This window comes from Lactuca serriola, chromosome 1 (assembly GCF_051521515.1).
Source record: "Lactuca serriola cultivar US96UC23 chromosome 1, Lser_US96UC23_V15, whole genome shotgun sequence".
In the NCBI taxonomy this organism is placed as follows: domain Eukaryota; kingdom Viridiplantae; phylum Streptophyta; class Magnoliopsida; order Asterales; family Asteraceae; genus Lactuca; species Lactuca serriola.
The window spans coordinates 98,129,752-98,201,223 of record NC_136408.1 but is presented as its reverse complement, the minus strand read 5'-3'; the positions used below and the strand labels follow the sequence as shown (position 1 = coordinate 98,201,223).

Below are 71,472 nucleotides of genomic sequence, written 5' to 3'. Positions count from 1 at the left end.
ATGAAATTGAAAACATCTTTCTAGTATTACCATTTTTATTATGTTTTTAGAAAATTCATAGAAAATTCATTAAAGGTCCAAATCAGAATCTGTAAATTCTGAGAGTTTGGAAAATGAGTCTAGTTTGTTCATAAAGTTTCTCATGATTTTTAGTAACCTCCAATTTGGGTGAAACAGTCCATAATCAGAGACTGGTCCGGATGTTTTCTTGAAATGATAGGCAGTTTTGTAAAAATCACCATAAATTGTAGAAAAATCGTATGGAGATGTGCAAGTAGCCATTTTCAAACTAAGAACCTGAACTACTTGCCCCTAATACAGTTTTGAAAAATAAAATGTTTAAGTTGTCCAAAACAGTCCGTTATTGGAGTTCAAACTTTCCGATGAAAGCTGTTGGAAAAGTTTAGTTGTGTTCTTGGTTTTTTAACTTGTATTCCCCCCCCCCCCCCCCCCTCTTAAAACTTAATAAAATATGAAAAGATAGGGGTATGAACTCACCTTATATGATTTCAGTGGGTGAATGTTGAAGAAGAGAATTGTTCAACTCAAGAACACTTGGAGGATTGCTTGAAGATTCGAGAATCTAACACTAATGTGATGGAATTTGTGTAAGCAATCTATGATTTTGAGTAGGAGGATGTGTAATAATCATAAGAAAGATGATGATACTTACCAAATGAAGGAGAAAAGCCTTGGAGTATGCCTTGAAGTTCTCGAAATTGAGAGAGAAAGATGAGAGAGTTTGGTGTGTGATTCTTGGTGGAAAATGAGAGAATGAATGAAGTGTGAGGAGAGAGGGTGAATGTTCCAGCTCTAAGAACATGGGAAATGGTTGGAAGTGATGAGAAAGTACATTGACTTGACCTAGGTATGGTGGAAGGAGTGTGGCTGGTCATGGAGTGGGTGTGGGTGGTTGCTTGTGTCGTAATCTAAAGCAAAGTCAACACTCCACCTTTTGTACTTCACCCACTCTTCTTGGATAAAGTTTATCCCCAAAAACGTGATTAATTAATAAATATGGGGCCTTATATGTTAAAATAAAGTTTTGGGTGAAAATCCTGCGTTAAAATGATGAAAAATGGGTTTAAAATGAAATCGTAGTCGAAAACCGGGTGTAAAAAGGCTTCCTGCGAGACCTCTCGGTACTGGGCCGAGGTTTGATCCCAATGCTGCTGGGCCCGAAGGCGAAGTCAGGCGAAATGAGCCGAAGGCGAAGGTCAGGAGTGAAAGCGAACTTCGAGTTCGGGTCATCAGGCTTCGGTTCGGTAGGTTCGGTCCTTATAGCAGCTTCGGTTCTTCCTAGTTTCGTCCGAGAGAGAAGGTTCGGGTTCGGTTCCTTGGTTCGTAGGGGCTTCGGGTCAGCATGGTTCGGTCCCTATAGGGGACTTTCGGCTCTAAGAGGGTTCGCCCCAAAAGGCTTTGGGTCCTTAAGCCTATTTTACTCGTTTTTACCCCGTTTTAAGCGGTTTTTGACCCGTTTAAAGGTCGGGATGGCCCAAATGGTTACAAAAAGTCATGGGAACTTTTGAGAGAGATTCGGGAGAGATTTTTAATAGAGAGAGAGATAGAGTGAAAACGATCGAGAGAGGTTTCATTTGTGACATTTTTGAGTGTCCGGCTTCGCAATGCAAGGTCCGTAAACCTCGTTAAGCCATGTTTAAGGATCTTACACACTCCCGATGAGTATGCAACATTGTTTTGTCGGTTTAGTTCATTACTTACCACAGTTTTAGGTTAAGGAAATCTAGATATACGAACTTTTCAATTGATGATTTCTCATTAGAATAGCGAGTTGTATAGTAATTACCTAACGTAATCCCTAGTACACAAGGGTTAATTGAGTCGACCGGTTTGACTTGTTGACTTTAGTTGACTTTGACTTGACCGGAAATTGACGGTTGTCACAGTGATTGACTGCGCGTAGCAGTTGGTTCGGATCAAGACCCCAAGTGGGGGAGAGCTGGTGATTCAGGGCGAGAGGCCACAACGAGGACCAACTTTATGTTCGGTAGTGAGGGCTAGGTGCTACCTTCAGCAGGGTTACACAGGATACATCGCCTATGTTATGGACACCCAGGAGACGAGAGGGGCGACGGTGGGTGATGTGTCAGTAATGCCAAAGTTTGCGGATGTATTCCCTGAGGAGTTGCCCGGGATACCTCCGAAGAGGCAGGTGGAGTTCAGGATCGACCTAGTCCCTGGTGCGGCTCCGATAGCCAAGGCACCGTATCAGTTGGCTCCTCCTGAGATGCAGGAGTTTTCTACACAGCTGTAGGAGCTGTTAGACAAGGGATTCATTAGATCGAGCAGTTCGCCTTGGGGAGCCCCGATTCTGTTTGTAAAGAAGAAGGACGGGTCGCATCGGATGTGTATAGATTATCGGGAGCTGAATAAGGTAACGATGAAGAACCGTTATCCACTCACGAGGATCGATGACCTCTTTGACCAGCTACAGGGAACATCTTGTTTCTCCAAGATTGATTTGCGTTCAGGTTATCATCAGATGAGGGTCAGAGAGGAGGATGTACAGAAGACTGCCTTTTGGACTTGTTATGGTCACTATGAGTTCGTGGTGATGCCCTTCGGGCTCACTAATGCTCCTGTCGCGTTTATGGATCTCATGAACCACGTGTGCAGACAAATGTTGGATCGGTCCTTGATAGTTTTCATTGATGACATCTTGGTTTATTCCTAGACGCAAGAGCAGCATGAAGAACACTTGCAGGAGGTTCTGGATACTTTGAGGAGGGAGAACTTGAATGCTAACTTCTCCAAATGTGAGTTTTGGTTGCGCGAGGTGCAGTTTCTTGGGCACCTTGTCAACCAGAACGGGATATCGGTTGACCAGGTCAAAGTGGAGGTCGTGATGAGATGGGAGGTTCTGAGGTCTCCATCTGAGATTCGGAGTTTCCTAGGATTTGCCGGCTATTATATGAGATTAATCCATGATTTCTCCAAGATAGACGTACGCTGACCAGGCAGACGAGGAAAGTCGTGGTCTTTCGTTGGGGGCCTGAGCAGTCGGCTGCATTTGAGACATTAAGACAAAGATTGTGCGAGGCGCCAATCTTAGCTCTGCTAGAGGGCACGGAGGATTTTGTCGTATACTGCGATGCGTCCATCTTGGGTTTTGGCGCAGTTTTGATGCAGAGAGGACATATTATTGCTTACGCTTCGAGGCAGCTGAAGCCTCACGAGGCGAATTATCCGACGTATGATTTGGAGCTGGGGGCTGTTGTTTTTTCCCTAAAGATTTGGCGTCATTACCTTTATGGGGTTCGTTGTACCGTCTACACGGACCATAAGAGCCTGAGGTATCTCATGGACCAGCCGAATCTGAATATGAGGCAGCGTCGGTGGCTTGATGTGGTGAAGGATTATGATTGCGAGATCCTCTACCATCCGGGGAAGGCCAATGTTGTGGCCAACGCGCTTAGCCGCAAGGCAGCACCGATCAGGGGTATCTGTATGAGGATGACTGTGGTGGCTCCGTTTTTGGAGCAGATCCGAGAGGCCCAACAGTAGGCGATGAAGGAAGAACACCGGAAGAGCGAGCGTATTGTGGGTCAGGTTTCCTCCTTCAACTATGATAGCCGAGGGTTGTTGACCCTTCACCATAGGGTGTGGGTCCCCTATCATGGAGGCGTGCGTCAGATATTGATGGAGGATGTGCACAAATCCAGGCTTTCTATTCACCCCAGGGCGACGAAGATGTATAGGGATCTTCGTCTTGACTATTGGTGGCCCTACATAAAGTGGGACGTAGCATGGTATGTGGAGCGGTGCTTGACCTGCAGGAAGGTCAAGGCCGAGCACTAGAGGCCACATGGAAAGATGCAGTCGTTGGATATTCCCATGTGGAAATGGGAAGATATTACCATGGAATTCATCACCAAACTTCCCAGGACCACATGGGGAGTGGATTCCATATGGGTCATTGTGGATCAGTTGACCAAGAGCGCCCATTTTATACCGATCCAGGAGAGTATATCGGCCGAGAAGTTGGCCGACATTTACATTCGAGAGGTGGTGGCTCGGCATGGAGTGCCAGTCTCCGTGATTTCCGAAAAGGATATGCGGTTTACTTCCAGGTTCTAGAAGAAGTTCCACGACGAGTTGGGTACTCGTCTGCACTTTAGCACCGCATTTCACCCGCAGACAGATGGTCAGAGCGAGCGGACCATCGAGACTTTGGAAGATATGTTGCGGGCGTGTGTGCTAGATTTCGGTGGTAGTTGGGATACTTACCTCCCATTGGCTGAATTCTCCTACAACAACAGCTACCACGCGAGTATTGATCGTCGTCCCTTTGAGATGTTATATGCGAGGAAGTGCAAGACCCCCGATATATTGGCGTGAGGTTGGCCAGAGGGTCATGGGGAACACCGAAGTGGTGCTCAAGATGACAGAAAGAATTCAGCAGGTCAGGAGCAGGCTTCAGACTACACAGAGTCGGCAGAAAAGCTATGTCGACAAGCGCCGTTCAGACCTGGAGTTTTAGGTCGGGGATATGGTTCTCCTTAAGGTGTCGCCTTGGAAAGGCGTCATCCGATTCAGGAAGCGGGGCAAGCTGGGCCCCAGGTATATCGGGCCTTTTAGGGTTTTGGCCCGGGTGGGCAAGGTGGCATATCGGCTGGATCTGCTAATGGAACTCAGTCAGATCCACAACACTTTCCACGTCTCCCAGCTGCCCAGCTGCGAAGGTGTCTGGTGGACGACTAGGCAGTGGTGCCCCTAGAGGATATACAGGTTGATGGTAGCATGAACTACATTGAGCGGCCCGTGGCGATCCTCGACCAGAAGTCGAAGGATCTGAGGAACAAGAAGGTCGAGCTGGTGAAGGTGCAATGGCAGCACCGGAAGGGTTCGGAGTGGACGTGGGAGCCGGTAGACGAGATGATGGAGCATTATCCACAACTTTTTCAGGACCGAGCAGCAGACTTCGAGGACGAAGTCTAAGATAAGTGGGGGATATTTGTAGCACTCGGTTCCTAGTATGAATTTCATTCAAGTATTATTCATTTTTTTAGCCTAGAACTCGGCGAGTTGATGGCCAACTCGACGAGTAGGAGCGACTTGGCCCCGGGAGTTTAATGACCTACTCGACAAGTCGGCAGCCAGACTCGACGAGTAGGCCCTGACTGGACAAAACCCTAATTTAAGGGATTGCACCTTATTTAAGCATCTCATTCAACCTCCCTTCGTCCCTATTGCTCTCAAGAACTCTCCATATCAAACCCTAATCGTTTGTCTAAAGATCCAAGGCCTTTGTGGTGATTTTTGGTGATTTTGGAACATAAGAAGGAAGAAAAAGGCTTGAGGAATCAAGAGGAGGCTAGAGAAGTTAGAGTTTGTGCACCCTCTGCAGTTCCTTAAAGGTATAAAGCTGATACCTTGCTCTTTCATGTTTTAGATCCCTTTTTGGGGTGATTTAGGGCTTTTAGGAGCCATTCTTTGTGACCAATCATGAGTGCAAGCATGGTTGGGGGCTAATACTTCAGATCCAAGGTCTTTAAGGGGTTACAAGGCGGAAAGGGACTGATTTTGGAGCCTTAGAGAGCCCCATGCATCTTAAGAGTCTCATTTAGGGCCATTTGAGCTCATAATCCCATGCATGCACATAAAGTTTGTAACTTTACGTGCTAGATCGATCCTAGAATCCTAGATCTATCTTTTGGTCAAGTGTTGTACATCAGAAATCAAGAAATAAGACTTGGTCATTCTCGACTTAGCGAGTCGTTCTTGGGACTCGGCGAGTCCATGGCTTGACTTCCCTTTTATGTTATGGTTCAAAGGAACCCAGTGAGTGTTTGAGTGGTCTTAGAGGGGTCCGGGGGAATGACCCAACACATTGGACTTAGCCATAGGCCTAGGAATCATAGGACTCGGCGAGTGTATGAACAGACTCGGCGAGTCCAAGGCAATCTCCCAACGTTCGAATATGAACTTGACGATTTGTTCATACAACTCGGCGAGTCAAGGGCAGGACTTGTTCATAGGATGGAGATGAACTCGACGAGTTGTTCATACGACTCGGCGAGTCAGATGAAGGTTCATTCGCGGTTGTTTTAGAGGGAGAACGCATCGAGTCGTTGCCAAACTCGACGAGTAGAGTCGTGGATATGGACATATGAAGGGATAGGGACTCGACGAATTGGCGGCCCAACTCGGTGAGTCGAGTCAACTAGAAGTTGACTTTGACTTTGACTTGGTCAGGGGTAAAATAGTCATTTTACCTTAAGAGTAGTTATCAGTGTCTGATTAAGTGTTTTATGGATTTACAGCAGGAGGATCACCGGAGCAGCAGTTAGACATCTTCCGATCAGCTTTTCAGCAGCCAGCCTTACGAGGTGAGTTACCTTCCAGTAGAAGTGGGTCTAAGGTACCAATGTCGGCCCACCAGTAGGAGTCGTATGTTAGATGATTGTCTTTGTGATATTCATCTAGGCTTGCTACTACCTGATTTGTTATATGCCAGTATGATATGATGTTATATGCTAGTAGCAGTAGGAGAGATAGTCCCCAAGATTTCTGGTCGATAGGGCCGAAAGGGGGGGGGGGGTAGTCATACCCAGTCATGGTAGATAGAATATGATTATGTGTTACATGTTATGTGGTAGTAGTAGAGGGGTGAAGTAGTCCCCAGTATCCGGTCGAGAGGACCGAAGGGGAGGCCGACACCCAGGTATGCTAGGTAGTATCCGGTCAGGAGGACTGAAGGGGAGGCCATCACCCAGGTATGCTAGGCAGTATCCGGTTGAGAGGACCGAAGGGGAGGCCAACACCCAGGTATGTTAGGCAGTATCCGGTCGAGAGGACCGAAGGGGTAGGTCAGGCACCCAGATATGCCTGACAGTATATGTATGTTATTTGATTGTATGGTATGTGGTACGATGGGGGAACTCACTAAGCTTCATGCTTACAGTTTTTAGTTTTGTTTCAGGTACCTCTTCAGCGAAGGGGAAGGAGGCGGCGCGATAGCTGCACATCATACACACATTGGATTCCTCCTTATGAGATTTCTTAGGATTGTAATCTTACATTATTACTACCTTTATGAAAGGATATGATATGGTGATGTTTTTTTATAAATGTTTTCTAAATTGTTATATCAAAATTGATATTTTTGGACTCGGACTTTGGGATGTTACACTTAGAGCCCAAGGAAACCCTAGGACACTCTAGATTTCGTTCCATCCCTCTAAGGGAGGTTCTAGAATGCTCAATGCTCAACTTTTGAACATTTTCACCTTTAGTCCCTGTAGTTTTAATTAATTCCTTTAATCCCAAAATTAATTCCAAATTTATTTCTGATTAAATATTAATTAAACAATATGATTTCTAATTAATATATTATATCCATAATACATTAATAAATTAATTTATTAACCAAGTAATAAATTAATAAATCATTCTTCTCTCTCCAACAATAGTCCTATTCAATTGTCAGGTTTGAAGGCAACCCAAAAGGACATTGCTACTATCAATTCAACTAAATACCAATTATAGTTATGGGCTTAGACACCTAATCCAACAGTCTCCCCCTTGGATAAATCTAATAACTATAGTTGTAAGTATAACTTCAAAATTGACTTGCAAATTTTAGCTACCAAAAGTCGTTGTCGAACTCTGATCTTATTAGTGACGTGTCCTTAAGATAAGGGATCATATATTCCTCCATTCTAGATATCGTATAGACTGAGACATGGATTTTAACCATTCTCTCTATCTATGTATTGTTTCCCGATTTCCGATTTATGACGACCGACAACAGACTACAATTGAACACATCAACTTAGTCCCGGCTTGGCCAAGCGCTTAGGTGTCATCACTAAATCATCAAGGGGCCCACATATATCTCTTTTATCCACTTTGGGTAAAAGGAACGGATAAACTTCGACTCTAATGCTCGCTTGTATCTACTCATCAAATCACACATAATAATATGTTTTATAACACCAAGTTACTGGTGCTTTTACATATTATCAATGTGAAACCAACTTGCAGAATACAACTCACACGTCTTGGCTTCAAGAATATAAGATATTATCGTATCACCAATCACTCATGATAAAATCCATGAAGTGATCCAAGTGAGCATAGGTTTAATCCAATACTCTAATCTTATAGCAACACTCATGAACTATGCAACAAACTTGTGCTATGTCTAAACACTTTAGACAATCTATAGACGAATTCATGACAGTCTTCATTCATACCTACTTCCAAAATATGAGCGACTGTGGAAGATTTGAATAATCTTATTATTTGAGAAGTCAAAAATGCAAAGTGAAACACAAGAATAATACTAATCATATATCGCCCCAAAACTTTGAGTATAAATAAAACATGTTTTATTTAATCACCATATTGATTACTCATTATTGTAGTTTCGGGTAATCAACTTCTTACTTGAATTATAACAACAGTTGTCCCATGCACCAAGCATGCAAACTATGTTTACGTATGGTCTTTACTTCGTGAAATAGATCAAATGAACACATTTCCAATGATGCTCATTTCATAATTCCTAATCCTAATCATTAGTGTAAGAATACAAAGTTCTCACCACTACTAGAATTTGTTAGATTCTAACATTTTATGCAACAGTCCTTTCGTAATGTCACGACACAAAAGTCACCAAGACTCGGCCAATGAAATTACAAAGTGCTCTATTGGAGATCGTTACATGACAATCCCATAGATGTGAAGTCTCACATTCAAAATACATTCCTTTGAACATCCTTCTTGCATAAAAGTTTCTAATCTAGACATAAATTTTTAACGTCCAACTCCCAATATGGAAATGTTTCCATATTTGCCATATGACAACTCATTTTAAATAGAGTCTTATCTATTCATAATAATTTCAATATGGTCCATCCATTACTATACTTCCAACTGCTCACAAGCGACCAATCCTTGGTGAACCTTAGATTGTCCTTGACAGTTGTTTAATTATTTTAGTGAAATTCGGTTCTAGCCCTTTTTCCCTCTTAATGCCCTAGGCATTTGGAAAATTTTAGAACAGTTAAATATTACAGCAAATGCAATCGATCCTATACCCGAAGCGTATGAGACACGATTCATAATGAAAAACGTGATACTTTACCAGTTTCTTGCTATAATATTGCCATATATAGAATTCCTTTATGTTGAATCTTTTCAACTTAACATCCATATATGTCCTTTGACTAAATTCAATTAAAATTTCTCGATCTAAGCTTTTATACTTCGAAACAAAGTATAATATTCTCTCCCTTAATTATAGAAAAACAACCTTTTAACCCCTGCAACTTTGCAAAGTGAAACTTTTGTTTTCTATAATTAATATTGCTAACTTGCAAGACTTAAAATAATAATCATGCTCCCACTAACATGAGAATTATATCCAGACCAACATAACATTTATGCTCCCACTAGCTTTGACATGTATTTAGAAAACAGTTGGACTTCTAGAAAGCAATACTTATTGACTTCCAAAGTTCATCTTTTCTAATATGATATGCTTCAATAAGTCTTTATCTAAGCTTCTCAAACTCATACACCTTTCCTTAGATAGCTCATATGTCTATCTAAACTAATTCAGAACTTATATTACTAAGTCCCAAACGTTCAGACTAATCGTCAAATCTCACAATTCGAACTATGAAGATGGATACCGTAATCATAATCGAATTTGAGAATGCAATTTAGATAATCACTATATCCTTAAAATCTCTCTTAGTGAAAGCGTTTCCTCACAATCATTTTCATGAAGGAGAGAAACCTTATGACACTTGGATTTTATGGTGTATGTGTTCCTATCCATGTGAATTTGTCATAACCATCATCGTAAGATAATGTTCGTGACAAATCCAAACTCATATGGACAGAACTTGTTCATACTTGATTTCTTGCCATCAAGGGTCCCACCATTGTTTCCAAGTTATTTAGAAGTTCACCTATACTTGTCAATGTTCTTTCATTGAACAAGGTGCTTGCCTTTAAGCAGTCTATTGAGAACTCGTAGAACTCATATGCATAGTTTACTAAACTGGAATGACACATAAACAAGGATATGTCAACACGATAGGTTACAAACATCAAGTCGTGCGCTAGTGTTTAATAATAGGTTTACTCTTGATTAGTTCTTGAAACTTTTCAAGATCATTTAGACTCCCACTGGCCTCTTGACATATAATATTCTCCTGTCAATAAATATTTCTTGACAAACAAATATTCAATAGTTAGTGTGGATTCTTATCAAGACAAACACTACACACAATTGGTATTAGTTGGTCTATGTCTTATCCAAGACATCACAATTTACCAATTTTAAACGTGAAAGAGTAAGAAAAACAATTTTCTACTTCACATTTGAAGAGTGTGTTAGAACTTCTTAAGATGTATCACTCAATTCACAATCGTGGAGTATGACTCTAAGACTTGTTTTTGGAAAGAAGTATGACTCATCCTTTTGATTTAACCATTTCAACAATTTCTGATTCCTCTTCTTAGCCGTACTAGTGCACTAAGATGTCCTTAGAGGATTAACTGTGACATGGTTTCATAATCAATAATATGATAATAAAACACGATACAAAAGTACTCTCCCTTCTTCTTAGATTGGAGAAACTTTTATCTTTCTGCCTAATTGATTCTTCTTATTTGTTCTGCCATACATTGAAACTTTTCAATGATTCAAAATTACACTTAATCTTGTAAGCATAACCACAGTTACTAGACTTTTAGTAAATCATGACGAATAATCTTATTGTTCTTTGTGGTGGACTTGACTAGTGCACAACATTGTGTACCAGTTCTCCTAGTCCTTCACTTGACTCTTTGTCAAGGAATTAGTCTTAATTTTCCAAATATGAAGGTTCTCATTCATCATACAATACAATTTGTATGATTCCAAGTTTCTGTCCAATTGAAACTCGGGCGACAAGAATCCTTCCTTATTTGGTAAATTCTCGACATTTCCACAAATAACATAACTAAGAATCACATCCATTTCAACATTGCTAAAACTAGAAATACACAAACATCAATTTTTCATACATGCCATTGCAAGGAAATAAATAAATAAAACAAAAATAAAAATTTATTTTATTTATAAAAGGTGCGGAAAAACTTGTCCTTACAATGCAGTTCAAATGAAAAACTACGCTATTACATATTCCTAAGCAATCTATCATAACTCTAAAAGTAGCAGCTCCAAAAATCCGATCATCGAATCATGCGATCGAAATCCATTTCTTCGCGATCAGACTCAGTTTACTTCTTCCTTTAAGCTTCCTCTCTTTTCTTCGATTCTACAAAACATCAAAAATTTAATCTTATTACATAATGTATTAAGAATCAAAAATAGGAACTTACCGAGTTAGTTAATGGATTTTACCTTAAATAGAGTCATACGTCTTGACTCTCCCATCTCTTAGATCTCTCAGGTAGAGAGGGCAGCTTCGTCTCCAATGCCCCTTCTCTTGGCAATAAAAGCAAATTGACTCTTTTGGAATAGCGCATGAAACTACCTCAGACTTTTCCTTTCTCTTATGGTCAAACTTTTTGACCATGGCAGGCCTTTCATTTCCATTGCCTATGTCCATGGAGGTTTGCAAGGCAGATCTACCAGTTAACTTTGCTTCTCCAGTGCGCCAAATCATTTCTGATTCAGCAGCAACAAGCAAATAGGTTAGATCGATGAGGGTCATGTCGTGGTCCATCATATAGTACTCTCTTACGAACTCACTATATGAGTCAGGAAGCGATTGAAGAACCCGGTCAACAGCCAGCTTCTCACAGACAATGACTCCCAACATTCTTAACTTATCAATGTGCGATTTCATCTCTAAGATGTGTGCACACACTGACTTTCCTTCTTCATGTTTACTTGCCAAAAGGGCTTGAGTGATCTTGAACTTTTCAAGCCTTGAACTTGTAGGTTAGGGAGAACAATAGGAGGACATCGAGGAAGTGAAGCATGATCTTGTAACGACCCAAATTTTCTTCGTCGGTAAGGTTAGCTCCATTATGCAATATATTCTTTTATTTTAAAAGAAAAATAAATTAAATAATATATAGTGGGAAAATATATATTTATAATAACAAATTTGGGTGAAATAATTTAATTATGTCATTATAATTCATGAAAGGATGTAAATCAAGTTGAAGGGTTGAGATGTCAAAAAAAAAAAACTTGTATTGTCAGTTTGCCTAGGGTTAGGGGTGAAAGGTGCTAAAAATCAAAATTGGAGGGGTTGAGGAGTGAAAATCAGATATAACCCCCATGGAATTGGACCGATTCTATTCCCAAATTCGTTTCCCTCTCGTGCGAGTTAAGAAGCGAGCCCAACCATGCCTACGTTTTCCTGCTTGACGTCGACAGAGAACAAACGAAAAAAAAAATCTGCTTTTTGGCCATCGTTCCAGCAGTGTCGATCAAGGAGAAGGAAAAAGAAACGATTGGCAAACGGGGGAAGTAGCAATCGGCATAAGCAGGGCTGTGGGCACCGATTCCTGTGTCAAATTCGTTGGGTCAGTCACACACTTTGTTAATCTCTTGAATCTCCCTTCTGTTATGTTAATTTCTCAATTGGGTTGCAATTAATTTCGTTGTTGGCGTTGAATTGCTTCTCAATTGACAAAAAAATTCTCTTCTTGTACATAATCTCAATCATAGTGTACTGTATGATTGATTTTCAATCACTGTGATGTTATCTTTGGTTGATATTTGCTAATGTTCCTTCATATACTGGAATTGGTATTCATGAATTGATTTCAAACTTGGAGACTAATTGAATTGCTTTGGGGTGAAGCTTGTCCTTTATTTCAAGTTTTGAGAGTAATTTCCTGCATAGAGTTCATGTTTTGAACATTCTTTAAGACCCTCAAAACAGCCCCTAGAAGTTTTGATATATGGGTAATTATGTTGTTGTTTGAACTAGCAAAGATTATATCAAAACTCTAGCTTGAAAGTCCTCACAACTCTTGGTGGTATTGTTTGTATTTTGGCCTTCAAAACCATGACTTGGAGGCTGAAACAACAAACTTGAAAACCACAAAATATGTGTCTAAAGTTCCCTAAAATTTCATCCCTATATGTATCTTGGTTTGAACTAAAAGAAGTCTTTATTGGTGTATGTGGACTTTTGGTGTTGATGCATTAAGGAATCTTACTTTCAATCACCTTTTGGTCAATTCTTGTTTTTTTTCATAAACCACTTAAGTTATGTCTTAGTACCTTCATTCAAGTTTTGTTGTGTTAATTCGTGTTTCTTTGACCTTTTGTCCAAGTCATAAATCATATGGTGATTTTTGGCAATTATTGGAAATCTGCACAACAACTTTACCCTATCTTGCAAGGGCTGTAGCTGCTAATCTGAGCATAATTGGCCGATGCCCCTCTCTGGATAAAATGTAGGAAATTGAGTCTAGTTTTCAGAAAGTCTGGATTCAGCCCAATCGGAGTTACAGATTCTGTTTTATGACCAAAACACTGAACAGTGGTCAAGCTGTGAAACTTTAAAAAATATGTAACCCATTAAGAAATTAAAGGTGTTAATGAAACTTGGACCCCATTTTGATGATTGCTTGGTATGTGTGATTATTAGGTGAAAACTTGACAATTTCAAGAAGGGTCAAGGCTTGAGTTAGAAAGGAGAACTCGCTTCAAACATAAGGTGAGTCGACAATTTTTGTTGACTTTAGTACATAACCGAAAACCACATCTCATAGGTGGATTGTTGATGCAAATTAGGATTCATGCTAGATTTTTGTTATAATTATTGAAAATATGTTCTTTTTGCATCTTATGTGTGGTTATTCCTTGGCATCAGTTGCTATGGGGATATTCATGTTATGTGAACGTTGTAAATTGCAGGCGGATACGGTGTTTCATGAGTTTGTAGTTATATGCTAATGTATGGTGACTTCTTAATGAACTTCATTACATGATAATTACTCGTTTAAGTTGTAAGAGTAATATGATTATTATGGTGTATGCATGCTTTTGCGGGGTATAACGGTGACATGGGTAGAACCTTGCAAGCCTAATGGGTTGAAAGAGCTTAAGCCATAACGGTGATTAGTTACACGAACTTTTCTAGATGGTCGTGGTTCGTGTGCACCTCGGTGTACGGGAACTGGAGTGGTGTTGGTTTTATGGTGTGGCCGGATCAAACATCACGTGGGAATCGGGAGGTGTATCGTTGGAATTAGCACCGTTTGTACCGATCCTGAACGACACCGTAAAGTACTTGTACTTTGCAAGTCGGAGTAGCGAAAGTGGAAGTCTTGGGGTTGGTGTATTCGGGTGGAAGTCATGAGCCACTTAGAGCACTAAACTGGCTGAGCACACGAGTAGTGAACGGGGTTAAGTTGTTGGGTAGTCTCTCCCTAAGGAACCCCAAAATAGTTAATCGGTTGAATTAAATATCACATATAATCAACGGTGAATTAAATTATATGTGATGATCGGTTGAGTTAAGTTGAAAACTATATGATTGAATTAAATTAAGATATCATGCTATTTGTTTTTCTTGACTATGCTATTATCATGATTTGCATGGATGACCCTTATGAGAATTGTGTTTTTCTTTTTTTTTTTTTTTTTTTTGTGTACAACTTGTCGGCTCACGTAGCGGTTGCTAACACTTGTTTCTTTGTTGGATGCTTTTGATTGGTACAGCTAGCTTAGGAGCATGGCTTGGTGAGGTTGGGTTCGTTTTGGGTAGTTAGTTTTAATGAAGATGCCACTTGAGCACGTTTGGTTTTTATTTTTCTTTGAACCCTTTTTTTTTTGCCATAATTAAACGGTTGAATGTTGGTTTATGAAAATGGTAACGTGTGGTTTTTGGAATGGTTGAAAATAATAATAAAAAAAAAACTAAGTCTTCCGCTAACGTATTCTGTTAAATAAAAGTTTTAAAAAGAAAAAAATGGAGTGAAAAATCACGACGTTACAATCTCTTGTTCCTCGATCGAATCGTGGAATATCATCTTCATGTGGAAAGCTTGTTCCAAGGGATTTGGGAAGACCATAGTTAGAATCATACATATATAAAACGGGAGAAAATTCGAGTCAGTTGATTGAGTCCTTAATAAAACACACAAATGAGATATTAAGGATAGGATCCAACACAATGTTCTACAATTTGGAAGAGGGATGCCGTAATCCAAATTGCAGAACATTTGAAGGTAGGTAAATGACGATTTACCAATTTCCACCATGAAAAACGAAAATAAATTTAAGTTTTAAATGAATTGAAACTCCTAGATCTTTTGATATTCATTGAACTTTTCAATGGCATGTTTAAATCTCGGTTGTGCCCTTCATTTGTGACTGGGATGTCGAGGATCACAAACAAGGTGTGGATAACCATGCAAATTAGCTTGGTACTCTCGATGTTACATATCACCTAATCAATGTGTCGGTTAACCACACACGCTCTATTGATCTATGATAAACATCAAGCTACCCATTGCCATCCTTCGTTGGTCCCATATTAGTGTGCCGGTTAACCACACACGCTCCACTAATTGACCAATAAGGGTGCAATGTGCAATTTCATGGATTAGCACTAATTCCACATTTTTCCTAAAGTAACTAAGATTTAGGAATTTATAAAAGTGTTTTGTTACTTCGTTTTTCATTATACTTGTAATGGAAGGTTGTGTCCTATCCTACCTGTTTGGCTAACGACCCTCCACTAGTCAAGAGTGCGGTGCGTAAGAGTGGATACCCATTAGTTCGTCATTTTATAGGTAATTTCCTTAAACACCCCTTACAGACTAGCTTCGTGAATAAGGTCTACTAACGGTAAGACTGACTCTTTACTTATAATATATTAGACTTTTTATTTTATATAGTATAAGCGTGTATTTTAAACTTTTAAAATACTAGGTGGTCTAATTTAATAAATTATACCTTTTAATTTAATTAAATATAAACCATATCATTATGGATTTATTAACTCTCTTTTAGTTACACACTTAATTAATTTAATAAAACCAAAAGGGTGTGATTTGAACTTTTCAAAATACTAGGGTTTTAGTCAAATTTAAAATTTTTCGAAAATTAAAACCTTTTAATTTAAAATCTTAAATATTAAAAACTTTGAGTTAATAATCATCCAAAATTAAACAATTAATTTAAATTACTAAATCATGTAGAATTATTCATTTAAATTAAACAATTAATTTAACCTAATCTCTTTATCCCTAAAGTTCGAAAATTTGGGATGGGATAATTCAAGAATGTTCAATTATCTACTTAAACAATTAAAGGGATAATTACAAAAGATGACATTATCCTAATCCTAAAATTTAGGAATCTTATCTTGGGGAGGAAGGCAAGGATTTCAATCCTTATCATGATTTCAAAAATCCATATGGTTAGGAAACCCTAAAATTTCGAAATCTTGAGGCCTAAGAAAAGGGTTTAAGAAACCCTAATAAAATTTCAAAAACTAGGATTAAGGAACCCTAATTTCGAAAATCCAATCCTTAGGGTTTATTAGCCATAAACCCTAATATGTCATGTTCAAACTCTTGTATCAAATCCAATTGAAAACAAAACCAAAGGCTCTGATACCACTGATGGGTTTTATACAAAACAAACAATCTTATGTGTGCATGCAACCCTAATTTGAGGATCTATGTAACGCCCGAGTTTCAGGACTAAGCATTTTTGTCAATGTAATAGTCTAGGTCAACTCTTGTAACTCTTTTTGAAGTAATAAAGATGAAATATTTAAGTATTACGTGAATTATGTGTATTTATGAGATTATAATTTAATTATAAATGTATAATTAATAAAGAATAAAAATAAGCGTCAAAATTAAAGTGTGAGATAATCCCGATATCTCTACATAAAGTTGTAGAAAATGTCTCAAGGTTTCCGTAGATATAAAGAACGCCGAAATCCGAGTTATAACGAAGAAGTTATGACCCGTCGAAGTTTCGCGACAGAACCGGCACGATACCGGGAAACGTAAATAGTGAATTTACGATAGAGCGAGATTTAGCCTTAGCGGTCTAAACGAAAGTCGTAGAATATGTTAAACTAAGAAAATCGATAAAAAGAACGCCCAAATCTGACTTCGTATGAAGAAGTTATGATTTTTCGAAGTTTCGGAATAGCAGTGTACAGCCCGAAATTCGAATATTAGATCGAGTGATTTTTAGCCGACACGACCTAAACGAGAATCGAAGATCTCGTTGAGAGCAGCGTAACGAGAAAAAGATGTGCGAAAACGGATGTCGGATGAAGAAGTTATGAGGATTTAACGGACCAATCCTGTCCCGGCCTGTTAATAATATAAAATTAAAAAGTTGGAAAGTGAAATTGTGAAATCTGATGCTAGAACGATGACGTGGCAAGATCCTGACCGTCGCTTGCTGATCACGGCTCGCTTCGGATGGCCGACACGTCGCCTCTCGGACCCCCATCGTTCGCATCGGACGCCCAAAGTTCTCCTTACGCGCCGCGTGCGAGGACGGAACGCCTCGCGTACTTCAGCCTCCTGCGGTCCAGCTTGAGCCACGTCGCGCCCTTCGGAGGATGCCACCTGCTGATCTTATCCGAGCCATTACGCCCAGCGTACCGAGGCCTCGCAGGCTATAAAAGGCAGCGAAGGCAACTTCATTTCTCACCCATTTTTCACTTCTCTCTCTACAATCTTTCTCTCTCTACAACCCCAACCCCCCCCCCCCCCCTAAACCCTAGAAAAACCCCCTAGCACCCTAAGGAAGCCCCGAGGCTCCCGGAGTCCCGAGAAATAGGAGTTTTTCGATTTCGAAACGCTGCTCCAATTAAGTTCCGGTTTTCGATGAAATTCGCTGTAAGTATGCTACGCTTACGCAATTTTTTATATAGCTTTCAAATAATTATAGGAATGTTATTAGGTCCTTAAAATAATTATTTGGGATATTATTATGAGTTATATTGAGTGTTATTAACGCTTATATAATAATAATAATAGTCAGACAATTAATTTGTCGCGGTTATCGTTAGACTAAACCCTAGTGGTATCGATACTAGGTTTTATCGAAGGAATATCGTTTTAAGAGTATCGAAGCGCTGTCCGAGTGCTGAGTCACCACCTTTCAGGTGAGTGCATAGTTACTTTCAGCTTACACATAGATATGAAGTATTTTATATAAATTACGTGCTATGTGTGCATATTATCTGAATACTTGCTATCTATGCTGGATGAACGTTTTTATACATGTTTTCAATGATTTAAACTGTATACGTATTTTATATCTAAGAAAATGTTGGGGTAAAACATGGGTAGATGTAATAGGTGATGTGTGATAAAATGATGAGAGGCCTCAATGTTGATGTTGTTGATTCTGTCATCTAGCGGAGTATGGATGACGACCACGGACTCTTCTAGACAGTCCAGTGGAACGCTAGCAGGCTCGCAACCTGTAGGTATTTGTGAACGATGTGTTCATCGGTGTACTCCATCCCCCACATGGTTGCCTTAAGGACATTTATTGCTAAGGAATCCCCTTAGCAGTAGTGTCCATCCTGATGATGATCCTTAGGCTAGGTCCCTTATGATAGGTGTTTAGGGACGTAAAAGTGAGGATAACGGGAACGGGTAATCAGGTTATTGTTGATTGATGAATTTAATAAACTTATTTATTGTAGGTTGAAAACCCTATGTGCTCACCAGGCTCCCAAGCCTGACCCACTCAGTTTTATGTATTACAGGTAGTGGCGCTCGAGCATAGATGTGATGTTTTGGATGAGGATTTACGGATATAGGCCTGTAGTTATGAAATAATGTAGTAAGGCTTATGTTGCATTGTTTATGCTTATGATCTGTATCGAACATGACATCCCGAGTCTTTTTAATGAAATACATTTCTATGGAAATGCTTTTGATAAATCTTTATCATATTTTGTTTTGGGACAAATTCCGCAACACTTTTATTTAAAATGTTACTCTGATTTTCAAACAAAGCATAAACAAAATAGGTCTTTTATGGCCGTGAAAATGGGGATGTCACAGTTGGTATCAGAGCATTAGTTTAAGCGAACTAGGAATTTGTAGGATTTCTAGACTTAAACTTAGAATGCTAAGCGATGATTGTGAGGTGTGAGCACTAGCTTATTTTAGGAATTGTGCCTAAAATGCTTTTATGTGCTAAATGCTTTGTGCCTGATATGCTGCTATTCGTACGGATCTATGGTCTGTTGCCGACCGGTCTGGAAACCTTATGTGTTTAGGATTCTAAACGTACGACTACGATATTAGAACTACCATATAAACGTTTCGGAGAGATAAGGATGATTTGAACATCAGTCCTAAATAAAGATCTAAATTCACCTTATTCGGTGTATAGATCAAGATGGCAAGGACCCGTAGCAGAAACATGAACGCAAATGGAGATAGGAACCAACCCCCAATGGTTCAGCAAATACCTGTTGTTGAAGAAGTTGCACCTGAGCCAGTCACCATGGCTGGAGTTCAAGCCATGATTCAGGCTATGCTAGCTGAACAAAGGGAAGAAATGAGACGGATGCTCCACGAAAATAGGGACGAACCTACCATACATGTTGAACCGACGGAGCCAGTTCCCGAGCAATCTGAGGAAGCGAACTACAGCCGCCAAATGAGTCAAGTATGGACTCAAGGTAAGCAAAGGGATGGCCTAGAAGGGAGAAACAACAAGGATGGGCGGATGTACAAAAATTTCTTGGGTGCAAAACCACCAAGTCTCTCAGGAAGCCCAAAGCCTGTTGAGATTATGGACTGGATCTCCGAGATGGAGATGGTGTTTGAGAGCTGCGACTGCTGCGAGAAGCAGAAGACTGTCTTTGCTGTAAGGCAACTAAAAACTGGAGTCTTTAGCTGGTGGAAGCTATTGGCAGATACAATGCCACGAGGAGAAGCTCTGAAGATGTCATGGGACGAGTTCTTGGAACAACTGAAGGCGCAATACTGTTCAGAGATAGACCTGATTGATCTGAACAATGAGTTCCAAAATTTGAAGAAGGGGATGAGCATCGATGACTATGTTGTTGCATTCACGGAAAAGATGAAGTTGTTCCCATACCTAGTGCCAACCGAACTTTCCAAAATTGAGAAGTTCGCAAACGGACTGCCGGATGACTTTGGCCCAACAGTCAAGATGGCAACCACTCTGAAATCAGTTGTTCGAGCAGCTAAGAATGTGGAGACCCAACAAAAGGAGAGAGGCCTGGAAAGGGCTGAGGTTGGTAAGAAACGGAAGTTCGATGGATCCTCGAAGTCCAACAAGAAGAGTAGATTCTCGAAGTCTGGTTCGAGAGGAGGAGGATCAGAAGCGAAGTGGTGTGACAAATGCAAGAAGAAGCACTCTGGCAAGTGTGACGGAGGGGTCACTTGTTTCAAATGCGGAAAGCCTGGGCACTATGCCAATGAATGCACCCTCAACTAGAAGGCCTGTTGTGGGTGTAATGAAGAAGGGCACATTTTGAAGGACTGCCCGAAGAAGAAGGAGGCAGGAAGACCCAACATACCACCGAAGCCGAAGGCGAGATCCTTCCAGATGACCCTCGAGGCTGCGAAGGAGGCAGCAGACGTCGCTTCAGGTACCTTTCTTGTAAATGGTTTGCCTGCAAATATAATATTTGATTCCGGAGCCAACTACTCCTTTGTGTCGCATAAATTTGGTGTGAAATTAGCATTGCCTGTAGAAAAACTAGATAATGCCCTGATTGTAGAAGTTGCCAGTGGCAAATTCGTACCTGTTAGTAATCGTATTAGGAACATCGTCATTGACCTAAACGGAAACGAATTCCACGAAGAGCTATTACCCATAGAGTTAAACGGCTTCGACATCGTTTTGGGTATGGATTGGCTTAGCGCCAACGATGCCGAGATTCAATGCCGAAAGAAAATAGTAAGGGTAAACCCACCCGGAAAAGAATCATTTATGGTGTACGGGGACAAATGTAAAGTGAATTCTAGAATCATCTCCCTGATGAAAGCCAGGAAATGTTTGTCCAAAGGGTGTGCATCGTACTTGGCATTCGTAATCGATGCTAAGAAAGAAAAGAAAGAGGTGCAGAATATACCAGTTGTGTGTGATTATCCGGAAATCTTTCCCGAAGATCTTCCCGGATTACCACCTGATAGACAAGTAGAGTTTCGTATAGACTTGTTACCAGGAACAACACCGATAGCGAAAGCACCATATCGATTAGCACCGACGGAGATGAAGGAGCTCATGACGCAACTTCAGGAGCTGTTGGACAACGGTTTCATTCGACCTAGTTCATCACCCTGGGGAGCTCCGGTGTTATTCGTGAAGAAGATGGACGGAAGCATGAGAATGTGTATAGACTACCGAGAGTTGAATAAGGCAATGGTGAAGAACAAGTATCCATTGCCGAGGATTCATGACCTATTCGATCAGCTGCAAGGTTCGAGCTACTTCTCAAAGATCGATCTTAGGTCAGGATATCATCAGCTGAAGGTGAGAGAGCAGGATATTGAGAAGACTGCATTCAGAACAAGATATGGACACTACGAGTTCTTGGTTATGTCGTTCGGACTAACCAATGCTCCAGCAGCTTTCATGGATTTGATGAATAGGGTTTGTAAGCCATTCCTCTATAAATCCGTGATAGTATTCATCGACGACATTCTCATCTACTCGAAAAGCCAAGAGGAGCATGGCAAGCATCTACGAGAAGTATTAGAAGTGTTGAAGAAGGAGAAGCTTTTTGCAAAGTTCTCAAAATGCGACTTTTGGATACGGGAAGTCCAATTCTTGGGTCATGTTGTTAACCAGGAGGGAATAATGGTTGACCTCGCAAAGATCGAGGCTGTAATGAAGTGGGAACGTCCAAAGAGTCCCACGGAGATTCGAAGCTTTCTAGGATTAGCCGGATATTATCGACGATTTATCCAAGGCTTTTCTTCGATAGCTGCTCCATTAACAGCTTTGACTCATAAAGGAGCTACGTATACATGGAGTGAGAAGCACGATGAGGCATTCGAGAAACTAAAGAAGAAGTTATGTGAAGCACCGATACTTTCTCTACCCGATGGAGTCGAAGATTTTGCGGTTTATAGTGACACTTCTGGAGTCGGGTTGGGTTGTGTTTTGACCCAAAGAGAAAAGGTGATAGCATACGCATCTCGACAATTGAAAGAGCACGAAAAGAACTACCCCACTCATGATCTGGAGTTGGCAGCGGTAGTATTTGCCTTAAAAATATGGAGGCATTACCTCTACGGCACGAAGTGCAAACTCTTCACTAATCATAAGAGTCTCCAGTACCTCTTTAATCAGAAGGAGTTGAACATGAGGCAACGAAGCTGGCTAGAATTACTCAAGGACTACGATTGTGAGATACTTTACCACCCAGGTAAAGCAAATATTGTTGTTGATGCTCTCAGTCGAAAAGTCAATCTTGAAAGGAAAAGGCCAAGAGCGTTAAGAATTGAAGTCGTCTCGACGATTGTGGAAAGTATCAGGAAAGCTCAAGAAGAAGCTTTAGAGAAGAATGACCGAAAGGAAGAACGTTTGGGAAGAACGTTAGTGTTCGGTACAAACAGTCGAGGACTGAAGGTATTCCAAGATCGAATTTGGATACCTAAGACGGGAGGAATAAGAGATCTTCTGATGGAAGAAGCACATAAGACCATGTACTCAATTCATCCCGGTAGCACTAAAATGTATAGGGACCTAAAACCCTACTACTGGTGGCCGACGATGAAGCTCGATGTTGCGAAGTATGTGGCCGAGTGCGTAACATGTGCGAGAGTTAAGGCACAACATCAAAAACCGTATGGGAGTTTAGAACCTTTACCTGTACCCATGGGTAAATGGGAAGACATCACCATGGATTTTGTGACTAAACTACCCAGGACGAAGAGCGGACACAGCATGATTTGGGTAGTCGTGGATCGTTTCACCAAGAGTGCACACTTCATAGCAGCCAACGAGAAGTGGTCTACGGATAAGCTCGCAAATGCTTACGTGAAGGAAATTGTAAGACTTCATGGTGTCCCTCTTACGATTGTATCAGATCGTGATAGTCGTTTCACATCGAGGTTTTGGAGGAGTCTACAAGAGGAGTTGGGTACAAAGTTGTGTTTGAGTACTGCTTACCACCCGCAAACTGATGGTCAGAGTGAAAGAACGATTCAGACATTGGAAGATATGCTGAGAGCATGTACCCTCGAATTCCAAGGGAATTGGGATGAGCACTTACCTCTGGTAGAATTTTCCTACAACAATAGTTTTCACTCGAGCATCAAGATGGCACCTTATCAAGCCTTGTATGGACAGAAGTGGCGTACGCCGTCTTGTTGGCTTGAAGCCGGAGAGAAGCAGTTTATGGGCCCCGAGATAGTCCATGAGACTGTTGAGAAGTTGAAAGTGATTAGGGAAAGAATGTTAGCAGCCCAGGATCGTCAGAAGAGCTATGCTGACAAGAAAAGACGACCGATAACCTTCGAAGTTGGGGATTCCGTTTTGCTTAAAGTCTCACCGTGGAAGGGACTTATATGATTTGGGAAACGAGGAAAGTTAAGTCCAAGGTTTATTGGACCGTTCAAAGTTCTTCAGAAGATTGGGAACCAAGCTTACAAGCTGGAATTGCCTGAAGAACTCAATGGTATTCATAACACCTTCCATGTGTGTTATTTAAGGAAATTCACGGGAGATGTTCCCGACATAATTCCAATCTCAGAGTTAAGGATGGATGAGAACAAAAGGCTGATCGAAGAGCCCGAGGCAATTGTTGACCGTAAGACTAAGAAGTTACGACGCAAGATGTGTAACGCCTGTGTTTCCGGGCTTGCCATTTTTTTTAGCAATGTAATAGTCTAGGTTAACCTTTGTAACCCGTTTTGAAATAATAGAAGTGTATTATTTGAGTATTATGTGTTTTGTGCTTAATTGCTTAATTATGTGGTTTGATTAATTAAGAATAAAAATAAGCGTCAAAATTGAAGTGTAAAATAAACTTGATATCTTTGGTTAATGTTGTAGTAGTTGAAACGAGGTTTCCAAATATATATAGAACGCCCAAATCTGACTTCGTATGAGAAAGTTATGATTTATCGAAGTTTCGGCTTAGCGGTGTGCAGCCCGAAATACTCGATTTGAGATCGAGCGGTTTTTAGCCGAAACAATCTAAATGAGGATCGAAGGTCTCGTTGTTGGTATCGAAACGATGAAAAGTTAGGCGAGAACGGACGTCAAACGAAGAAGTTATGAATTTATAACGAAGTTTTTCTGTCCCGGCCTATTAAAAATAAATAATAAAAATAAAGTTAAAATTAGCCGACGGAGTCTAAACGAAAGTTGTAGAGCGTAGTCTCACCTTCGCGTGGATATAAAGAACGTCGAAAACGGAGTTCGTATGAAGAAGATATGAATTTCTGAAGTTTATTAAATAATTTGTATTTAATTTTAATTGGAAAATCTGGCATTATCCGAAGGGGAGTCAGCGATCCGATCCGAAGTACGCCCAGCGTACTGCTGTACGCCCCGCGTACAGCGAAGCATGACGACCTTCGCACTCGAGTTCTTCGGATGACGAACGCAATGACGATTTCGGACCAGTACGCCCCGCGTACTCCGAGGCTCCAGCCTCCTATAAATAGGATGCGAGGGTTCCGGGCTTATTTGCTCATTTCTCCTCCATTTTGTGTCGAAGCTCTGCGTGTAAACCCCCGAAGCCATCCCGACACCCCGGATCTCATATCCAAGTTAAGAAGGAAGTTTCGCGCTCCCGAGATCCCGAGAAGTGCGATTCCCGAGCCGAAGCTCTGCCCGCGAGAAGTTCGATTTTTGTGAAGATCTTCCAGATCTGCTGAGATTTACTACTTCTGCAAGTCGTAGTGTTGTCCGATCATCTTTTGATCAAGTGAGTGTAAACTACCTTTCATAAACACGATAATAATACAAGTATGGTTTGAGTGTATTAAGTATATTGTTGTTTATATGTGTGAATGTGTATTCACTTTCTTCTATCTCATAGATATGATTTATTCTCTATGAAATACGTGTTATGTGTGTGTGTGTGCCTCATCTGTTATGTGGAATATGTATTGATTAAAGCATGCTATACAGGTTTTCAAAACTATGTATAAAAATGTATATTTTATCTACTAATATGTTGGGTAGAACATGGGTAGATAGTTGGTGTGTAATAAAACAGATGAGAGGCCTCGTTGTTGTTTGATTTAGTCATCTAGCGGAGTTTAGATGACGACCACGGACTTTTCTAGATAGTCTTGTGGAAACATTAGCAGGTTCGCCACCTGTAGGTGTTAATGAACTCGGGTGTTCATTTGCTGTACTCCATCCCCCTCATGGTTGCCTTATTTGACTTATATTGCTGAGGAACCCCCGAAGCATGTGTTGTCGCCCCGATGAAATATTCTTAGACTAGGTCCCTTATGTTAGTTGTTTTAGGGACATAAAGTGAGAATAACGGGAATGGGTAATTGGGTTATTGTTGGTTGGTGGAAATTAAATATGATTATTTAGTGTGGGTTGAAAACCCTATATGCTCACCAGGCTCCCAAGCCTGACCCACTCAGTTTTATTTGTATTACAGGAAGTGGCGCGAGGGCATAAGATGGATGAACCATCAAGTTGTTTTGTTTACAAGTCTGTATATGTATATATTTGTTGAATGACTTGTAATGTTATCGTTTATGCTTATTGGTCTGTATCGGAACATGACACCCCGAGTTTTGATTATATAATGAAAATACATTTCTTTTATGAAATGCTTTGGTAAACATTGTTTTATCATGTTTTGTTTTTGGGAACAAATTTCGTAACTCTTTCAAATCAAAAGGATTTACTCTGAAATTATTTTAAAAGCATAAATGAAAATCGGTCTTTTCTGGCCGAGATTTTGGGGATGTCACAGTCGACTTAGTGTTAGTCCGATGGAAACATTTGAATGGGCCGAATCTCACTTGGCAAACAGAGGATGACATGATGAGTCGCTATCCACATCTGTTTGCTGACGCTATCCGCATCTGTTTGCTGATGCATGATTCCGGGACGGAATCATCCTAAGGGGGAGAGAATTGTAACATCCGGGTTTCAAGACTAAGCATTTTTGGAAATGTAATAGTCTAGGTCAACTCTTGTAACTCTTTTTGAAGTAATAAAGATAAAATATTTGAGTATTACGTGAATTATGTGTATTTATAAGATTATAATTTAATTATAAATGTATAATTAATAAAGAATAAAAATAAGCGTCAAAATTAATGTGTCAGATAATCCCGATATCTCTACATAAAGCTGTATAATATGTCTCAAGGTTTCCGTAGATATAAAGAACGCCGAAATCCGAGTTATAACGAAGAAGTTATGACCCGTCGAAGTTTCGCGACAGAACCGACACGATACCGGGAAACGTAAATAGTGAATTTATGATAGAGCGATATTTAGCCTTAGCGATCTAAACAAAAGTCGTAGAATATGTTAAACTAAGAACATCGATAAAAAGAACGCCCAAATCTGACTTCGTCAGAAGAAGTTATGATTTTTCGAAGTTTCGGAATAGCAGTGTACAACCCGAAATTTGAATATTAGATCGAGTGATTTTTAGCCGACACGACCTAAACGAGAATCGAAGATCTCATTGAGAGCAGCGTAACGAGAAAAAGATGTGCGAAAACGGATGTCGGATGAAAAAGTTATGAGGATTTAACGGACCAATCCTGTCCCGGCCTGTTAATAATATAAAATTAAAAAGTTGGAAAGTGAAATTGTGAAATCTGATGCTAGAACGATGACGTGGCAAGATCCTGACCGTCGCTTGCTGATCACGGCTCGCTTCGGATGGCCGACACGTCGCCTCTCGGACGCCCAACGTTCGCATTGGACGCCCAGCGTTCTCCTTATGCGCCGCGTGCGAGGACGGAACGCCTCGCGTACTTCGGCCTCCTACGGTCCAGCTTGAGCCACGTCGCGCCCTTTGGAGGATGCCACCTTCTGATCTTATCCGAGCCATTACGCCCAATGTAGGTCCGAGGTACGCCTAGCGTACCGAGGCCTCGCAGGCTATAAAAGGCAGCGAAGGCAGCTTCATTTCTCACCCATTTTTCACTTCTCTCTCTACAATCTTTCTCTCTCTACAACCCCAAACCCCCCTAAACCCTAGAAAAACCCCCTAGCACCCTAAGGAAGCCTCGAGGCTCCTGGAGTCCCAAGAAAAAGGAGTTTTTCGGTTTCAAAACGCTGCTCCAATTAAGTTCCGGTTTTCGATAAAAGTCGCTGTAAGTATGCTACGCTTACGCAATTTTTTATATAGCTTTCAAATAATTATAGGAATGTTATTAGGTCCTTAAAATAATTATTTGGGCTATTATTATGAGTTATATTGAGTGTTATTAACGCTTATATAATAATAATAATAGTCAGACAATTAATTTGTCGCGGTTATCGTTAGACTAAACCCTAGTGGTATCGATACTAGGTTTTATCGAAGGAATATCGTTTTAAGAGTATCGAAGCGTTGTCCGAGTGCTGAGTCACCACCTTTCAGGTGAGTGCATAGTTACTTTCAGCTTACACATAGATATGAAGTATTTTATATAAATTACGTGCTATGTGTTGCAGGTGAGTGCGTAGTAAGGCTTATGTTGTATTGTTTATGCTTATGATCTGTATCGAACATGACATACCGAGTCTTTTTAATGAAATACATTTCTATGGAAATGATTTTGATAAATCTTTATCATATTTTGTTTTGGGACAAATTCCGCAACACTTTTATTTAAAATGTTACTCTGATTTTCAAACAAAGCATAAACAAAATAGGTCTTTTCTAGCTATGAAAATGGGGATGTCACAATCTATGTTTTCACTATTAGACATACAAGCATTGAACACAAAAACTAGAAACCCTAGGAGGCACATGTAATTTTTCGAAATTAACATTTAATTAGGGTTAACATACATACCTTTATTGTTATATTGTAATAACAATCAAATCCTTGAAGATCTTGAACTTTGGTAGCAAGCGCCACAAGTGTCGCGCCTCTAATGGCTCACAAACGAACCTAGCAACCAAGGATTACTATGGAGAGAGAAGGGAAGTGAAAAATTCGGCCCTAGCCTCTCTTGGATTGCCCTTAGACGAAATCCAGCCCTATAAGGGTTTATAGCTGATAAGGAATGTTTATGATAAGGCAGGTGTATCTTACATAACCCTAATCTCTTAACTTCCTCCCTAAGGCTTCCAAGGCACCCTTAGAGCCCAAGGAAACCCTAGGACACTCTAGATTTCGTTCCATCCCTCTAAGGGAGGTTTTAGAATTCTCAATGCTCAACTTTTGAACATTGTCACCTTTAGTCCCTACAGTTTTAGTTAATTCCTTTAATCCCAAAATTAATTCGAAATTAATTTCTGATTAAATATTAATTAAACAATATGATTTCTAATTAATATATTATATCCATAATACATTTATAAATTAATTTATTAACCAAGTAATAAATTAATAAATCATTCTTCTCTCTCCAACAATATTCCTATTCAATTGCCAAGTTTGAAGGCAACCCAAAAGGATTTTGCTTCTATCAATTAAAGTACATACCAATTATAGTTATGGGCTTAGACACCTAATCCAAAAAGTAACCATTCATACCTAGCAATATGTTTATGATATGTTACTATGTGGTAGTGGTAGGGGTGAAATAGTCTCTGTAACCGGTTGAGATAAACCGGAGGGTAGGTCGGGCACCTAGATATCCCTGACAAGAGTAGGTCGGACATCTCGGTATGTTTGATAGGAGTAGGTTGAGCACCCCGGTATGCTCAACAGGGTAGGTCGGGCACCCAGATATGCCTGGTATTATGTTTATTGTATGATATGTAGTTTGATGGAGGAACTCACTAAGCATTGTGCTTACGGTTTTCTGTTTTTGTTTCAGGTCCTTCTTCGAAGGGAATGGAGCCGACACGATAGCAACGCATCACACCACGATTTTCCGCACTATGATGTTCTTGGGATTTGTACTCTGACATTATTATTATTATCTCATGACATGATTTTAAGACATATGATCTATGGTTTTTATGAAATGATATAACTCGATGATGTTTTCCATAATCTGTTTATGAATTGTTAAATCAAAAATGAAATTTTTGGTCTTGAATTTTGTGATGTTACAGTTCATTAATAAATTAATATGTATTTATTATTACATTTAAATATTATGTGGAATTTAATAAAATGAAAAACCATAAAATGATCTGTGGAAAAAATATAAAATGAAAATAATAAGAAAAAGTCATATGACATAATGCATTTAAAAGAGGACAAATGAGAGTTAGTTTTATTTATTAGGAAGGAATTTTGCTACTTGTTTCTATTTTTCTTAGCTACAAACCGAACCAAAAGTAAGTAATATATGCCTCATTTCACTTGATCTCATTCTTCTTGTATCTTCATAAGATTTCCCACTTTGTCCACTCATTTTTACCATTTCTTGCATAAATATAGTTTCACGATTATAATTATCATTCTCCAATATATTATGAATATTTTAAACATAAATTTTACATAAACCTGGTCATTGGAACATATCTGACATAATTCTTAATTTTGAACTTAGTTTACAGTTTACAGGACTTAGATATTTCCAACAACATAAATAATCCATTATATTAACTTATTCTAATATCCTAAACTAGATTTTAAGTATGTTACATATAGATTTCCATTCATTAGCATATGTACAACCTATTTAAAAATAAATTTCACTAGAACCTGATCATTATAATCCATGTTGTCATTGTTTAGAGTGATCGGAGTGGGCAACGGACAAAGCTGTTTTGCTGAGGTGAAGGCACCTCAACGCCGGTATAACGCCATTAACACCCCCTTGGTTTCCCGTTGCTTCCTGTTGTCAGGGTAACATCCCCTCATCACCCGTTTTTCTTTCTTCTTCCTTTGTTTTTCTCCTTCCTCAATGTCGTATCCAAAAATGAACACCACCCCCCTTTAGATGTTTTGTAAATGTTATGGAAAAAGATGATGATGTGGCAACCATAATGTGGGTATGGGTGTGACCCATAACCATCAGTCTTAGAAGTTGTTCTAGTTTTGACACTTCGCCTTACTAAATCTTTTATAACTAGTACCTTAGAATTAAAAAATCACTTAATTTAATTATCCTAACTAAATTACCGATCTACTTAGTGTTGGAAAAACTATTAATTGTACGTGGATTTATAAGATAAAATATAATCTAATGGTGATAGTGAGCAGCATAAATCTCGGTTGGTTTGCAAAAGGGCCTTGATTTCGACAAAATGTTTTCATTGTTGCAAAATTGGTAATTGTTAGGTATGTCCTTTACATGGTTATTGGTTACATTTGAAATCTTTATCAAATTGATGTAAAGTATGCTTTCTGATATGGTGGTGTGTAGTACCAACCTTTACTTCCTTGTGTGTTATGGTGTTAGTTTACTTCGTCGGTGAGACGAGTCTTCTCACTATACTATGTAGGACACTTGGTGTCATGATATGCTAGATTGTCTTTGTGACTTTTGCATGAAAGACCATGGGGGACCATGAAATTGTATGGAAGACCATGAGGGGACCATGAAAATTATATGAAAGACCATGTGAGGACCATAGCAAGAAAGACTGCAATGGGCCTATAAAAACGTAAGTGTTTGTAAGACTATGAGTAAACCATAGCATTTACAATGGTTGAAACATACTCGTAGGGAGGCGTCGATTGTTATGTGTTGTATGTGGTATCTTTGGGAACTCATTAAACTTTGTGTTTACATCTTTAAGTTTAAATGTTTCAAGTACTTCTTGTAGTAAGGGGAAGAGCCAGGCTTCACTGCATTGCATCCTCTGGAGGTTTCCGTACTATCTGTTTTTGATGTTTTTCACTTTGATGTTTTGAAACTATAACTTATTACTTTGATGATCTTTTGAGGAAATGGTAATGAATGGATTTAGTAGATTAAAAATGAAAATTTTACTCTATATTTTTGGGAACATTACAAGTTTGTATCAGAGTTGGGGCACGAGTCAATATGTTCGACATGGACGTCGAACCCTATAAAGGGGGTGAAGGTGGGTGAACACTTGCAGTTGATCCTACATTGGATAAGAAGGAGAACTATCTATCTATCTATCTACTCTAATAAATGAAGGTTTTTTTGCCACTTGTCACATTCTCATTCAATTTGCCAAATGTCATTTTGTAGTTATTTTGAATTAATTTTTTTTCCACATGTCATTTTATGAGTTTTCTATTTTATTAAATTCCACGTAATATTTTAATATAATAATTACAATAAATGTAGTAATAAATGGATATCAATTTCATTAATGAAGTTACCTTTAAATTTCAAAATCCCCAAAATTAAAGTTCATTAGTTTCTCTTGTTTATTTATTTAAATTATTTATTTACATTTAAAAGATAAAAAACATTTCCATTATAATCATTCATTATTTTTCAAATTTTTTTTCTAAATTCAAAGTTTTCAAATATTTTGACCTTTATATTTAACTTTTTTTTTTAAATTAACCCATGTACTATATGGGTCTCACAACTAGTACTTATAAAAGAGACATTTTTACTTGCACCACATGTATTTGAAACCTCCATGACTTTTCAATTTCTTTCTAATAATTATTATAAATTGGTTAATAATATTAAATTAATGCAAAAACTAAATTCTAATCCTAAATTAACTAAAGTACAATATTAAAATATCATATTTTACTTATATTTATAAAATTATGACTTAAACTTTTTAACATATTATAGTTAACTTATTAGTTTAGATATGTTGTCATATATGAGCAATTGTCATTTTAAGCTCACAATTTTGTATAATTTATGATTTTATGCAAAATAGTTAAATTATTAATTTCATTATAATGTTAAACGTTTAATTTAAATCAAAATTTCAGTCAAACTTAAAAAATAATCGAGTGACTATTTTATAAATAGTTAAAAGTTATAAATTATAGTGTTAAACCTAAATTGTAATCTTACATAAACAAAAAAACCATGAAACTATTTTCTATAATCATTAAGAATTTTCAAATAAGTAGCTTAAAAATAACTTACAATAAGAATAGTTAAAAATAATATTATATAAAAAATTATAATGTTATCTTTAAAAACAATCAAAGAAACTAACAATATTCATCAAATAAATTTTAAAAAAGTTAAATTTCTGAAACCAAGTTAAAATAATTAACAGTTTCCAAATACGTTATTTTAAATAACTTACAACAACTATAGTTATAAATAACATTATATATAAAAAATATATCGTTATATTTAAAAACAAAAAGAATGTTTGATGTTTTAAATAATTACAATGATCGAAATTAAAATCTTAAGCAAATAAACTTTTTAAAATTAATTACTCATAACAACAACTATAAATATGATTAAACCATATATTATATTTAATATTATTAATGAGTAACCCGTAGGTAGAGACAATTGAGATACTTGAAATTGTAGTATCTTAGAAGATGTCTATAATATCATATAATTCAAAACAAACAATGTATACAAACTTATTATAAGATTTATTATATAAGAGTTAACAACAACGTTATTGATATATTTAAAAAATATTTATCTGTAAAGATTTCAAATATATTGTTTTATTCTGCGCAATACGCGGGTATTCACCTAGTTCCTTATAAATGTTATGGATATCCTACCTGTAACAACATGTATTAAAGTCGCGAGGGCAGTCGATTCCATAAGAACTCTGTAGTTAAGCGTGCCTGAACGAGAGTAATTCCAGGACATGTGACCCCTAGAAATTTCGGTATCAAGATCCCAAAATGGAAAATATTATGATATGTGCCATAGGAGATGTTACATTATAAATAATTAATATTTTCAATACCATGTTATATACTAAGTGATATCAATTACCTATAAATATAAACTGTAGTCTTTATTTGTTGAATTCTATAATAGTTTAAATTCATTTCAAATAATTAAAAAAACAGTAATTTAATAAATTTTGATTTAATATAGTTATAATTAGTTTAAAATAATTATACATGAATAATTTATTTTGCTATTATTTTATAATAATATAATTTAGAGTAAGTTACATGATTCGTCACTCGTCTACATGTCAAATTACATGTTTAGCTTTTAATTTCAAAAATTAACTCGGACATTTCATGTAATGTTTTTTTCTCACTCGAACCGTCCCTGACCAACATAAAATGACTATTTTACCCTTTCTATTTCTTTTACTTATTATTTATTTTTAATTTATTAAAATATTGTCCACCATCTATACCCCATCCCACTCAAACCTACCAAGTCTTTTAAAGTTTCAGGAACCATACCCACACTCGCCGACAGGCTAGCCACCGGCCACCATCTCTGATTACTTACTCGTCGGTCGGCTACGCATTAAAGATCTGTAAATCCAGAAACCCAACAATCCCATAAAAACCATACATCTCTCAGAATCTTGTTCTCCCTACTTCACCATATACATTTGTCGGCACCACTACCACCAACCAACAAACATCGGAGAAGATGAAGAATTATAACCACCACCTACCTCTTACCAGCACCTCCTCCGAACACCAGCTACCATTATCTACCTATTTCTTAGCTGCAACAACCACGAACTCTCACCATCGACATCTCCCCCTTTCACTATGGACAAGCATCAACAGGTAGATATGCAAACAGAGAATAAAGAGTTGTATCTGGAATGTAGATCTACAAACCCTAGATGGTGTGGCGATTACAGTCGAACGGAGAGGATCTTCGAATTACAAAAAAAAGAAGATCTTCAAGTTAATATGAGAAGATCTTTGAGTAATGGCGGTGTAAATCTGATAAGATCTTTTATTAATGGTGGTGTAAATATTAGAAGATCGAGTAGTTTTTAGAGTGTACATCTAAATCGATAGTGGTGAGAGGGACCTTGCGACGATAGTGTGAAGACATTGATGTGCAAGTGAAGACGGCTGGCGGTGTGCATGTGGAGACGGCGATGGAGGTGCGAAGACGGCGGTGTACATGTGGTACGCAGGTAGAGATGGTCAACGGTCTTTTATTTCTCTCTCTAGATAACTCTGACGATGACCGTAGCGGTCACGGAGGTGGTGGCTTCGGCGACCCATATATCTCTAGCTCCGACGACCCATCACTCAAATAGGAGATGGAGCGAAGAAAATGAGCTGATGAGTGATTGAAAGGTGTGGGTGGGGTTAGGGTAGATGATAAGTGTTTTGTGGTGGGTCTATTATATATATATATATATATATATATATATATATATATATATATATATATATATATATATATATTACAGCCCCACCTAAGCTTAGGTACTAAACCTCATGAAAATACGTCGTTTTACTATATAAGGATTGCGGTTAGGGGCTTACGATTAACACTTGATGATGTAGATTCAAGATCGACACAATAGTTTTGATAAGGAAGCAAGAATATTGATTAGTTCGACCTTCGTGACAGTGAAAAAAAATAATGTTTACTACGGTGAAGTAATAAACGATAATTGAGAAAAGAATACACGAATGGTAGAACGATAATGGAGAAAAGAAATGTTATCGATGATGATATATTTAACAAGTGAAAACCAAATTGGGTATATTTACTATGTTAAAACGACATATTTTAGAGGTTTAGTACCTAAGCTTTGGTGGAGCTGTAATGTATATTCACTATCCCCATATATATATATATATATATATATATATATATATATATATATATATATATATATATTAAATTGTTAGTAACAAATAAATCAAAAAAAATATCAAAAAAGAAAGGGATAATGACATAAACATCCTTAAGTTTGTAATTTTTTGTCGGTTTTACTCTTTTACAGATTTTAGGTTTATTAAAATTGAATGTTTGCAAATTTTTTTTTTCAATTTTACCCTCAAGTTTATTAACGCCCTTATGTTTGACAAAAATGTTCGATTTTACCCATATTTTGTGGTTTAAAAAAGCCCTTAAATTTGGTTTTCTAGTTCATTAAAGACTTAAGTTTGACATAAATTTCCAGTTTACCGAATAAAATTTTAAAAGGGTAAAACTGAAAAATAATTTTAAAAAAAAAGTTGCAAATTTGACAAAAACTTGCAAATGTAAGGTTTTTAGTATTGGCCCAAAAAGAAATGAAAAGGATAAAGTAGTAATTTTTTGTTCATCTGGGATGGTCCGAATTAATTTTTGAAATTAAGGTGTAATTTCACATCGAAACGAGAGACGCATCATGTAATTTACTCTATAATTTATAACATAATTACAATAAAAAATTAGAACACATATTTGTTAAATATAAGGGAAAACCTTATTAAAACCCAATATATTTTTATCAAAGTCTTAAAAAAAATCACTATATAATTTTTTTGTACGTTAAGACCCTTATATTTTTTTTAAATGTATGATAAAACCCTTATATTTTTTAAAATGTATCATTTAAGGCATTGAGCTCGGTAAATCCTAGATAGTTAAAAATGTTATGTAATGGATTCACAATGTTTTGATTGTTACAACTCATTAGATTAAAAAATTTCAAAAAAAAATATAAAGGTTTAAATGCACTATAAAAATTATATAATGGTTTTTTTTAATCATTTCATGAAAATAGATTTCTAAGTACTATTAACCTTAAATAAGAAATTCCGAAAATATAAGGGTTTTTGTGCACTAGAAAATGATATAGTGGTTTTTTTAAGCATTTGATAAAAATAGGTTGGGTTCTTATGAAGTTTTCCCTAAATATAAAATGTGTTTTTAACAACTTATATAAATTATCAAAAAAGTTATTAGAAATATATTTTTTTGGAGTGGAAATAATATAAAATGTGAAATAAAAATAAAATTGAAATACTAATGATACCATTTTTTATTTCATTAACTCGTTAGAAAATGAGCAAAGTATATCATAAAACATTCATAATTGCAGAGATTTTTCAGATTACTTTTGAAAAAATAATTTTGTGTTATTAGTTACAATTGGTTGAAATAACGTGGTACCAATTTCATTATTAAAAAAAGTTGATAGCAAATTATTTGAAAATACTGTTTAAGTTTAAAAAGCTCTAAATTGTAGGTTTTTGTTTGAAAAAAAGCGCTTCAAATAATAGCCACCAAGCTCCTATCCTTTCACATTCGCTGTGATTCCATAGCATTCATCTAGTGCTTGTTTATCTAGTAAATGGAAGAAGTGAGAAATCATCAGGTGATATTGAAGGATTACGTTAATGGCTCCCCCAAGGAATCAAACATGCTCCTTAAAACTTCCTCCACCATCCCCCTCAAGCTCCCACAAGATTCCAATGGCGTCCTCGTAAAGAACCTTTATCTCTCATGTGATCCATACCTGTCTCTTCTGATGAGCAAAGGTCAAGTCGGTTACCTTGAATCCTTCACTCCTGGTTCGGTATGAATTACACTCTCATTTCTCACCTTTTTTATCCACTTTAAGGGAAAATAATTTGTTTATCCAATGATTTGTCATGAGGGTTGTGCACTTGTGCTTTGCTATTCAGTTGAACTGGAGCACCTAATCTTTCAACTGTAAATCGTTGTTTCTTCCTAATCTTTACCTTTTATGGGTGCATTAGCTTTCAATGAAGCATTTTAAACTTCTTCAACGAATCTGTATAATAATATTCTTAATACACTTATAATTAAAGGTTAAGAAGTTACTACTTGGCTCTTGCAGCCCATAACAGGATTTGGAGTCGCTAAAGTTGTGGATTCTGAGCATTCAAACTTCAAGAAAGGTGACATTGTTTGGGGATTGACTGGATGGGAAGAATACACCATTATCACTACTCCAGAAACCCTTTTCAAGATTCAAGATGCAGATGTCCCTCTTTCATATTATACAGGAATCCTTGGTATGTTTTCTGTTTAATTAAGGAGCTTTAAGATTCTGTAAATTACAAATCTTGAATTCTGAAAAATGATTTTGTTTCTTTGATTGTTTTTTGAAGGTATGCCTGGTATGACTGCTTATTATGGCTTCTACGAGATTTGTGCTCCAAAGAAAGGAGAGTATGTCTTTGTTTCAGCAGCTTCTGGGGCAGTCGGTCAGCTTGTCGGGCAGTTTGCAAAGCTGACCGGATGTTATGTTGTTGGGACTGCTGGAAGCAACGAAAAGGTGATTAATTTTAGCAATATTTTCCCTTATATGATGATTTATTTATTGGCATACATTTTTTCGAACTCGTATGTCATTCTAGGTTGAGATGTTGAAGAGTAAATTTGGATTTGATGAGGCTTTTAACTACAAGGAAGAGCAAGATCTTGATGCAGCTCTCAAAAGGTTGGTTAATAGCCCAAACAAATAATATAATTGTCACCCAAAATAAAGATTAACTTAATTTTTTTGTAATTAAAATCAGGTACTTTCCGGAAGGAATTGATATATACTTCGAGAACGTTGGTGGGAAAATGTTGGAGGCAGTGCTTTTAAACATGAGAGTAAATGGAAGGATTTCGGTTTGTGGAATGATCTCACAATACAATTTAAATCAAGAAGAGGGTGTGAGGAATTTGTCAAGCATAATAATGAAAAGACTTCTTGTGAAGGGATTTATTATATTTGATAACTTTGACTTGTATCCAAACTATCTTGAAATGGTTATACCTTTGATAAAAGAAGAGAAGATATGTTACATAGAAGATGTTGCAAATGGGCTTGAAAGTGCACCTACGGCTTTGATCGGGCTTTTTTTGGGCAAAAATGTTGGGAAGCAAGTGGTGTTTGTGGCCCGTGAATGAGTGGAGTTGATATCTTTATGTATAGGTAGGATAGATGTTTTTTTATAAATAATAAGAAATTATATGGATTGTGCATGCTTTTGCTATCTACAAGATGTGAAAATTTTATTAATAATAAGAAACTGTTTTGTATTTTGTATTTTTCCTAACACTAAGAGGTGAAAAGTTTATGATGCTAGATAATAATTTGTTTGATTGATAGCAGTGGTTAAACCTCTTATAAATAGAGATATATTTATAATTGAAACATTTTTTTCTTCAATCATATTCATTTGAAACTTTTAGCTTTTCAACTTTCTTTTAAATTAATACATTAAATTAAATAATATCGTAATTTCAATATTAATTCTTTATTTTTATTGTAATATAGTTAGTTTGTTAATCTAAATATGATGTTAAATTCAACATATAATTTTTATAATATATTTAAAACTTATTTTTTCTAAATAGTTAGAAAGTTTAAATATAAGATCTAGATTAAAGTTTCAAATTAAAAAAATGATTAAAATCTACTTTTTACAATAATAATTTTTTCCTCAAAATAGACAGTTTAAAACAAATTAAAAATATTAAAAATTTAAATATAATATTAAATATAAAACATGTATCAAAAGATAATTTTAAAATTAATAAAAATAACAAAGGTATAAATAAAATGTTAAATATAAAACCTACATCGTAGTTCCAAATTCACAAACAACATATAGATATATTTCATTGACATAATATCACATAAAATATGTCTATCTAAATTGAATTTGATTTTATTTTCACGGGTAACGGCTATTGAGATGATGTGACTTTAAATAAAATAATATGAGATTTGTTATTTGATACTCATAAATCCGTTACGAAAGTAATTTCGTACACCCAAGTTTGATAATGCTTATCATTTATTTAAAATACTCTGAATGTTTTATAATAAATTAGTATAAGAATTATTAATTTAAAGTTATTAACAAAAATATATTTATTTTAATAACATATATTTATCAATATTTTAATTATAACTGCACAATGCGCAGAATATCGCCTAGTAGAGATATATAAGGGGCCTTTGGCCGAGTTTAAATCTTAATGGCCTTGATCCTAAACCCTAATTACTAGCATTCCCCTGTGGTTTGATCGACATAAGACGATTCATCTGGAAAAACAAAAACATAAAGCATAGATGAAGATAAAAAGCAGAAGAAGGAGGCCGATAGAGATCAAGAACTGGACGCATCAACGGTGACGACTGGATTTGCAGGTGGAGGCGACAACGATGGGGGCTAGATCTTGAGATAATGGCGGCTACGACAACTTTTGCGATTAGAACTAGATACAATGGTGGTGGGGAAGAACTGATGTCCGACGAAGTAACAGAGGCTACGACAACTGTTTATATGAGGGATGTTTTCTTTAGGAAGAGAAAGAGGAGAAGATATTGGAGAAAGGGAAAAAAAACTAGATAGAGAAGGCACCTCTAACGACTATTAGTGAAGGTTGTCGGAGGTGGAGGGCGGTGGTTGTGGGTTGTGGGTTGTGGAAAAACCCTCTCAAACTCCACAACCCTCCTCTCCTATATCTAAAGAAGAGCATGCGACATTTCTTGATAGTCACAATGTGCCTCAAGAACATAATCGATTTATGTTGATGGTTTATTCCATGTCCAAATTTTTTCTATGACTAGCTTTGATGCGATCACATTAGAGGAATCCTTCTTTGGGTTCTAATTCATCTGGTCAATTGGCGAGAAAGAATAAAACAAAGGATATAAATGTATGTGTCCCTTTTCCCTCTCTATAGTTGATTATATTTTATTGCATTGACCGGTTGAACATGGATCCGAATTTTAGATTATGAGTTATTGCTTTTTGTATTTTATGCTTCTGTTGTGTGTGCCTTTGTGGCCAAAGGTCCTCATAACCCAAGATTATGTTCAATCGGTATTATGCCCCATTTGTGAGCGATTTAAAGAGTCTGCAAAGCTATTTTTTAGTTGTGCGGTTACGGATCAAGTTTGGAGATCGATTGTGAAGTGGTTAGATTTACATTTCCCTTTGTTTAAAAGTTGGTCATGTGTGATTGATTTTGTTGACGCCTTTGATGGTTTGGGTCTAAAGAAAAAAGCTTTAGAGGTTATTATATTTTTCATGGTTTGGATAATTTTGTGGCAACATGGTTTTTACTTTTTAATTAGAATGCCTTTCGAAAGAGTATGATTATCGATCGAATCGTTCTTAATTCTTTTCATTGGTTGTCAAATAGGATTAATAGATTTAGTCTTGATTAGAACTCTTTGCTTAAAAATACCATAATGAGCATCCCTTTGAAATTGTTATTTTGTTGCTCAAGTTTCTTGCTAAAATGTTGTTTATATTTGAGAAAACTGCAAAAAAAAAAAGTCCTTACATCCTTATCCAGTCATTCCGCTCAAATGTTGTAGAACTTGGTGTATTCTTCAATGCTCATTGCAATCAATCCTATAATATCAGCAAATCATATAATCTTTAATGGATCATCAAGCATAATCCCATTAAATCAGGAAGAGATCACTCCATATTTGTTGATCTAAACCTTAATCCTCACAAACTTTCTCTGGATTTAGGCTTTACAATATTGAATCGACCACCACCAAGCTCCACCGCCTCCACCTTTTCATCTGGTTTATTTCTCTTTCTCCTTTTTTTCTTTTTCTTTGCATCCTTATTCTTCGAAAACAAATGAGTGTACATGTAAGCTTCAATTTTGGTTTTTTGTTTTCTTTTCTCTCTCTCTCTCTCTCTCTCTCTCTCTCTCCTTCATCGCCTCTCTCTTTCAGGTATGTTTTGATGTGAAGGGTTATCTTGGACTGTTGTGAGTTGATTCCACGCCTTTTTTGGTTCCACAATCGACAAGTTCCGCTACTTCTTCTATTGCTGCATGTCACGCTTTTCAGGTTAGGGCTCGCCTCCCCCATGTCGTTGTTTGAAGCAACCAGAAATCCCAAAAGAAACGATCGGAGAATGCCTTCATGTTCATCTATAACATGGCTTTTGAGTTACTTCATTGTCATCCCTTCCCCTGTATATTTCTATACTCCAAATCTCCACTGGTAATCCAAATACTCTTGAGACTTTAACATCGCTTCCTTGTGAAGTTTTGGATGCTTATATCTGCAAGTTTGGAATCAGACCAATGGGATGGGACAACGTTATGGCTACTACATCATTTGTGATTAGGTAATGTATATTTTTAGTTACTTCACTACTTCCACCAATGTAATATAAGCCTATTCTATTAGCTATCATTTTGATATGTGATTTTCATTATGGTGAACTACCCCCTGATTTTATTCTAAACCAACATTGATATTTTCATGTTAATCTGTGCCTGCATTGATATATTTTAGAACGTTGAAGCTTTTGGATTTGATGTAGAGATAGAATAAAATAAATGATAACATGAATGAGGAAAAAAAAGAAGGATGTATTGTGAAATGTGACAAGTTTAATTATGCTCACTAAATGCTCGATGAAATGCTTAAACCATATCTTATTTCTAATTCCCCTTACCATAATCGGATACCAATCAGATATGCTAATTCAATCTTTTAATCAGTATACTTTTTGAATGGTTGAAAGGTGTCGCATTCAAATTGTAGTAGATAGGATCTCGAAGACAATTGATAATGATATTACAATGAGTTCAATCAAGTATTCTTTTTCATTGTTTTATTAAAGTGGTGGTTAATATTTGCATAATGTCAAGTTGTAGCTACTCTGAATCTTCATAGGTCATTTTCACTGTAGGTTATGCTATAATGCAAGAATTCACTCAATGGAATCTTGATTTTGATGCAAATGGTGAGCATGGTGACAGATATGTATGAGTTAATAAACTTGATCGTAAACTGAGAATGAGATGACATTGAATCTGGAATTTTTTTAATATTATGGGGTTTGAATGATTAAATAGGTAGTGTTATTATTTAGAAACTTAAAAAAGGAAGTTATAATGGAATAAACACATTCCTATATGTTTTATGGATGATATAAAGTTTTTTTGTGATGTTTTAATTTAGTTGTGTTTCATTGAATTTCAACATGTATGTTAAACTTTTATAATGATTTCGTTATTTTTTAATATGATACGTTGTAGATGACTAAAAAGTGTGCGAATGTAGTATTATTTCTTCTACTATTCTAATTAGATTCTACAAATTACGCTATCGGGAACCAGATTGTGATGATTGATGATATGCAGATTGTGGATTATTGATATGTGTAATTTCATTAATTATATCATTATGCTTCAGGACAAAAAGGCACATGCATCACAGGTATTTGATTAAATGCCACTTTCATATGAGTTGTCATATGTACTGACGAGGGCAAAATGGTCCTCCAGCGAAGTTGTTACAACTAGAAGAATGAAATTATGATACTTAATTTTGGAAGCCATATCATTTTTTTTGTTATCTGTTGGATAATAACATACTCTTCACAACTTGAAATTTCTCTAATCAAGGTACTCGAAGATAACCAAGACCCATATTTCCATAAGATTTCAAACCTTGATGGAGTAAATATTGTGTTTTCTTTGAATTTGTTAGAGGTTGATACTTTTGTTGGTGTTTTACATAGGCTTATTAATGTGTTTAGTTGACTTTTGATGGCTTTCAGTTGTGTGTGTGATGGTACCCTGTTTTTGATTCTTGATTATGACAGTTTGTTTACAGTTTCCTACCAAATTTGACGCCTACTCAAGCAAATGATCCTCCTATATATCAAAGGTTTGCACCTTTCAGCAATTAGTTTGTGTATTTCATCATATCATATATTTATCTCTTTATAGGTATGATTTTAACCCATGGATTGATTTTCTTCATCTGAAGGAAGTTATTGTTTTGTTCATTTAAGTTTATTTGCACTTTTTACAAGCTAATTGTCTTTGTTAATGTAGTTTTTTGGTTCGAGGCGCATTCAGTTTGGCCTATGGGAGTTGGAATACTAGCAACTATTACATCTTTTATGTCTATTAAAAAAAATCAACATCCTTGCAAGTAGTGTTGTAAGACTTTTTACCCTTTATGTTTATTTAAAGTTTGAAGGTCATCATGTTATAGTTTGTATGCTTTGAATATTCATATTATGATATTAATTAATGACTAATGTTTTATACCCCTCTCTAAGGCATTTATGGACTTGGCTGAAAGTGTCAGCGGTAACAAAGAAAAACTTCGTTTCTCTTTCAAAAAATGGTTGTAGCTGAAAGTACATTATGAAGCATGATTATCAGCTTTGCATTAAAAACTCCATTTTCTTATTTGCTCATAAGATGAAGAGTAAAAACCAATAAAAACAAACCTTTTACGAGGCAATGATGCATGAATAAATTAATTCTAAGTTATTTATTAATAATAAATAAGTTGCTTTTTTCCTCCTTTTGTGATCCCTCTTTTCATTGTATCTATTTGCAGGACCCAAAAAGGGTAAAAAGGTTGTTCTAAGCATTGTTATATGTAGTAGCCATTGTGTTGTCCCTAATCAAATGTAACTTATTTGTAATATTAATAATGCTACAATTTAAATTTAACATTATATATCGGCAATTGATTAAATATATTTGTATAGTGATTTTTATTCCATAAATTTTATAAATGTGGCATCTTTTACATATGTTTTTGGAATTTAATTACTTAGTAAATAATATTATCTAATCACAACTCATGTTTATACAAGATATAGTCTCAAAAAGTCAACCACAAATTTACACAAATAGAATCCCCTAATAAAAGAAATCAAACCAATTTCGCCACGTGACAGCACACTTGGTTATCTTTACAGATTTATTATATGAAGTTCAACCTAAGGAAATCATTTAAATTGTATTTTTTTTGTTGACATTTATAAGAACTCGGTCTTTGTTTTGTGTTGCACTTTGTGTATAAAAAAAGATATAGCCTCCCAATTACAACGTTGTACTTTTAGAGTACAATGTTATTAATATTTAAACTATTTTAAGTTGCCCCGTGTGGCACATTGGTTATAACCTAGTATATATATATATATATATATATATATATATATATATATATATATATACACAAACACACACACACTCACACACGTTTACTATGAAATAGGTATTTGTATATATTTTTTTTGTAAATGTGTTTGTATACAAATATATTTATAATAAAATAAGTGTTTGTATAGATTTTTTTTTGTAAAATATGTGTTTGTATACATTTTTTATGTGAAAATATGTTTTTTTTTTTTTTTTTTGTATAAATATGAGATTTTTTTAAAGAAAAAACATATTCGCCATTTTTTTGAGAAAAAAAGTTGTAAAAAACCAAAGTTAATATGAATTCATAACAAAATTATGAAATCTATGCCGAAAAGGTAAATTTTTGACAAAATTTGTAATAAAATTTAAAATCTAGGCCAAAAATGTAAAATTTGAACCAAATTTGTAATAAAATTTGAAATCTAGGCGAAAGTGTAATTTTTGAAAGTTAGATGACCTGTTGACCGAGTAAAAGGGTTAGATTGAATATGATTACCGGCTTTTAGCACTTAATTGAATAAAAAATATATATATAATGATTAAATCGATTATGAGACCAATATATAATTTTTTTTTGTGTGTGTGCAACTTTCCCTTTATTTTTTTTTTTTTTTATTTTTTTTTTTTTTTTTATTTTTTTTTATTTTAAAGTAAGCATTATAGTATGTCCAAATACAATTTCTATAATAATATAGTGTCTATAGTATGTTAAGCAGAAGTTCTCATATTTTGTCCCATTTTGCTTCAATTTTCAAAATTATTGCATATATTTTTATTTGGTTCATCTAATTATTGAACCTGTTAGTCATAATTAAAGGTAAACACATAAATGGAATTGAAAAAAATTGTTGGTTAGGCTTCTTTAAAACCTAAAATGTCATGTTGTGTTTTGAATTCAAACAAATCTGTTGAACCACATAATTTTCATGATGTTAAAAATGATGAAAGTTGGGTATGCATAATGAATGAGGAAATGAAAGCATCAACTATTAATGATAATTGGAAAATTACCAAATGTAGAAAAGCGGTTGTAAGTGGATTTATCAGACAATATAAATAGAATGGTGAGATTGAGTGTTATTAAAGCTCAGTTGGTGGCCAAGGTTACAGCCAACGTGAGTGTCTTGATTTCGACGAAAGGTTTTTACCTGTTGATGGATATGGGTAACTATTAGGCGTGTCCTTAACATAGTTGTTATTTATAATTTACTTCTTTATCAATAGACAAATATATGTAAATAATGCTTTCTTATATAGATTGCTTCAAGAAGAGGTATATATGAGTCTTTCTTGAGGATATATTCTCCTAATGATAAACGTAATATGTAAATTGTAAGTCATTATATGGTTTAAAACATGCTTATGCTTTTAGAAAGTGAAATGAAAACTTAGAAATTCATTAATTGATTTTGGGTTTGTAGTGATTATTCATTGTTTACCAAATCAAAGGGTGATGTGTTTGTGGTTCTTTTGGTTTGTGTAAATAATGCTTTCTTATATAGATTGCTTCAAGAAGAGGTATATATATGACTCTTTATTAAGGATATTTTGTTCTAATGATAAACGTAATATGTAAATTGTAAATCATTATATGGTTTAAAACAAGCTTTTAGAAAGTGGAATGAAAACTTATAAATTCATTATTTGATTTTGGGTTTGTAGTGATTATTCATTGTTTACCAAATCAAAAGGTCATGTGTTTGTGGTTCTTTTGGTTTGTGTAGATAATATCGTTCTTAACAGAAACTGCGAAAAAAAAAAATTTAAGTGTTAAAGAATTTTTAAAAACTATGTTCTTTTATTAACGATCTTGAATTGTATAATACTTTTTAGGCATAGAGAATGTTGAAACTTCATTTGGACTTTGTCTTTCACAAAGAAAAAAATGTTTCAGACTTTGTATTTCACAAAGAAAAATTGTTTCGAATAATTACATAAGTTTCGTCTTTTAGATTGTAACCTATTGGATCTCTTTAGATCCTATTAGTGTCGTAAGTAAAGACAGAGTGAACACCGAGGACTAGTTGCATGATAATGTCATTGCTTATCAAATTCTTGACCAATACTAGACCATACATTAATTTTAGAGAAATCAAATATCCTTTTATTTTTTTCTTCCTACCATCTTCCTATACATTTAAGATTGTGACACTTAGAATATTTAATAAAAATAATAACTACTTATTATACTTGTTATCATCTAAAGTTGGAAAGAGAATAGATAAGAAGAAAAAATTAAAATGATATTTAACTCTTCTTAATTTTATAGTTCAAATGTTAGGCCATTTTATACATGCTCCCAAAAATTAACATTAAAACTATCTATAAGAGTTTTTCCATTTTTAAAGACATTAATGAAAAAAGTGTTATTTTGTCAAAATTAGATGAATTTTCTATTTTTATGTGAGTAGATAGCTAAGTCATTGTCCTTAGTTTTAGTATTTTTCTATCAAGTCATTGGTTTTTTTTTTTTTTTGGAAAAACAAGAAACAATATAATCACTACAAGAAATAAGACCTTTAGGGACAATAGCTTTAGCGACGACTACTGGCTTTAGTAGCGACACTAGACAAAGTCGTCGCTAAAGGTCACTGTCGTCATTAAAGCTTTCGTCCCTAAAGGTCTTCCACCGACGATCCTCTTGTGCCACATGCCATTTAATCCTGACCGTAGGCTGCTATAGTGATCCATCGGCTAGGGTTTCATCTGGTGGGACGCAATAGCGGCGAAACCAATAGCAACGACATGTCACCACTATTGATAGCGATCCGCGTGCATTTCATCGTGACCCTTAAATTGTTTTTAGATCGGACGGCTACCAGAACCAGAGAATGTCGCGTGTTTTTCCCTCCAACTTGCCGCCGCAATTGGTTCGGTGTCGCCGCTAAAAGGGTTACCACTAAAGGGATCGTCCATTTGACTACCCCTTCGTCCAGACGACTCAGTTTCGCTGCGTACATACCACTCCCTCGCAAACTCCTGCGAGCATCGAATTCTCCTATGACATTACGTCAATTTCCGACGTACTTCACCACCACAAACCACCTCTCCTTCTAGGCTTTCATTTCCCGTGAATCTAGATGAAATCTAAGTTCTCCAGCGAGATTAAAACTCCGGTAAGGTGCGTTTTGCTCTTCCCTTTTATCTTTCTCTTGTTTTCTCACCTATATTTAACCTTAGTTTCAATTTTTTTTGTGATTTTAAGTAACTCCGGTGGTGCTCTCACAATTTCCGGCGGCTAGAAGATATTTCCGGCGACTTTTGCTTTTCCGGCAACTTTCCGTTTACCTGCAACAGCAGGTTCCACTTCTTTTTTAATTTTTTATTTTTATTTATTTTTATGTTGATAATATATATCACTACTACAAAAAAGAGCATTAGCAACGGCCAAAACCGTTGGTAATTCGTCGCTAAAGCTCTTACCGACGGAATTGTAGCACACCAAAATCCGTTGCTATATTCTTGTCGCTAATTGTTTGTAACGGATTTTTGACGGCTCTCTGGCTAATTTTTAGTGACAGATTTTTCCGTCGGAAATAGTAACGGATCACCTACAAAATATATTTTACCCAAAAATGGAGAAAAAAAAAAGCTCAAATCGGCTGCAAGGATGAGGTCGAGAAGTTGCAACACTGGCACCTTTCAGTCTGACAGCTTCGAGTGTGGTGGCGTCGGCAAGATAGCTGGAGTGGCAGTGTCGGCAAGATAATGAGGCGATGCTGGTCGTCGTTCACAGAGGTGGGTTGCAGGTCGGACCGAAAGTGGGAGGGAGAAGGTAGGATGCGTCGACCACTTTGGAGTAGATGGAGGGCTTTGCTGCCGGGGGTGACGGCGGAGGTGATGTCGGAGGTGGCCTCTTTGGCGGAGGCAGTGGCCGCTTGCAGATCGGAGATGCGGTGGGAGAAGCAAGAGAATCGAGTGAACTAGATAGAGAAAGCGTAAGCGAATGTGAGAGTAGGTCAAAATCTATGCGTTCTTTCTCTGAGTAACATTCATGTATATTTACCAAATTGCCCCAGCTATTTAAAAAAAATGGAATTTCACTAACGGATTACCGAAGGAAATTCAAATTTGTTGATTTCCGTCGGTAAACCGTCGGAATGTTGTAACGGATTACTGGCCAATTTTATTCTGTTGCGGAACCGTCGCAAAAACGTCGCTAATATCATAATAATTTGTCTGTCGGAAATCTGTTGTTTTTCTCCGACGGAATTTTCCGTTGCTAAAATTCTGTCGTTGTTGCTCTATTTTCTAGTAGTGTATGAAATGTATATATTTTGTTACGTGTAATTTGCATATTTTGGTATGTGAAATTAGATGAAATATATGAATGTATATGTAAAATGTATATGCAAATATGTATGTGTGCATGTTTCAACATGCATTGGTACTTGTGAACTTATTTAGATAAAAAAAAAAAAAAAAGACTGAATAATTTAAGACTGAATTATAAGTTGCTAGTGAAATATTCTTATGACAGTAGATAGCTATGCACTTTGTTTCCTGATAAGGTTTGGAAGGAGTGGTAGAAATTATAAAGGTTGAGTGGCAAATATTTATATTAAATCTCTTTATTTACAACATAACTATATTTGCAGGATGCTAAAATATCGTAAAAATAGTTTATACAAAATACGCAAATTAATAAATTGTGAATTATTATGACTTGCTTAATTTGGAAATGTTTCAAAGTATATATTCATCAGAGAGATTAGGGTTCTAATATATCTCTGACTAACCCTCATCTCCTCGTATTTTCGTATTCTCTCTGGTTCATACGTTCGTTTCTTCAGAGTTAACCACCAATCACCCTGATTAATCTTTGATTTGTTCTAGATAATTACTTGTTTGTGTTTCACTTGTTTAGATCGTTGGTTTCTCTTTTGGTTTGTGTATTCGAGATGTTCAAATTTGAAAGACATAGTTTATGGGTAATTGACAAATGACCATAAGGTAATATTTTTTTGGGATAATGACTAGATAGGGTAAAATATTTTTTAAAATGTACATATTTAGTCTTTATTTATTATTTTTTTTTTTGTAAAATAAACCCTTATACTTTATTAATATGTACACATTAAGTCATTTTCACCGGATTCTACAGGTTTTGCTGACGTGGAAGGGTTTATTTTACAAAAAAAAAAAAAATAATAAGGACTAAATGTGTACATTTCAAAAACTATCTTACCCTATCAAGTCATTTTCCCTTTCTTTTATTTTGTTGAAATGAAATACCCATGTGGTTTCCACATATCCACAACGAGATTTTTCCAACTTTTTATTCATCATGAAAAAGAGGGAGAACCCCGATCTCTGGCGACTCCTTTGTGTGTTCCTACACATCACTGGTAGCAAGGAGGAATGATGGCAAAAACAACAAGGTCGAAGGGGGAGGCAGGAGCAAGTAGAGTCGGTAGTTAGCGGCGATGAGCTGCTCTGGTAGCACCCTCGTCGATTCTTTCTTCTTTTTCTGGCAACATATCACAAAGATGGAGGCAAAGAGAGACAGATCGGAGAAACACAACAGGTAAAGGGTGTTTGGCTATTGTTGTTCGACCGGAAGGAAGAGAGACGAGAAAGAGAAGGGTCACCGCCCTTTTCTTGTTGTTGGAGGATCACCCACATCCGGTGACTAAGGTGTTGTTTGTTTTTTGGAAAAAATATCTTCAAACCTCTTATTGTTGCGCCATTTGTGCTTCTACATCAGTAAAACCTGTAGAATCCGGTGAAAAGGAATAAGGACTAAATGTGTACATTTCAAAAAGTATCTTACCCTATCAAGTCATTTTCACTATAAGAAAATTCGTATATGACCGGTATACCGGGTATAGCTGGTCACAAGGATTGCATTGTTACAAAAAATAAAGTATAAGGGTTTATTTTACAAGAAAAAAGAATAAGGACTAAATGTGTACATTTCAAAAAGTATCTTACCCTATCAAGTCATTTTCCCTTTTTTTTCCGAGACCCGAAACTGAAACCAGAATTCCAAACCAAAATATGAAATATTTGTTCAAAATATATTTAATTTTGCTAATATATATATATATATATATATATATATATATATATATATATAGGGCTAGGTTAAAGTGTTTTTTACATTTATTGTATGCTAGAATGCACCAATAGGAATTTAGTAAATTATATTATTATTTAATTAAATAATGATAGATATTAAATGATTTCCATAATTGTATGTATATTAAATGATATCCATAATTATAATTTTTCTCTTTATGGAAATTAATTAAATTCATCATTAATGTCAGCAATAACATTCTTTCAGAATGAATTCGTATCTAGGTTTTTATGTTAGCAATAACATTATTTCAGGACTCACTCACTTAAAATACAATAAAGTTGCATGGAATATCAAGAATGATGGTGTATTCTAGTAGAATATACTATCGTTCTCCTAGAATACATTCGTATTATTTTATATATGAATTCATTCTGAAAAAATATTATTATTGACATTAATTACGAATTAAATTAGTTTCCATAAAAAAGAATTATAAATATGGATATCATTTAATGTACATTTAATGTTTACTCAATTCTTATTGGTGCATTCTAGCACACAATAGATGTGAGAAACATTTGAACCTACCTCTCTCTCTCTCTGTATATATATATATATATATATATATATATATATATATATATATATATATATATATATATATATATATATATATATGAGGGTTCAATTGAGAAAAAAAAAAGGTTGAGAATGGGAGAATCATGCCACACATTTATTTTGCCGCAAAACACTTATAACAGATAAACATGTGTTACCAACCAAACATGTTTCCTTAAACTATGTTAATCATTACCTTAATATATAGAAAAACATACTTTTTTTTTCGTTTTTTTTATTTTTAGAAAGCCATTATTATCGAAAAATTATTTTAAATATATCAAAATTCATAATTTTTTATTCTCTATATATAGACATCCATATTTATATACTTTTAAGATAAAATAAAAAATTTATTTTTTCAGAGTTTAGACTCTCTTTATTCATAAGTGAATAAAAAAATCTATCAGATTTTTATCACAGTATATTCGTTATTCAATTATGAAAAAAACGTATGAGTAACTTTTTTTTTATAGTTTAAGTATCGTTCATATATGAATATGACACGCAATAAAATACAATTGCACTCTTAGCTACTGGTTAGGTATGAATTGCACTCTTAGCTCTCACTTATTCTTTTTCTTCCATTTTAGAGAAAATACAATTTGTTTGATGACTCATTGACTAACCCGGTGTTCTAAAAATTAAGTAGATAAGACTAGCTACCTACCAAATTCATGTACACTATTGCTTCTTCATAATCGCATTGGCTTGCAAAGAAGAATGTTAAACTTCTTCAACAAATATGTATTATAATTTTCTTGATATACCAACAGATAAACTCTCTTCTATAATATTCAAGTTTTTGGTAAGTTTCTCTTTAAGCCCTAATGCAAAATTCTTTCAAAATTGGTCCTTGGTTAGTACGTGTGGCGTACTCAATGGGTACGCTTAGCTTACAAGGTATAAGCTGGTCGTGGGACTTAACCACATATGTTAAGTCTACATGGAGTACGCATGGTGTACATGAGTTTGAGACAAACCCTAGTTTTTAGAGTTTTCACCCTATTTAAGGACCCTAAGTCCCCCAAGCCCTTTACCTTTTCAACCTCCATTTCCCTTGTTGTGCTAATCTCGAACCATAAGCCAACTTGAGTGCATTTGTGAGCTTTCTTGAGAGTTTTGGTGTTCTTTAGAGTCTTGGAAGAAGAAGGAAACTTGGGAAAAAGCAAGGACATGAGAAGAGATTGTAGATCCAGAAGTTTTCACCATTTCTAACCCTTTGTAGGTATAAAGTTTAAACCTTGATCATTGCATGCTTAGATCCAGGTTTAGGATACAAAATGGTATTTTTTTGGTCCCATAGGTTGAATTCTTGGAATTGAGCAACTTCAGACCATATGAGTTATCCTTTTAAGCTCTTGCAGGTGTTTTGAGTCATAAAAATCAAATCTTGATGGTTAAGCCTCAACCATCCAAGTTTTAGGAAACATCCAAGTGTGCTTATGGACTTGATTCATGTTTTTAGCCCCATCCTTGCATGCAAAAGCATAAAGTTTGCAACTTTATGGCTTAGGATGTTTTTAGGGATCTGGATCTAAGTTTTGGACATTAGGTTTTAATGGATTAAGATATATATAAGTAGGAATGGGTTGGCAGACCATTATGCCATGTGTACTCAAGTGTACGCTACGCGTACTGGGTCAGTGCCTCCACTCCTTGTCAACACCAGCATACGCTGGGCGTACAAGCCAAGTACGTTGTGTGTACACAATCAATGGGCTTAGAAGATTTTAGACTCGGTTTGTTTGGTCTTCGGACTTATGTAAGTTGAGCCTCAGGACCACCTGATTATTGCAAGTCATTGTTGGGCCTAAGGCCATGTTTGGGGTTGTTAGGCCATATTGGGCCTTAGAGGCCTTATAGTAGGCTTGGATGCTTTTTTAGGTTATTGTGGATTAGGGCCTTGGAGGAAAGGAGGCCCAATAAGGCAAAGGTAAAGGATCCATTTTTTCTGAAGTCATGGATTGCGGTTTTGGACCTTCAGTTAGAATGTGACTCAATTTCTATTAGGGTTTTATGCTTGTATGATAGATAGAGGAGTTCACGAGTCATCCACTGAGTGTGATTTGATACCTACAGTCTGAGGTGAGTCTTCCTTCATAGTAGCTGTGGGTCAAAGGCACCAAGGACGGCCCACTAGTATATGATATATTGTGATGATTGTCTTTGTGATAACTGTCAGTTATGATTGTATTTTTTTGATGACTCCGTGATTTCTGTTATGATATTATGTGGTAGTAGTTGTCACACCCCTAAACCGAATGGCAGAAACGTCCAAAGGTGGAACGATGATCACAGTATCACAATAATTGTATCCATTGAAACACAAGTACGTAAACAACCATCATATCATATGATTATATTAGTTACATGACCCAAATGTTACTTAGTATCAAAATACATTACAAGGTTTGCATGTTATCAAATAAAGTAGTTCTCATAATTATATTTGGTGTCTTGTCTTCAAAAGTAGCTCCACTGACCCGAGCTTCATTTTTTCAAGAGATTACATGGCGTTTTAATAGTCAACACAAAGTTGGTGAGTTCATAAGAGTTCAGTTGTAGAAAAATCCGACATTTTTCCTTGTGTAAAAATTGTATCCTTGTAAAATGTTTTGTATTTGTAAGCCTTCAGTGTAAAAGAAGAATGTATGTGTATAGAATGTATCCAAAAGCATTTATAAAATAAAAGTTCCTATAACTTCTAAACTTATAAAAAGTATGACTTGTCATGTGATTTTTATTATCCAAAAATCGAGTGTATAAGTAAATAACCATACTTACAAATGTAGTATATAAGTAAATAATTGTACTTATAAATATTGTGTATAAGTAAATTGTAACGAACCAAAAATCACGACTAAAAATTTCTTTTAAAACATTATTAAAACCATATTTACAAAAACTGTATCATAAGTCATAACATAATTTTAGAGTATTAATTCAAAACATAATCTCATTATCAGAGTCAATCATCCCCAGGCTAACTGACTATGGTGTGTGCACTGCAATCTTCCCGAGCTCCGCTTTTGAAAACCGAGTACCTGAAACCAAAACTGAAAACCATAAGCACGAAGCTTAGTGTGCTCCCCCAATCTACCACATACCATGCAATAACATATAAAGCACATACTGGGCCTTGCCCACTGCATCGGACCGAGGTCCGGATTAACTAGGGCCTTGCCCCCTGCATCGGACCGAAGTCCGGAAACTGACTGGGACCTTGTCCCCTGCATCGGACCGAAGTCCGGACTAACTGGGGCCTTGCCCCCTGCATCAGACCGAAGTCCGGGCTAACTGACTGGGACCTTGTCCCCTGCATCAGACTGAAATCCGGACTGACTGGGGCCCTGCCCCCTGCATCGGACCGAAGTCCGGACTAACTGACTGGGACCTTGTCCCCTGCATCGGACCGAAGTCCAGGCTAACTGAACAGAACATAACATAAACATATCAACTAGCATGAACACACATATACTGCATACTACATCGGGCCGTAGCTCGGAACACATAACACATAAATCCTGTCCGAGCCACGAAGGCATCAGACATACTATCTATTGCATCAGATCAAATCCGGAAACTACTACTAGCTAAACGGGCCGGCATTGTGGCCTTAGACCCGTTCCTACTGGAAGGAAACTCACCTGAGACTGCTGAACTGATACTGCTAGTCCTTGACTGCTACTTGACCTCTGACTCCGAACTGCTGCTCCACTAGCTCCTCGAGCTACCAATGCCAAAATAACCCTTAGTCCAACTGACCTCCAAAGGTCAACTAGGTCAACTCTAGTCAAGGTCAAAATCCTGGTCAAAGTCAACCTTCCAGGTCAACCCTACTCGTCGAGTCCACCTAATAACTCGCCGAGTTCATATGCTCAGGGTCCTTCTATTCGCGACCCGACTCGCCGAGTCAGTCCATGACTCGTCGAGTCAACTATTTCCGAGTCCTGACCTGTCCAACTCGCTGAGTCTCCACCCGACTCACTGATTCGAGTCTTAACTCGAAGGGTTTGGGACTACGCGGCCTGACTCGCCGAGTCTAAGAACAGACTCGCCGAGCACAAGGCAATCTTCAACCAACTCGCTGAGTTCATGCCTAACTTCATCCGACTCGACGAGTTGTTCATCCCACTCGTCGAGTTCCTCCTCATCTTCAAGCTACTCGCCGAGTCCACTCAAAGGACTCGCCGAGTCTATTCAGTCCTTAATCCATGCAATGACTTTCCGAGCCAAACAGGGCTTCCAACTTATAGATCCATACTTCTAAAGCCTATCCCCTACGTAAAGTGGCAAACTTTACGTGTAGATTAAGAGATCTAGGCTCAAAACACATTCAAACTAGGGTTTATGGCAAACCTACTTCTTCAACATACCAAGGGCTGATACTTTTAGGGGATTCTAGACCAAAACAAGCATGGATCTGAGGTAGCAACCTCAGATCTGGACCTCTAACTCGAAATGGTTACTTATCATGCTAAAAAATGTCCAAAACTCATACATAAGAATAGGTCTAGGTGCAAAGGGAATCCAAGCAACAGCTTATTACCTCCAATTGGTCTGAAATGTCTTCTCAATCCCGAATCTACAGTCCCTTCTTGCACCTCCAAGGCCTTTCTTCCTTCTCCAAGCTTTAGTGCACTCTTCAAGGCAAGATCTAGCTCAAAAACGGATATGGTGGCTAGGGTTTGGCGTTCTGGGGTAGAGAGGCAGTAAAGGAACCCTAGGGAGGAGAATGAGATGTTTAAATAGGCTCCAAGTCCCGGATTTAGGGTTTTCCTTGCTCAGACCAGACTCGCCGAGTCACCTTGGCCGACTCGCTGAGTTGGTCGCTTACACCTCAACCCGGATCCCGCTCGGACTCGCTGAGTCCCTCCTTGGACTCGCCGAGTCTCCCCTCAAAATTGGGGTTTTCTTTCTTTTCTTGGCTTTCCGAACTTTGGGTGTTACAACTCTCCCCCACTTAAACTAAACTTCGTCCTTGAAGTTTGCTACGATCCACCGACTGCGATTTGCCTCCACAATCCCACCAATTAATCCAACACTAGCTGCCTACCCTCGCTGGCCTACCGCTCGGTCATTCTGACTATGCCAATCCTTACAGATAATAATCTCGGGTCCATCTTGACCCTGAACATTCTGAAAACGCGACTCACTCAACCGATGATCTTTCTGATACTCTCTAATCACTACGCTGACCCTGTAGGGGTTCACCCCTTCTTTCCTTGCACGATTTCCTTGTCTTCCCAAGGTGATGCTCCATAACTACCTACCTCTTCCTTCACTATGAAGACCCTGTCTCCACCAAATCTATTACTCCTGCTACTCCCAGTACAGGTCATCGTCGCCAGTATTCACTGGGCATTCTTTCCACTACCATTTGGTGTCGAGCACCCCACGAACAACTGACTGAAAATTCTGCTATTCCAAATCTGGCTTCCGGGTGAACTGAGACCACCCAGGTCTAACTAATAAGGCTGAACTTGCCATTTTCAAATCAAACAACTATACTGCCAGCACCTGCATTCCAACACAAATACTAATACTATCCAAATTCCTGAAACTATCCAAACACTGATCTGTCTGCAATACTGAACCTGCCTGAAACACTGAGCTGCCCGAAACACTAAACTACCTGATGCACTGAACTGACTGAAACACTGAGTTCCAACTCAACTGTGGAGTCAAAGGACTCCTTACTTAGTCGCTCCCACGAATTCTGAATGAAACCTTTCTCTGGAACTAGTTACCACTAGTTATCCTGCCACTGATGCTCTAACAACCTTCCGATCCAAACGATCGGATCCATACGTCACATCCTGACATCACCAATTCCACGACTAACAATATGATCGCCCCCCGACTAACGGTAGCCCTTAGCATACCCGAACCCTAACGGTCCACTGCTACTCTGATCTCATAACTGATGTGACGATCTATAGTCCAATTGCTGCATTAGCCATAACTGACCCATTTGGGAACTCCGAAATCTGACCCGTGAATTCCCATATCCTCTCTACTGCACCCGAACTGGTGGGTACTACTGCTTTCCCGCGTCCAACGACGCGCTCATGCTGCCTACCAATCTAATAAAAGCCACGGCTACACCCGCGGACTCACAACTCTCCAATACTATCTGGCTGCTAATGAATGCTACGGCTACCCCCGTAGGCTTACAACACTACTACTACTATCTGACTGGTAGTGAATGCTACGGCTACTCCCCGTAGACTTACATCACTCTACTACTATCTGACCGCTAGTGAATGCTACGGCTACCCCCGTAGACTTACAACACCACTACTACTATCTGACTGCTAGTGAATGCTACGGCTACCCCCGCAGACTTACATCACCACTACTACTATCTGACTACGAGTGAATGCTACGGCTACCCCCGCAGACTTACATCACTCTACTACTATCTGACGGCTAGTGAATGCTACGGCTACCCCCGCAGACTTACAACACCACTACTACTATCCCGAGGACAACCTGACTATCCCTAGACCCGCTAGTGATTCCTCAAACTGATTTCTCAAAACCCGCCCTCAGTCCTTGAATACTGCATCATCCTCGACATCTTATATCCTTGACATACTTAGTGTTTCGTCGAGGAACTCTTCGGCTTGGTTCCTAAACCAACCGTTTACTAATCCGGATACAAGAAGCTATTGTTGGGAAGTTTCCAAACTCCCAACTCCTGAATCTACACAATCCTGCATGTTATCTCTGCCACTGGCTATTAATACGAAGGCATCTCTTGCTAACCGTTCTCAGGATCCTCATTCCGACTCACATGAGCCCTACGGTGGTCCTCCAATCCTGGATTCCCAACCAACTTATAACCATCTCGATTACATGAACTAACTGCTGGGAAGGTCCTCGAACTCACAATTCTGAACTTCTCAATCCATCCATCACTGTGCTACTACCATTTCTTCTCAGAGGCCGCGCACTCATTCTGGTTCTACGTGACTCTTATCCTTGTGTACTCGGAGGGTTCTCCCCCACTTGGATTTGGCTAGCTCCTTACTGCTCACTGGTCGAAAGGACTTCCAACCTTCCTTCCATTAAAAGGGTGATATGCTGTCCGCCGACGTTTACCCTTGCCAGCGCTCCAACTAACTCTCACCAGATCCTCACCCTTCTTGCTATCTGACTGAGCACCCTTCGATCCTTAACTGTATTTGCTTTAGGGACTACATCCCGAGAACCTGTGTTTGGGGTGCACATACTGACCGCTAGCTACTCCACTAAAAACTCTAGATTATCACTACTGAGAATATAACTGATCATTATCCGACTAACACCTTCCGTAGGTAGTAAGACACTACTGAATCTTACACACACATGCTACAGTCACCGCATCTGAAGTAACCTGATCTAGAGGGAACGACATCCAATTCACCATTCTAATTCCAAGGTATGCAGATGGCATAACACTCAGTCACAAGCAGGTAATATGATACCCCAATACATACGCTTATAAATATCGCTGCAGTAACATAACACTAATATCTTGAATAATAATTGACAGGAAGGTAAAAGATACATACCTCCAACACCCAGCGCTGCTCGAATCCCTGCTGAAATCTACCAGAAAACTCGGCTCCGAGCCATAGGCGCCCTTGCCCGGCCCTGACGACCGTTGGCGGCACTCGAAGTCCCAGGGGCAGGAGCTGGCACCTGCCCTGCTGTATACAAACTCGGACAGTGGGCCTTCTTGTGGCCCCTCTGACTGCAATGGAAACATAACGGATCAAGTCCCTGGGCGATGGTAACAACACAGTCTCTGCTAAAATGACCCATCTGGCCGCACTTGAAACATCCAGCATCGCCACCACTTCTACGCCTGCACACACCCATGTGCGTCCTTCCGCACTTCCCGCATCGACTGCGGCTCTGATAGTTTCTCGTCCTCAAATCCGAACCCTTGAGCCTCTTACCCGAACCGGTGGCTACCTGAGTCTCATCTATTTTCCTCTTTCTTTCCGACTCCTTGCTGGACCCTCGCTCCTGCGTTACCCCATCGGCAACGCCTGTCGACTAAGCAACAACTGTCTGATCCTGGAGCCTCGCTATCAATCTATCAGTGATCCTCACAACCATGTCGGGCAGATCCTCACGAATGGCTCGCGTAACCTCCTCAACTATCCAATCATGCAAAGGTCTCTCTTGGAGACAGGACGTCCCACTCACTCTTGTCCCCTGATGGCAAAAACTAGAAATGGGATCTCCCTCCTGGATGGATCCCCGAACTCCATAAGAATCGGAATCTAGACGAGTCCTAATCTGTCCTGCAACTATCCCGGCCTTAAGGGCCTCAAGATGACTGTCTATGAGCTCCACAATGGCCTCTCTAACCGAACCGAAAATCACTGGAGTTTGAACAATGATGTTGCGCATGATCTCTACGGAAATGAAATCCCTCATCTGATCATCAAGCTGCCCGGCTCCAAAGCTCGAGCTAGATCCCTCCCCGATGTCTGAACTGCTAACTGGTAGCTCGCGCAATATGACCATGCTGAAAATATAACAATTCTTGATCAATTTATACACTACTGCTGAGGGATCTCTCACATACTCTACTAGTTCCCTGGTTTTTGTCTTGGCCCCTCTTGAATCGAGTACGGATCCTCTGCTTTCAGTAGTACGGGCCCATACTACCTTCCACATCTATCCGTACTTTCCTCAAGAGTTACCTCAACTCCACCAAGTCCCCTTTACTCTTCTACTGATCTCTGCTACTCTCATCCTAGGCTTGCCCTAGGGAAATCTCTAACCCCACTCAAAACAGTCCTCAGCTGCTGAAGGTCTCCTTGTGATGCTAATTAGCCATCACCTGGATACCATCACATGTGAAGAGGCTCAGATAATCCTTCGAGTAAAAGACTCGTCCCTACAACGGTTGGACTCAAACGAGAGCTGCGCAATAGGACCAAGTCCAGCACTTTGAGATTATTCAACCCTGATCACATGTAATGTGACGTATTCACCTAATGGCTAACTCCCATCACTCAGAATCCCACAAAGCACAAAGCAAGCAGCATTCGGATAAAGGAAACATACTCAGGCAAAACTATTCTCATAACAAGAAACTGTACTAGCATACAATGCTAAGCTCATACTATCAGGCATAACCTATACAGGCTATCCTACTGCTGTCTACTCAATACTAGCATGCAATACTCGTAAAGCTGAAACACATATAGCAGGCACATAAGGCATCCTCCTAGATCCTTAGTCCTATACTAGCATGCTGTTCTACTGAAATTGAAACTGAAACTGGAACTGAACAATTAACTTGTATGGGTAATTTGGGAGTACTTACTTGACCTCGGCTGATTGCATGCACCACACCCTTTTCTCTTTTAAAAATTCCTTTCTTTCTAAGTGCTTTCAAAATTCTTTAGAAAACATTTTCCTTTTAAAAATCTTTTTATTTTCCCTTAGTTTGAGTTCAGACACACCCGGAAGTGTATCTGAATCCCTCAAACCAAGGCTCTGATACCAACTTGTAACGACCCAAAAATCACGACTAAAAATTTCTTTGAAAACATTACTAAAACCATATTTACAAAAACTGTATCATAAGTCATAACATAATTTTAGAGTATTAATTCAAAACATAATCTCATTATCAGATTCAATCATCCCCAGGCTAACTGACTATGGTGTGTGCACTGCAATCTTCCCGAGCTCCGCTTTTGAAAACCGAGTACCTGAAACCAAAACTGAAAACCGTAAGCATGAAGCTTAGTGAGCTCCCCCAATCTACCACATACCATGTAATAACATATAAAGCACATACTGGGCCTTGCCCACTGCATCGGACCGAGGTCCGGATTAACTGGGGCCTTGCCCCCTGCATCGGACCGAAGTCCGGAAACTGACTGGGACCTTGTCCCCTGCATCGGACCGAAGTCCGGACTAACTGGGGCCTTGCCCCCTGCATCAGACCGAAGTCCGGGCTAACTGACTGGGACCTTGTCCCCTGCATCGGACTGAAATCCGGACTGACTGGGGCCCTGCCCCCTGCATCGGACCGAAGTCCGGACTAACTGACTGGGACCTTGTCCCCTGCATCGGACCGAAGTCCAGGCTAACTGAACAGAACATAACATAAACATATCAACTAGCATGAACACACATATACTGCATACTACATCGGGCCGTAGCCCGGAACACATAACACATAAATCCTGTCCGAGCCACGAAGGCATCAGACATACTATCTATTGCATCAGATCAAATCCGGAAACTACTACTAGCTAAACGGGCCGGCATTGTGGCCTTAGACCCGTTCCTACTGGAAGGAAACTCACCTGAGACTGCTGAACTGATACTGCTAGTCCTTGACTGCTACTTGACCTCTGACTCCGAACTGCTGCTCCACTAGCTCCTCGAGCTACCAATGCCAAAATAACCCTTAGTCCAACTGACCTCCAAAGGTCAACTAGGTCAACTCTAGTCAAGGTCAAAATCCTGGTCAAAGTCAACCTTCCAGATCAACCCTACTCGTCGAGTCCACCTAATAACTCGCCGAGTTCATATGCTCAGGGTCCTTCTATTCGCGACCCGACTCGCCGAGTCAGTCCATGACTCGTCGAGTCAACTATTTCCGAGTCCTGACCTGTCCAACTCGCTGAGTCTCCACCCGACTCACTGATTCGAGTCTTAACTCGAAGGGTTTGGGACTACGCGGCCTGACTCGCCGAGTCTAAGAACAGACTCGCCGAGCACAAGGCAATCTTCAACCAACTCGCTGAGTTCATGCCTAACTTCATCCGACTCGACGAGTTGTTCATCCCACTCGTCGAGTTCCTCCTCATCTTCAAGCTACTCGCCGAGTCCATTCGAAGGACTCGCCGAGTCTATTCAGTCCTTAATCCATGCAATGACTTTTCGAGCCAAACAGGGCTTCCAACTTATAGATCCATACTTCTAAAGCCTATCCCCTACGTAAAGTGGCAAACTTTACGTGTAGATTAAGAGATCTAGGCTCAAAACACATTCAAACTAGGGTTTATGGCAAACCTACTTCTTCAACATACCAAGGGCTGATACTTTTAGGGGATTCTAGACCAAAACAAGCAAGGATCTGAGGTAGCAACCTCAAATCTGGACCTCTAACTCGAAATGGTTACTTATCATGCTAAAAAATGTCCAAAACTCATACATAAGAATAGGTCTAGGTGCAAAGGGAATCCAAGCAACAGCTTATTACCTCCAATTGGTCTGAAATGTCTTCTCAATCCCGAATCTACAGTCCCTTCTTGCACCTCCAAGGCCTTTCTTCCTTCTCCAAGCTTTAGTGCACTCTTCAAGGCAAGATCTAGCTCAAAAACGGATATGGTGGCTAGGGTTTGGCGTTCTGGGGTAGAGAGGCAGTAAAGGAACCCAAGGGAGGAGAATGAGACGTTTAAATAGGCTCCAAGTCCCAAATTTAGGGTTTTCCTTGCTCAGACCAGACTCGCCGAGTCACCTTGGCCGACTCGCCGAGTTGGTCGCTTACACCTCAACCCAGATCCCGCTCGGACTCGCCGAGTCCCTCCTTGGACTCGCCGAGTCTCCCCTCAAAATTGGGGTTTTCTTTCTTTTCTTGGCTTTCCAAAATTTGGGTGTTACATAAATAACCATACTTATAAATGTTGTGTATACTTAAACAACCATACTTATGATGGGTTTGAACCAAAAGAACATCCTATGTACTCATACAAACCCTAATGCTTGGATCTAGGTTTCTCTATTGTACATGCAATTCATCCATGACTTTCTGACCCTAGATCTAGTGTATATAATCGAAATTGACGTAACAAATCAGATCTAGATGTTTACCTTATTGTTGATAGAAGATCTTGGAGCCTTGAGAACTTTAGCACCTCAAGTGTTGTTCCTCTAGTGAATCACAAACACCAATAGCAATTGGAGGAAACAAGAGAGATAGGGGGAGGAGAATTTCGGTTGTAGGACTTCTAGGGTTTAGGTTAGCCGAAATTCCCATGCCTAGGGGTCCTTTATATAGGTGTAGGAATTAGGGTTTCAATGGTTATCCTTTTCTGATTACTTAGCCACCAAGCAGCCCAAGGATAATTCTAGAATCCTTATCATGGAAGGATTTTTAAGCCTTTATCCCTAGAATTCGTCCACACTATCTATTAGGGTTTCCTTGCCCAACTTTGTAACTATCACATAATTACAATTCAGCCCCTTAAGTTCAATTAACTTCTTTTGATCATAAAACTAATTCTTAATTAATTATTGACCAATGTTAATTAAACAAATATGATTTCTATGACATCTCCATTTTCCCGGCCAGAAAAGACCGATTTGTTTATGCTTTGTTTTATAAAATCAGAGTAATCATTTAAAGAAACGGTTGCGGAATTTGTTCCCAAAACAAGATATGATAATAACTTATCACAACATTTCTCAAAGAGAATGTATTTTCATTTAATAATAAAACCTCGGGATGTCATGTTCCGATACAGACATATAAGCATAAACAGAACTTACATTTAATTACACAATGGATTTATATCTCCTTTAAATCTCTCTGTGAAATATGTCTACGTATTAATACCTGTGATACAAAGAAAACTGAGTGGGTCAGGCTTGGGAGCCTGGTGAGCATATAGGGTTTTCAACCCACAATAATATAATTATTACTTTCAACCATCAACCAGTCAACTCAATTACCCATCCCTATTATCTTCCTTAGGATTTTACCCTAGGAATTCAACTACCCGACATTCTTTCATTCCTAAGGATTGACCTAAGGAATTAGCACAAACTTCCATTGCTACATAAGGCGCATCTACCAACATCATCCTTTAAGCGCCTTTGCCAGGATTACGTCATACACTATGAGGCGCGACTGCTAGGTTTATGACATGCTCTTTTAGGCGCATCTGCCATTGTTATCTTATAAGCGCATCTGCCAAGATTATCCTATAAGCGCATCTGCCAAGATTATCCTATAAGCGCATCTGCTATTGTTATGACAATCTCTATTTGGCACATCTGCGAAGATCACGACATTCACTACTTGGTGCATCTACCGATATTACCCTCAAGCGCATCTGCTAGTTTTATGACATTCTTTAATTGTTGCATCTACCAATATCATTCTTAATCATCTTTCATACCTCATCATTTTATCACATACCAACTATCTCATCTACCCATGTTCTAACCAACATATTTGTAGATATAAAATACATATAGAGTTTAACTCATTTAAAAACTATATAAAACATTCATTCCATACTCATCTCAAATAAACAACAATATATAAACACATAGCACGTATTTTATAGAAAATACTTAATATTTATGTGTTAGAAGAAAGTAACCACACACTTTCTCAAACATATACTTAATACATTCAAACAATACTTGTATTATACCCGTGTTGATGAAAAGGACTATACACCCACACATATAATCAACTTTATATTATACACATAGCACGTATTTTATAGAAAATACTTAATATTTATGTGTTAGGAGAAAGTAACCACACACTCACATGATCAGAAGATGATCGGACAGCACTACGACTTGCAAAAGTAGTATTCTTCGGTAGATCTGGAAGATCTCCACAAAAATCGAACTTCTCGCGGGCAGAGCTTCGGCTCAGGAATCGCACTTCACGGGATCTCGGGAGCGTAAAACTTCCTTCCTAACTTGGATATGAGATCCGAGGTGTCGGGATGGCTTCGGGGGTTACACGCAGAGCTTCGGCACAAAAACAAGGAGAAATGAGCAATTAAGCCCGGAACCCTCGCATCCTATTTATAGGAGGCTGAAGCCTCGGAGTACGCAGGGCGTACTGCCTTACGCGGGGCATAAGGCTCTGAAATCGTCATTGTTTACGTATCCGAAGAACTTGAGTGCGAGGCGTGTCATGCTTCGCTGTACGCGAGGCGTACCTCAGATCAGATTGGCGACTCCTTCGGATATACATCTGATTTAAAGATTAAATTTAAATCTTAATTATTCAATAAACTTCGGAAATACATATCTTCTTCATACGAACTACGTTTTCGATGTTCTTTATATCCACGCGTAGGTGAGACTACGCTCTACAACTTTCGTTTAGACTTCGTTGGCTAATTTTGAATTTATTTTTATTATTTATTTTTAGTAGGCCGGGACAGGAAAACTCCGTTATAAAATCATAACTTCTTTATCCGACGTCCGTTTTCGCCTATCTTTTCATCGTTTCACTACAATTAACGAGACCTTCGATTCTCGTTTAGATTGTCTCAGCTATAAACCGCTCGATCTCAAATCGAGTATTCGGGCTGCATACCGCTAAGTCGAAACTTAGAAAAATCATAACATCCTCATCCGAAGTCAGATTTGGACGTTATTTTTATGCACGCTCACGGTTTAACGCATTCTACGACTTTCATTTAGATTACTAAGGCTAAATATCGCTCTAACGTAAATTCACTTTTTACGTCGCGCTGTGTCATGCCGGTTCTGTCGCGAAACTTCGACAGGTCATAACTTCTTCGTTATAACTCGGATTTTGGCGTTCTTTATATGCACGGAAACCTTGTGACATATACTACAACTTGGTTAAGATTAATCGTTCTAAATAATCTTCCATCAAAAAGTCATTTTTGATACCTATCGTCTCTAAGTTGACTAGCCCTGATCTACGGGCGTTACAATTATCTCCCCCTTAGGATGATTACGTCCCAGAATCATCAACGAAAATAGAACTTGTATGATGATTCCATACGCTATCTCTTCATCCTAAGTATTAACCGTAAATTCTATGTTTCCTCGAAAGAGTATTTAACTCTATGGCTTTCTTGACTGTAGACGATGCCCAATCTTGCATCTGCTTATCGTACTATGTTGTACTTTCAATCGTAACCTTCAAGTTACCAAATAAGTCCTCATTGTGGACTCCTTCTTCTTCTCAGGATAAATACCTTCCTTTATCTATTGTAACAAACCGATGGGTCGTGCTCTATTTACCTCTCATCGCACGATGCGACGCTTAGACTCAGGTCTTTAATAAAGTTAAATTCCAGAATGGAATATACCTTCCTTCATATTCTAATGTGATTTAATCACATTTCAGCATGTAGCATTTCTACCTGCAAACTTCTTTTAACAACGAGCGCGACACTATCAATCGCATTAACTTCAACCTTCTGACTTAAGTAAGATGTTACATCTAACTTGGTCCTCTAGACCACGTAACATACTCCTCGTAGTCGAACTCAAATTTAAACATGACCACTAGGGTCGGAACAAGAACCATATTACTAGTCATTACCGAAACAATGGTAATGACATACCAGAATAAAATGGAATCAATCACTAGCTTCTTGGTAACCTTGTGACTTTCCCTGATCCAAGTGCGAGTCCTGTGCTTCCGGTAGTGTATGCATCTACTACCTTTCATACCTACTCATACTCGTCCCAAGTATTGTCCCGCAGTCGACCAAGTCACCATACAAGAAAATTACATAATCAATCAACACATCAGATAGCAAAACTAGGGTTTATATTATTTCTTGAAACGATTACACAAAGGTTCAAGTTCACCCTATACTACGCCTCTAGCAGGCTACACCACATGTTACTTTTCATATCGCTACTTTATAACTTGATCTTTAGATATAAGATCCTTATTCCTGATTCCTTGCATTTCCATCTGCTTCATCAAGGATCATTTGAAATGCTTTTGCCTTTAGCTTTGGCGGCGCCTCTAGCCTTGCTGCTTGATTTTTCCTTGGGCAGTCTTGCTTGAAGTGCCCCTCTTCGTTACATTCGTAACACACCTTTTTGTTGAAAATACACTCATCGGCGTAGTGCCCATTCTTTCCACACTTGAAACATGTCACCTTTACGCCACATTTTCCTGAGTGCTTCTTCTTGCATTTATGGCACCACCTTGCCTCATCCCTTCCTCCTCCTCCAGACTTCAAGAATTTTCTTTTCTCATTAGAACTTGAAGTTCCTTCTAACTTTCTCTTCTCGCCAACTTCAACCTTACTGTTAGTCCTCCCCTTGATCATATTCTCAACAGACTTGGCAGCCCAAATAGCTGCCTCTAGAGTAGGTGCCTGACGCACTGGCACCGCATACTCCCAAGGGAGTCCCTTTGCGTACCGGTCGACTTTTGTCAGTTCGTCTGGGACGATGCGCAAAGCAAACTCCATCTTGTCTGTGAAGGCATTAGTGTATTCATCCACTGACATGCTGCCTTTCTTCAATATCAGAAATTTGTTCTCCAGCTCTAGCAGGTTTTGGGCCGAGCAGAACTTGCGCTTGAATTGCACCAAGAACTCTGCCCAGGTCAGTTGCAGTGGCTCATTAGGGCTTAGGATCTTCCCTAGAGTGTTCCACCATCGAACGACTCCACCTCGGAACTGACGCACTGCATAGATAGTCTGCAACTTGCCTCTACAGCCACAAGTCATGAAGGCTAACTCCATTTCTGAGATCCAATCCATAACTCCAATCGGATCCTCCTTTCCATTGAAGGTCGATGGTTTGCAAGTTAGAAAGTCCTTGTACTTGCATCCCATTCCATCAATCCTTCCATCATGGTTGTCTTGCCTAACTATCAGTGGGCTGGCTTGACCAACAGGCCCACTGAAGTTTCCACCTTCCGAGTGCCCTTCATTTAATTCGGGCTCTTCCACACGAATTCACAGTTCTTCACGATTCTGTTGAAGTAATCGTCTAGTTTCATCCATCTAACGATCCAACATTGTTTGAATCATCATTTGCACACCAGCCATGGTTATTGGCTCGGGTGCTGCTGCTACGACAGGTATTTGTTCAATCACTGCTGGTTGATTCCTGTTTTCATCAGCATTTCCAAGTCCACTTCTCGTTCTTACCATTTTTGATCTACACACCGAATAAGGTGAAATTAGATCCTCATTCACGATAGATATTCAAATCATCCTTATCACTCTGAAACGTTTACATGCTAGTTCTAATTTCGTAGACGTACGCTTAGAATCCTACACACATAAGGTTTCTAGATCCGGTCGGCAACAGACCATAGATCCGAACAAATAATATCATATATGGCAACATATAACATTTAGCACATAAAGCATTTTAGGCAACTTTCCTAAAATAAACTAGTGCTCGTGACTTAAAACATAACAGACACGCATCTCAAAATTCCACTTAGCATTCTAAGTTTAAGTCTAGAAATCCTACAAATTCCTAGTTCGCTTAAACTAATGCTCTAATACCAACTGTGACATCCCCATTTTCCCGGCCAGAAAAGACCGATTTGTTTATGCTTTGTTTTATAAAATCAGAGTAATCGTTTAAAGAAAACGGTTGCGGAATTTGTTCCCAAAACAAGATATGATAATAACTTATCACAACATTTCTCAAAGAGAATGTATTTTCATTTAATAATAAAACCTCAGGATGTCATGTTCCGATACAGACATATAAGCATAAACAGAACTTACATTTAATTACACAATGGATTTATATCTCCTTTAAATCTCTCTGTGAAATATGTCTACGTATTAATACCTGTGATACAAAGAAAACTGAGTGGGTCAGGCTTGGGAGCCTGGTGAGCATATAGGGTTTTCAACCCACAATAATATAATTATTACTTTCAACCATCAACCAGTCAACTCAATTACCCATCCCTATTATCTTCCTTAGGATTTTACCCTAGGAATTCAACTACCCGACATTCTTTCATTCCTAAGGATTGACCTAAGGAATTAGCACAAACTTCCATTGCTACATAAGGCGCATCTACCAACATCATCCTTTAAGCGCCTTTGCCAGGATTACGTCATACACTATGAGGCGCAACTGCTAGGTTTATGACATGCTCTTTTAGGCGCATCTGCCATTGTTATCTTATTAGCGCATCTGCCAAGATTATCCTATAAGCGCATCTACCAAGATTATCCTATAAGCGCATCTGCTATTGTTATGACAATCTCTATTTGGCACATCTGCCAAGATCATGACATTCACTACTTGGTGCATCTACCGATATTACCCTCAAGCGCATCTGCTAGTTTTATAACATTCTTTAATTGGTGCAACTACCAATATCATTCTTAATCATCTTTCATACCTCATCATTTTATCACATACCAACTATCTCATCTACCCATGTTCTAACCAACATATTTGTAGATATAAAATACATATACAGTTTAACTCATTTAAAAACTATATAAAACATTCATTCCATACTCATCTCAAATAAACAACAATATATAAACACATAGGACGTATTTTATAGAAAATACTTAATATTTATGTGTTAGAAGAAAGTAACCACACACTTTCCCAAACATATACTTAATACATTCAACCAATACTTGTATTATACCCGTGTTTATGAAAAGGACTATACACCCACACATATAATCAACTTTATATTATACACATAGCACGTATTTTTTAGAAAATACTTAATATTTATGTGTTAGGAGAAAGTAACCACACACTCACATGATCAGAAGATGATCGGACAGCACTACGACTTGCAAAAGTAGTATTCTTCGATAGATCTGGAAGATCTCCACAAAAATCGAACTTCTCGCGGGCAAAGCTTCGGCTCGGGAATCGCACTTCACGGGATCTCGGGAGCGTAAAACTTCCTTCCTAACTTGGATATGAGATTCGGGGTGTTGGGATGGCTTCGGGGGTTTACACGTAGAGCTTCGGCACAAAAACGAGGAGAAATGAGCAAATAAGCCCGGAACCCTCGCATCCTATTTATAGGAGGCTGAAGCCTCAGAGTACGCGGGGCGTACTGCCTTACGCGGGGCGTAAGGCTCCGAAATCGTCATTGCTTACGTATCCGAAGAACTTGAGTGCGAGGCGTGTCATGCTTCGCTGTACGCGGGGCGTACCTCGGATCAGATTGGTGACTCCTTCGGATATACATCCGATTTAAAGATTAAATTTAAATCTTAATTATTCAATAAACTTCGGAAATACATATCTTCTTCATACGAACTACGTTTTCGATGTTCTTTATATCCACGCGTAGGTGAGACTACGCTCTACAACTTTCGTTTAGACTTCGTTGGCTAATTTTGAATTTATTTTTATTATTTATTTTTAGTAGGCCGGGACAGGAAAACTCCGTTATAAAATCATAACTTCTTTATCCGACGTCCGTTTTCGCCTATCTTTTCATCGTTTCACTAAAATTAACGAGACCTTCGATTCTCGTTTAGATTGTCTCAGCTATAAACCGCTCGATCTCAAATCGAGTATTCGGGCTGCATACCGCTAAGTCGAAACTTAGAAAAATCATAACATCCTCATCCGAAGTCAGATTTGGACGTTATTTTTATGCACGCTCACGGTTTAACGCATTCTACGACTTTCATTTAGATTACTAAGGCTAAACATCGCTCTAACGTAAATTCACTTTTTACGTCGTGCTGTGTCATGCCGGTTCTGTCGCGAAACTTCGACATGTCATAACTTTTTCGTTATAACTCGGATTTTGGCGTTCTTTATATGCACGGAAACCTTGTGACATATACTACAACTTGGTTAAGATTAATCCTTCTAAATAGTCTTCCATCAAAAAGTCATTTTTAATGCCTATCGTCTCTAAGTTGACTAGCCCTGATCTACGGGCGTTACAATTTCTCTTTTAATATATTAGTCTTATAATATATTAATAAACCATAATCACCTCTTTCTATATTATTCCTCTAGTCAAGTTGCTTTGGTGAAGGCAACCCAAAAGGACCATGCACAACCGGTTCAAGTACATACCAAATATAGTTATGGACTTAGACACTAATCCAACAGTCTCCCACTTGGATAAGTCTAATAACTATAAATGCAAATGCACCTTCTGAATCTGATTAGCAATCGCAGTTCTCAAAGCTCTTGATCTTATCAATAAATGTCCTTTAGATAAGGGATCGTATAATCCTCTGTTCTAGATATCGTGTAGAAAATTACATGGAACATAGTCATACTTATTGTCCAACAATTTGTTTCTCGATCTCTGATTCATTTGACATAGAACTTAATGAACACATCAATTCAGTCCTGACCAGGCCCATCACATAAGTCAAACCAAATCATCGAGGGCCCATGGTATCGCTTTTACCCTCTTAGGATAAAAGAAATAGATAAACTTTGACTTATATGCATTTACTATCGACTAATAAAATCATACACAACAATGCGTTTTGTAACATTAAGTTACTGATGCATTTACGCATTATCAATGCACAACCAATTAGCAAACAATAAACCATATATCTAGGTTTTAAGACCATATGATATTATCGTCTTGCGATCACTCATGATAAATTCCATGAAGTGATTCCAGCAAGCATGGGTTTACATGCTCAAATCAATTTCATAAGCACTCATGAACGTTATATCAAAATTTTGCTATGTCTAATACTCTTTAGACAATCTACACATCAATTCATGACAGTCTTCATTCATACCTACTTCCAACATATGAACGACGACTGTTCGAATAATCTTATTATTCAGGAAGTCAAAACATGCAAAATGAAACAATAAGTAAACAAATATCATAAGACAGTAACATTACTAATAAATAATACTCTTTTATTTAATCATCTAACGTTAAATACAATTTATCTATTACACGTTTCTAAACTATCTAATCTAAACTAATATTGTCCTTCAGCCCGATGCTCCTAGCATGCTGCAAGTGCTTAACCCTGCTCAGTCCCTTCATAAGCAGATCTTTTGGGTTGTCCTCTGACGACACCCTCTTCACTACGAGAAGTCCTTCTTCCACCCGATGTCGAATAATGTGATATTTTTTTGTCGATATGTCATGATCTGCTATGATCCCTCGGTTCCTTGGTCAAGGCAACCGCTCCTTCATTATCACAGAAAATTTTCATAGGCTCTTGTATGGCCGACACAACTCCAAGGTCTCCAATGAAGTTCTTCAACCATATTGCCTCCTTTGACGCTTCGCTCGCTGCAATGTACTCTGATTCGCACGTTG

General features: G+C 37.8%; 1 protein-coding gene and 1 long non-coding RNA gene across 3 annotated transcripts; both read left to right on the top strand.

Annotated features, from left to right (window-relative positions):
• The first annotated feature begins 36,101 nt into the window (after positions 1 to 36,101).
• LOC145095852 (2-alkenal reductase (NADP(+)-dependent)-like) lies at positions 36,102 to 37,922 on the top strand. Its single transcript, XM_079033671.1, has 5 exons — positions 36,102 to 36,434; positions 36,720 to 36,897; positions 36,994 to 37,160; positions 37,243 to 37,325; positions 37,405 to 37,922. The coding sequence occupies exons 1-5, from the start codon at positions 36,210 to 36,212 to the stop codon at positions 37,781 to 37,783; spliced, it is 1,032 nt and encodes a 343-aa protein (XP_078889797.1). The 5' UTR covers positions 36,102 to 36,209; the 3' UTR covers positions 37,784 to 37,922.
• A 2,242-nt stretch (positions 37,923 to 40,164) lies between these two features.
• Positions 40,165 to 43,350, top strand: LOC145095847 (uncharacterized). 2 transcript variants are annotated; one of them, XR_013703734.1, is made up of 4 exons: positions 40,165 to 40,430; positions 40,587 to 40,986; positions 41,557 to 42,539; positions 42,710 to 43,350. It is a non-coding gene; the product is annotated as an uncharacterized LOC145095847 (long non-coding RNA). The 2 variants fall into 2 exon arrangements; XR_013703733.1 differs by having other exon boundaries at positions 40,165 to 40,986.
• The last annotated feature ends 28,122 nt before the right edge of the window (positions 43,351 to 71,472 follow it).

Excerpts from the sequence above, each read along its gene's own strand:
- LOC145095852 (XM_079033671.1), top strand. The coding sequence starts at position 36,210 with ATGGAAGAAGTGAGAAATCATCAGGTGATATTGAAGGATTACGTTAAT. Across the intron at positions 37,161-37,242 it reads CTGCTGGAAGCAACGAAAAG|GTTGAGATGTTGAAGAGTAA; the intron begins GTGATTAATTTT and ends ATGTCATTCTAG. Across the intron at positions 37,326-37,404 it reads CTTGATGCAGCTCTCAAAAG|GTACTTTCCGGAAGGAATTG; the intron begins GTTGGTTAATAG and ends AATTAAAATCAG.